General features: G+C 37.8%; 6 protein-coding genes, 1 long non-coding RNA gene and 1 pseudogene across 9 annotated transcripts in view; 5 read left to right on the forward strand and 3 right to left on the reverse strand.

The window, feature by feature from the left end:
• Positions 1-3,194, forward strand: part of LOC121744460 (agamous-like MADS-box protein AGL15) — a 3,440-nt gene extending 246 nt beyond the window's left edge. Inside the window, exons 2-8 of the mRNA XM_042138005.1 lie at positions 1,792-1,867; positions 2,014-2,081; positions 2,160-2,259; positions 2,359-2,400; positions 2,513-2,554; positions 2,639-2,808; positions 2,892-3,194. Of these exons, the coding sequence (XP_041993939.1) occupies positions 1,792-1,867; positions 2,014-2,081; positions 2,160-2,259; positions 2,359-2,400; positions 2,513-2,554; positions 2,639-2,808; positions 2,892-2,985 (592 nt within the window). The 3' untranslated portion in view covers positions 2,986-3,194. The remainder of the gene's footprint in view (positions 1-1,791; positions 1,868-2,013; positions 2,082-2,159; positions 2,260-2,358; positions 2,401-2,512; positions 2,555-2,638; positions 2,809-2,891) is intronic.
• A 9,043-nt stretch (positions 3,195-12,237) lies between these two features.
• LOC121744469 lies at positions 12,238-16,236 on the reverse strand. Its single transcript, XR_006038616.1, has 3 exons — positions 14,221-16,236; positions 12,806-12,870; positions 12,238-12,295 (listed from the first exon to the last, which is right to left on the reverse strand). It is a non-coding gene; the product is annotated as an uncharacterized LOC121744469 (long non-coding RNA).
• Positions 13,621-16,988, forward strand: LOC121744461 (coatomer subunit alpha-1-like). 3 transcript variants are annotated; one of them, XM_042138007.1, is made up of 3 exons: positions 13,621-13,991; positions 16,230-16,575; positions 16,618-16,988. In XM_042138007.1, exons 1-3 carry the CDS (start codon positions 13,758-13,760, stop codon positions 16,722-16,724), a joined length of 687 nt encoding a protein of 228 aa, XP_041993941.1. In that variant the 5' UTR covers positions 13,621-13,757; the 3' UTR covers positions 16,725-16,988. The 3 variants fall into 3 exon arrangements, with proteins under 3 accessions (XP_041993941.1, XP_041993940.1, XP_041993942.1); XM_042138008.1 differs by having other exon boundaries at positions 13,624-13,991; positions 16,645-16,988; XM_042138006.1 differs by having other exon boundaries at positions 16,230-16,988.
• A 755-nt stretch (positions 16,989-17,743) lies between these two features.
• Positions 17,744-18,447, reverse strand: LOC121745931 (secreted RxLR effector protein 161-like). Its single transcript, XM_042139876.1, has 2 exons — positions 17,858-18,447; positions 17,744-17,783 (listed from the first exon to the last, which is right to left on the reverse strand). The coding sequence occupies exons 1-2, from the start codon at positions 18,445-18,447 to the stop codon at positions 17,744-17,746; spliced, it is 630 nt and encodes a 209-aa protein (XP_041995810.1).
• A 16,819-nt stretch (positions 18,448-35,266) lies between these two features.
• LOC121744456 (serine carboxypeptidase-like 40) lies at positions 35,267-39,137 on the forward strand. The gene is made up of 8 exons (XM_042137998.1): positions 35,267-35,762; positions 36,500-36,607; positions 36,689-36,963; positions 37,353-37,613; positions 37,691-37,809; positions 38,229-38,321; positions 38,539-38,644; positions 38,926-39,137. The coding sequence occupies exons 1-8, from the start codon at positions 35,387-35,389 to the stop codon at positions 39,079-39,081; spliced, it is 1,494 nt and encodes a 497-aa protein (XP_041993932.1). The 5' UTR covers positions 35,267-35,386; the 3' UTR covers positions 39,082-39,137.
• A 4,050-nt stretch (positions 39,138-43,187) lies between these two features.
• LOC121745932 lies at positions 43,188-51,821 on the forward strand (annotated as a pseudogene).
• A 15,184-nt stretch (positions 51,822-67,005) lies between these two features.
• Positions 67,006-70,205, reverse strand: LOC121744464 (N-terminal acetyltransferase A complex catalytic subunit NAA10-like). Its single transcript, XM_042138012.1, has 2 exons — positions 69,846-70,205; positions 67,006-67,496 (listed from the first exon to the last, which is right to left on the reverse strand). The coding sequence occupies exons 1-2, from the start codon at positions 70,143-70,145 to the stop codon at positions 67,221-67,223; spliced, it is 576 nt and encodes a 191-aa protein (XP_041993946.1). The 5' UTR covers positions 70,146-70,205; the 3' UTR covers positions 67,006-67,220.
• A 1,038-nt stretch (positions 70,206-71,243) lies between these two features.
• The window catches only part of LOC121745933, a 1,503-nt gene continuing 657 nt past the window's right edge, over positions 71,244-72,089 (forward strand). Inside the window, exon 1 of the mRNA XM_042139877.1 lies at positions 71,244-72,089. This exon is cut by the window's right edge and continues 36 nt beyond it. Coding sequence (XP_041995811.1) covers positions 71,244-72,089 — 846 coding nt within the window.

The raw sequence follows: 72,089 nt of genomic DNA on the forward strand, positions 1-72,089 counted from the left end.
TTTTTGTCTTAAAGATTGGATTTTGGGGGTTTGATTTTGGGATTTTTGCTATTTTGGTTGTTAAAAATTGATTCTTTTTTGGGAATTTGGGGATGATTATATTAATGTTGCAGTGGGGGCTTTGCATGTTTGCTTGTTTTTGGGCGATTCAAGATTTAATTAGTTTCTTCCTTTTGGTGTGAATTGATTGGAGTTTTGCCTTCATTTATGTTGATTAATGTTTTGGCCAGTTATTGTTCTCATTTTAAATTGCACGTCTTGGCAGTTTCAAATGACCTTTTACCCTGTTTTGCACTTTGCAAATATGTGAGTTCTTTTTCGTTGTTTGGTTTGGTATTGTTTTCTTGAAACCATATAATTGTAGTGATGTTGAAGCTATCTTGATGTTGAAATAGGTAAAGGCAATGGAATATTGCATAAATAGGTTGCAAACAATCTTTAAAGCATTTCTGAAATATGTATATGAATATTTCACTGCTCTGTTTCTATCTTAATCTTCATTGTTAATTTAGTTTGAAACACTTATTTTTGGGGTGGGGGTGAGGCTGGTGTATTTGTTGCTGCTCTCGGTATTAGATTATGAACTAATATATAAAAAGAGAAGTACAAACGTCAAATTGAGGTGTGCTGCCACTCTGGTATCTGCCAAGAAGATATATACTGATTGTCTAAATGTATGAAGATTTACATTGCTGATCTTTACTGTTTGCAGTTTCAACATAGGGATGAGAAGTGGGGAATGTTACTAAATACTTTCTATTTCCATTATTGTGATGACATGAGAAAAAACCAAAGTAATCTTATTGAATTTTTAATGAAAGTTGGAATAATTTGACTTCACTTTTTATCCAAAGTTCTCCAAGTACTTGATCACGTCAACCGGAAAACGAGAAGCAGTTGATTTATTGTTATCTACTTCATGCCTTGTTTATCATTGTGTAACCACATTTCTAAAGGCATCTACACTTTCTTAGCAGTTGCGTGTGTAAAGTATTGTCCACTTCGGACTTGCTTAAAGGATATGCCTCATCTGGGACATGTTATGTACTACTATCTGTCAGCAGTCTCATGTTATTGCCCTAATGAAACCCCAATGTGCTTCTATTTATGCCATATGCGACAGAAAAAAAAGGAATGAGACCATCTTTTGAGGCAAAACTATGATCATTTGTTTGATCTGAGATTCTGAGTAAAGGTATTACAGTGTCTTGGCCGTGTTAAAGTCGAGATTCTTTTCACAAAAATACCAATAATTTGCTTAGGTAAAAATATTGACTTTGTCACTGAAGCGAATGTAGTTATAACTTGGGAGATTTGGAGAGTATCCTTCCTTATTTCTTTTCGAGTTGATGTGGGGTGATTGTGGAATGGTGTTATTTGTACAAAAACATGCAAATTTTCGGTACTAGAATGCTGCCTTGGCAGTTGGCGCCCTGAAGTCCTGAATTTTCTTTCATTTTCTTGCAATTCCTTATAGCATTTTGTTCATCTGATAGTAAGTGTGTTAACGTTGATTCTAAGGTCAGGCAATGGTTAGCCGTTTATATTGTTGTGCAAAATCTAAAAATGTAGCATTCAGGTAAAGGATATTTTCTCTTGTGCTACTTTTTTAGGTCTGGTGAAAGGTTGTTTGTGGATTATTTTTTGACTGTTTCTTGAACTCAGCCCAAAAGTTAGACTTTATTTAACTCTGTTTGATGTATCTTCATGTACTTTGAGGCTTAATAGAATACACTAGTGATGCAGAAGATCATGTAATTCCGATTTCATTGTTTTGCTTATATTTCACAGTATGAAAAAAATACTATCAAGATACAAGAAATGTGTGGATACTACAAAGAGTCCTGCCCCGGAACTCGAGCCCGAGGTATGCTATTCCTCAGTGCAACTTTCTGTTTTTCCTTGGTTAATTAGTTGATTGGTTATTTGGCTGATTTACAATGCTAAAAGCATAGATCTTTTCTTCGTTTAGTTTGGAAGGAATTGTGTTTTGAGTTCTTATTATCTTTACAGAAGCCAACACAGCCCAAGGAGACGGATGTCCTAAAAGAGGAGATAGAAAAGCTTAAAGTGAAGCAGCTGTATGATTTCTTCTACTATATTTTCTCATTAACATTTTGGAAATCCCTTTTATAGCTTCCCGATGGTTGGCTGTTTAGGAGACTCATGGGTAAAGACTTAACGGGCATGAGCTCGCAAGAATTGCATCTACTTGAACGACAGCTAAGTGAAGGGTTGATGTGCATAAAGGATAGGAAGGTTCATCATTCAAACACTAACTGGTTATCTACTTAATAATTTTTGGATCATATTTTCATATTACTTTCTCTGACATATTCGGAGTTCACATATTTACAGGAGCAGTTATTATTGCAAGAGCTGGCACAGTGTCGAATGCAGGTAAAAAAATTTGCTCGGAATTTACTGATTTTTCAAATGAAAACATTGATTTTGGCTAGGTAACTCAAAATCATATAAATGCAGCGTCGTACTAATTTGTTCCCACTTGCAGGAACAACGAGCCGTGCTGGAAAATGAGACATTACGTAGACAGGTGAACGCACTTTTCGTTTATGTATAAAGATTCCTTTTTTTCTTTGCATATCTGAAGATAATAATGGATCCACATGAAAAGTAGGTTGAAGAGCTTCGAGGGTTTTACCCGCTGAGCAGTTCTCCAACGCCACTCTGTATCGAGTACCATAAACAAAGCGACCCAGTGAAGAAAGAAGAGTCGTCCAGAAGTCCTGAAACAGCATGCAATGGTGGGCTTGCAGATGAAACCTCAGACACCACCCTACAGTTGGGGTATTTTATAGTTTTCGTTATAAATCTTGTCCTTTTGTAGTTTGTTTGCTCCATTTTAGTTTTTGAGATTCTTCACGTGACAGGCTCCCGTATGGGAATAGCCGAAAACGCAAGACGCCCGATGGAGAAACGCAGTCGAGCACCTCAGAGACTCAATTCCGCCGCCTCCACGGATGAAAGAAGATATTGAAGGCTTGTTTTTGTTTCCCTTTTGTATATTACTTATGTTAGTCAACTGAGAAATATTGTTCCATTTGTGGTTGGACTTCTTCTTCCCCTCGGGAGGAGGTTGTTTTCAGTTGTTATTGTGTTGTGTTCTCTACATGCACTGGTGCAGTGAAACACAGTGATGCAGATTCAGAAGCAGATATTCAGTCTTACCATTATTTGCTTTGCCAAACTGTTGCCATTATTTAGGCTGCTTTCTTCCAACCATTAATTCTTCCTCTCCAACCAAATTCAGATCAATGAATTCATACTCATTTGCATTTAACTACTGAACCAACCCATTTCAATCTTGTTTGGTTTAGGTTCAAATAGTCGAACCCAAATTATTTTGATACGGTTTTGGGTATTTTTTAAGGAATAAAGCAAAAACAGAGGTTACTAACTACTCTCTCCGTCCACTATTTAAAGAGCCCTTTTGACTCGGCGAACTTAAGAAATTATTTGACTTTGTGAAGAAAAATAAAGGTAGAAAGTGTGTGGAATGTGATATTCATTTTTAGTACTCCGTCCCACTTTAGGAGTTTTGGTTTACCATTTTTGGATGTTCCACTTTAAGAGTCCCGGTTGGAATATTCGGTAAATGGTAATAGTAGCAATAATTGTTTACCACTCACATTTTATTATAAAACTACTATATAAAAGTAGGACTCACATTTCACTATCTTTTTTTTACTAACTTTCCTTTACATTTCTTAAAACTTGTGTCGAAATCAAATGAGACTCCTAAAGTAGGACGGAGAACTCAAATGAGTGTAAAAAGTTACTCCCTTCATCCTATAATAGAAGTCACATTTGGTATGAGCAATGTTTTAAGAAATGTAAAGAATAGTGGGTTGAAAAAGTTAAGTGGAATATGAGATCCATTTTTTTATATTGGTTTTATAATAGAATGTGAGTGGATTGAGTTAGTGAAAGGTGGGACCTACTTACCATTTATGGTAAAAGTGAAATGTGACTCTTATTGTGGGACGAACCAATATGACAAAAGGTGACTCTTATTGTGAGACGGAGGGAGTAATAAAATGTGAGATCCACACACTAAAAATGTAACAAAGTAAATGGTTCTACTCCTCCATCCCACCATAAGCGAGTCACATTCCTTTTTGTGATGTCCTACCATATGTGAGTCATTTCCGTTTAAAGCAACAAAATTATCTCTTACTTTATTTCTCATCTACTTTATTCTTTTCACTCCTCTAATTTTTCTTCTCTCATACTTTCTTCTCTCAACTTTCACTTTTTTAATACTCCCCTCGTCCCAAGTTATTTGAGTTATATTCATTTTTGGGCTGTCCAAGTTACTTGAGTTATTTATTCTTTTTTTACTAAAAACACAACATCTAATCTCACATACTTTTATTCTTTCTTTCACTTTACTCTCTCTTCTTTCACTTTATTTTCTCCTCTACTTTATTTAACTCACTAAACACAACTTTCTTAAATCACGTGCCGAAAAGAAACGCCTCAAATAATAACTCACTAAACACAACTTTCTTAAATCACGTGCCGAAAAGAAACGCCTCAAATAACATGGGACGAAGGGAGTATCAATTTCTTAAATCTTACTCCGTATGTCAAAAGAAAGGACTCGCTTATAATAGAATCAAGAGAGTATAAATTATACACAATCTAAAAAATGACAAAATGACTTTATGTGATGCCGTTATATGATATAATAAGAAGTAACTACAACCTTGCAATTTCAAGAATTTGGGATTCCGTATAATGATAATTATCATGGTAGCACTATTTTTCAATTGAGAAACGATCGCTTTAGTATACTTGTACACTATTATTTAATTTATTTTAGAAAAATATCATTATTATAAATTAATTATCATTAATTTCAGATATAATGGTAACTAAAACTACGAACTTTTGGATCAATTTTGGGTTTTCTTTGAACTTTGAATTTTCGAATGATAATCCTAACTATCAAATTTTCGAGTGTTTGCTTCTATGTCAAGTAATCACTCGTTTGTTTGCATTTTCATTATCTCATTACCATCGAAACTTCATGGATTCAATGTTTCTTTTGATTGTCGGCTTGACATTCGTGATACATATTAATCCCCCTTTTGATCTTCACAATGGATACTATCTTCATTTGTATAAATCCAAGAAGACATAAGCACTACGTCTTCTTTCACACCCCAACAAATACTTTTTGTGCCCTTCTAATTTTTGTTTTGTGTTGAACATCACAAAATAAATTACGACTGATATTTTCTGGTATGAAAATTTCTTGAGATATAAGAATTTAACTTGAATTAGGAGAAAAAGAATTGTTTTACAAATATTCAGCATTGGTGAAAATTTGAGATTTCTGATAAGATGCCAAATTTGGAAAATTTGGGGAACTAGGATATGATTGTGGATAATTTTGGAAATTTTGGAACCAAGAACTGTAATTTGAATGATTGGATCTATGTTATCTAATTATCACAGTGGTGAAAATCAAAATAGATGAGAGAAATATAGATTGTGTACCATACCATATATATGTTTTTTTTGCCTTATTTCTACGTGTATTATGGAAAATTTTGGGAATTTTGGTACCAAGAGCTATAATTTGAATGATTGGATCCACGTTATCTAATTATAACAGTTAAAAATAGATGAGAGAAATCGTGAGGTAAATAATTTTAATTTGTGTGAAATGTTGAGATATTGAAGATGACATATATTTGAAAAATATCACCAAAAATTTTAATATTTCATAAGATAAGTATGCAACTTTTTTAATTTTGTCCATAAGATAAGTATGCAACTTTTTTATTTTTGTCGTGTTTGATGCATAGGGGCATCCACATTGGGGCGGACGATAGGCCGCCCGATGCATTGAGCGTGCCATCGTCCGCCATTATGGGTATGCGGACGATGGCACATCCATCGTCCGCGCCCTATAGATCGTCCGCGGACGATACGCGTTCGACGTCACATCGTCTGCCCCACTGGGCGAGGCGGACGATGGCGCGGACTATGAGACGCGTTTACATTTTTTTATTCTAATGTTTTTTATATATACCCCACGCCCTCTTTTCATTTTCACACTTCCATTCTCACTTTTCCACTCTCAAATTACACTATAAAATGAATCCCGGTGATTACCCAAGTCCGAATAGTCCGATGTTTGGTGGTGGTGCACATTGGCCAGGTACAGACCATGATGAATATCTGCCCTTTGACTCCAACACCCAGTACGATCCCGAATTCAGTACTGATTCGTACGGGCTGTCAGACATTGAGCCGGACGACCGCCATTGCATTGACACGACGGACGTCCCGGCGGACGTCCCGATTTTTTATTGTTTTTTGTGGATGTCCGTCGGGATGTCTTTGGGGATGTCCGCTATTATGTAGTGGGATGTCCTTATGACATGGCAGTGCAGTGGGATGTCCTTATGACGTGGCAGGAGGTGTTTTTGGGAAGTCCGTCGGGATGTCCGCTGGGACATCCGTCCGTGGATGCTCTAATATCTTGGGACGGAGAAAGTAGGATTTTATGATATTCTTGGATATGCACGGTGGCTCTTTGCTATATGTTGTGCACAATGAAAGAATGTTTGAATTCGCCAATATGGGTCGAGATATATTTCTTTGAGAGTCCTACAAAGATGCTGTTTAATTTTTAAATGAACAATAATTCAACTGCTAAGGCCTATTACGATAATCTTAATGTATTATGAAGCGGGATTTTATGATATTTTTGGATACACACGGTGGCTCTATGTGATATGTCGTGGATCCCGTCCTGCCGACAACTAGACCCTTCAGTGACTGAAATTCAAATGTTGGATGGGTATTAGATTCGAAAGGAATTTATCAACTAATACCTAAAATCTTCATCATAGTATTTACAATAAGTCTAACACAAGACACTTGAATTGTGCACAACGGAAGTATTTGTAGGATTCTCAAATGCATACGTCTCTGCATATATTATCATGTTCAAACCTTCTTTTGCCGTGCATTATTCAAGTGTCTTGTGATAGACCTATTGGTGAGAACTCTAATAAGGATTTTAAGTGCCTTGTGATAGACCTATTGTGTGTCTGTATTAGATTCTTTATCAATTGATTTAATTGTTGATTTCTTATTTTTAATTTAACTGGTATCTCACACTGTAAGATGCATAGTATTTTCTTCAATAATATATAAAATCAAAATATTATAAACCAAAAATAGAAAATAACATAAATCATTTATTTAATTTAGCCCGTAAATATACTAATCATACTAGATATTAAAAATTGTTATACTCACTCCCTCTGTCCACAAAAATAGTCTCATCTTTTCATTTTGGTCCGTCCAAAAATAATAATTCCATCCAAAAAATAGAAAGTTTCTCCTTTTAACATAATCTATTTTATTATCATCGTCGCATATATTAAACACTCAAATTTAGAGTAAATAACGGATTAAACATTTCAATTTAAACTTAAGTCTCTATCCTAATTATTAAATTTAACTAAAGCCCAACTCAAAAAAAAAACAACCATGTTTCCAAATGTAGCCCAATATTACTCTTTCAACTCACAGTTTGTAATATCAGAGATTCAGAATTAAAATGTTGAGCCCACAACTAAAGCCCAACTACGGCCATTTCAAAATTTGCCTTTTAATTTGGTAAATAAAGAATCGATGAAATATTAATTAATTTAATGTTTAAAATTTTTATCCTATAAATCAGATGGATGATAAATTATGGAAGGCATTAACATTTTGTACACAGTTATCATAAATATATGAAACCAAAACATAACCTAATCACCTAGGTAGATTTCCATAATCAACATGCAACTCAACAAATAATTTAAGTTTACAAGCCATTTGCAGTTTTGCATGCTCGACTCCAAATAAATTAAGACAATGCAAATGCAGACAATCCAATACATTCTCATATAATTGGAGTACAACCTAGGCGAGGCGAATGTGCATAAAATAAGTCAATAACAGCTATGCAACATAAAAAATCTCAAATTTTTAAGCACCATATTTACAAATCTATGCGACTACTACTATTGCTACTATCTCTCGCCTCTTTTTCTACCAAAAAAAGCATTCTGCAATCAACCTCCATCTATTAAGTGAGCAACTTCAATATCGACTAATTTATAAATATGGAATCCACGTTCCACCAACTTTTTGCATTCACATTTCTCAAAACCCGCACTAAATTAAATGCGGACAATATTTCACGGACGTAGGGAATAGTTGATAAATTCTTTCCGGGACTGTACGACCATATAATTCTCTCGTGAATCTTATACTCCCTTCGTCCCCTAATAATTGACCACTTTGGTTCCGGCATGTGCTTTAAGAAATGTAAAAGAAAGTGGGTTGAAAAAGTTAGTAGAATATTGATCTCAATTTTATATATTATTTTTGTAATAAAATGTGAGTGTAATGTGTTAGTGGCATGTGGGGCCTGTTTACTAATTATGGTAAAAAGTGAAAGTGAATAATTAATGAGGGACGAACGAAAATTATAAAAGTGGACAATTAATGAAGGAAGGAAGAAGTATTACTTCTATGTGATATGATAGATGTTTAGTTAATTTTGATGTGCAAACAAAAATTTGATGAATTTACAACATGGATGTTGGCTATCACTACTAGAAAATTGGCTTGTAATGGCACTTAAAATTGTCACTAGAAAATTACTGTGCTGACACTTCATCTATAATGGCATTTGATGAAGTGCAGCACCGGGTACCTGTAGTAAGAGGTAGTGTGTAGATAGTACATCTATGATGACACTTTTTATGTTGAAGTGCAGTAACAATATATTATAAAGTGCAGTGAAAAGCTAGTGTGTAGATAGTACATCTATGCTGACACTTTTTATAAAGTGTGATAAAAAAAGTGTAGTGAGAAACAATTTTTCTAGTAGTGTATTAAATTAATTAACATATAATAATGTAAAAATAAGGAAATTTTTGCATATTAAGTTTCAAAATTGGTCGGTACATTTGCTCTAAATGTTTTTTGGTTTTATACAATTTTGCATATAAAATTTTGCTTGTTTTATCTCATGATTTAAACTCAATTTTAAACCAGATTCAAGGTTTTCCGATCTAATAAAAGGGAAGATCTATTTTTTTAATTCTTTGATGACTCGATTCTTTTAATAAAAGGGTCTCATCCACCAAACTAATTACCCCAGAGTAGCGGAAAGAAAAAACTGTCTTCTTCTAGAAATTACCCGATCTCTTCTCATAAGCCCCCAACATTATGTACAACAGAAGAAAATTATGAAAAGAATTATGTAAAACTCAGACACAAAGGCCTTTTTATTCATACAAGGCACTATGCACAATCAAATCAGTTACCAGTAATGACTTCAAATTGTTTTGCTCAAAGGAAAATACCGCGGAAATAAGATGATCAAGCAAGACATAGCTAGAGAGCCTAGGCATGCCACCTCCCTTTGACACTAATGTCTGTCTAAACAATGAAAAAGATCATACTACTATAGTAGAGTATATATAAACAAAGAAAAAATGGCTGAAATTGAACCTCCGGACACGAAAAGCGGGTGCGATTTATGGAAATGGAGGCCGCGGACGGGTCCATCGTGCTCATGGAATCCGTGGATGAGGGTGGCCATGCGGTAATCCCATGAGGGTGTGATCATACAATCTCTAGGGTTAGAATAATAAGAAATCAGTGCCCCTACATTCTCCCCGCTTTTCTCTCTTCCTCCTTCATCTATGCTTCCTTCACACTGCTTTTGTAGCACTCAAATAAACAAAGCTTGGTGTATCTGCTGATCTTCTCGGCCTGCTGAATGTGGTAATTCTCACAATTACATTGGAATTTATAGAAGATCTTTATATCTTTTGGTATTCTTCCCAGACTGACTATTAGTATGTCCACTATTAAAACTTAAATCAATAGTAGTAATTGTTTAGACCTTTCAAATAATGTCGATTGATTAAATTGACCTTTTAAATAATGTAACATTAGCTTAATTAAGATTATGATAATTTTCTAAAACGGCCAATGAAGATGGACAAATTTATTAACAAAAACTAATTCTATTAAATTTTTATTTTTTAAATTAAAATGACAGTTTTATAAATAATGCCAAAACTCCCCCGTTATATATGTATGTTATATATGTATAGATGAAATAGGGCCAAGACATTACCACAATTTTAATTGTCGTGTTTAAGTTTGGTGACGACAACTTATTAAATTAATATTGTCATTTGAAATTACTTAGGTAGTAATAATGGATATGCTTCCACGCCCACCAGCCAAACCTTATAAAAAATGCTGATAAAAATTGCAAAGGTCAATTTCTTACTTTGTTGGATACAGCAAACAACTTAATTAATCGGTCGGTTTCAATATTAAGGAAATATAAACAAACATAAAAATATAAATTTTAATTATATCCAAAGTGAGTAACATAATAAAGTAATAAAAGGTGAAATCGAAGTACCATTAAACGACAAAAACTAATACTTTTGCATAAAATAATTCCCATCAATGAATAAACACCAGTTTCTTCTTTAGCTTTGACACATCAAGAATTTTAATTAAATAACTTATTACTCCATCCGTCCCCCAAAATTCGTCACCATTTGACCCGACACGGGTTTTAAGAAATGTAATAGAAAGTGAGTTGAAAAAGTTAGTTGAATGTGAGTCCTACTTTTATATATTCGTTTTATAATAAAATGTGAGGGTGAATGAGTTAGTGGAATGTATGGTCCACTATAAAAAATGAGAAAAATGAAAGATGACAAATTTTTAGGGACGGACAAAAATGGAAATAAGTGACAAATTTTTAGGGACAGATAGAGTAGTTTCCAATCATAACAAAGTAATAATTAATTAATTATTCTCGTTCTCATTAGAAGGCCATGATTAAATTGTTGATGGTACAACAATCATTGCATTTTAAAGTCAAATGGAGTGTTAGGATACGAATAAAAAACTATAGTCCATAGACACCTAAAACGCAAAAAAACAATGACGGTTTAAAATATGTAGGTACAAAAGTAATTAGCTAATGATCATTCGTTCCCACTATCTTTCTCTATCAGAAATACAAAAGTGATGAATGAAGCGACATCAAAGGATAGATGGACAAGAATCAGAAAATCTCACGGAAAAAGAAACTTGTAACTTCAAGGTTGCTGGCAGTTCTCTTCCACCCTTTTCGATTGCGATTGCACTCTTTATAAGATTATAAGAAAAAATTGTAGTTGTTATTCGAAGTAAATAAATTCTATTTTATGAAATATATTATGGATGAGCCATAACAATTTCAAATATGACGAACCTTTTGCACATAAAATATACGGAGTATCAGAAATCTCGACATATATATCGAACCAGATTTGGATTTTTCGAAAATATGAAATCATATTCGTATTGTCTGAAAATCTGAATACGAACTATGAAATTCGATCCGATAAATCGAAAAATTGCTTAAAAAAGTGATAAACAAAGTTTATAAATTTTTTTTTCTTTTTTTCTGTAATAGTAGTATAAAACTCGTTTAGGATGGAGAAATGGCTAGACAAAAGCCAAAACTAGAAATAAGTGATAAATGGGTCAAATACAAATACCAAAAAATAGAATTGGTTGAATTTAGGGTATAATCATATCAGAATGCTGACGAAATTGGAAACCGAGAGCAATGGGGTGAAAGGCTTGAGCTTTCACATCAAGCGGCCATGGATCCTCGCAAGTCTCCGCAGCGGCATCATCCAGCTCTGGGATTACCGCATGGCCACCCTCATCCACGGATTCCATGAGCACGATGGACCCGTCCGCAGCCTCCATTTCCATAAATCGCACCCGCTTTTCGTGTTTCAGCCATTTTTTATTTGTTTATATATACTCTACTATAGTAGTATGATCTTTTTCATTGTTTAGACAGACATTAGTGTCAATGACATGTGGCATGCCTAGTGTCACGTCCGCATTTTCTAAGGATAGAAAACATGGTTGATCGCGACTAGGAGAGGATTAAAGAAGCGTGGGAGAAAGGAGAAAACAACATAACTCGACCATAGCTCAAAACAAATGGGAATAGCTCGAATAAAATCAGAGTATCTCAACAATCAACAACTCAAAAATGAATATTATTTCAGCGATACAAGAACTCAAAAGGACAACTACTCAGCGGAAGCATTTGAGAGAAGGAATATGGCACGTGTGAAGACATGACACATTCTAAACACTTAAATTTCTTCAACGATCTTGATCAACACCCACCGCACTCGTCACGCTGAACCTGCACATTTTTAAAAAGAAATGCAGGGATGAGTACTTGATGCACCCAGTGAACACATGCTAAAATAATTTTCATAAAATATTGTGTCAGCATTTAAAAGTGAACTCGGGGTTTTATAAAAGACCAAGTCACCAAAACATTTTCTCGCTCAAAAGTATGGCCGCGCAGCCCATTTTTCTCTCTCCTCGTACCATATCTGAACCTCATATGTGAAACGAGAACGTGGCCACATTCTCGATCACCGGACCGGCCAACTCGAAAGATAGCGCACGATCTCCTCTGTATACACTAGCTTGAATAGGGACTCACTCCCTAGACAAACCCGAATTCGATTAAACTCAACTTCTAGAAGGGACTCACTCCCCACTAGGCGATCAGATAGGCATATCCTCAAAAACAAAATACGGCACGACACAACATATTTGGAATTTAAGCACATAACTCATACTTGAAAAATATTGCATAAATTTAAAAGTAAGCCTACACAATAATGTAGGATAGAAAGCCCACCTCGTTCTCTTAAATCCTCAACTCGTTTTTCTGTTCCGTTCTCAAATAGCTTGCAAACATTCACCCTTTTTATGGAAGAAAATAATATGCAAAAATTAGACTTTACAAAAAAAAAAAACTTAATTTAAATTGCATGCATCCTATGTGTGTGCTCAAATTATCATCGTCCCTCTCATCAACAAAACAGATTCATCAATCAAACAAAACAGTCCCAAGCAAAAATTATACTCCCACCTGTTGGCATTATTCTTACGTATAAAGTGGCCCAACACTAACCCATTTTCTCCATTTAAATTCCAAATAGTCCAAAACAAGAAGTGGCCCAAAAATATTAGAAGTAAAAAGAAATATGCTCCCTGCCAGCTACGCCTATCTCCCTTTATCACAAAAAGAATATAACTAAATTTATTAATTCACTCTCAACTAGAGATGCCCAAGGTTTTCGGTTCTAGCGGTTAACCGCGGAACCGTAACCGCCGGTTCCGATTCCGAACCGGAACTGACACTTTTTTCTTGAATCGGAACCGCCATATTTTGAACTGCGGCCAGTTCCGGTTCCAAATTTTAGGAACCGAAACCGTGCCTGAACCGTGAAAAACTGTCGAAAAACCGTGAAATCTAGCCAGAACCGCGAAAAATAGCCGGAAACCGGCGGTTCGGAACCGTGAAAAACCGTAAAAAACCACCGGAAAACCGACGGTTCCGAACTGAAACCGTAACCGTTGGTTTTGAAACCGGAACCGAAACCGTGAAACACCCTCACGGTTCGGTTCCGGTTCGACAATTTCCGAAACCGAAACTGTCGGTTCCGAACTGTAACCGCCGGTTCCGGAACCGTGGGCATCTCTACTCTCAACCCCACCTACACATTCTCCTCAAAACTAAATAGCAACTCTCTCTCTAGATCATCAAATTCAGATTCTCTCTCTCGGCCTCTCCTCTTTAAATTAAAATGGAAACATACAGAAATTCTCATCCCTCTCTTCTCACTTCACAGAAACACAAATTCCTATTCTGGTCACAGCTCTCTCTCTCTCTCTCTCTACTACACCAGTCTCTTCCCAAAATCTGTCGTCCGTTGCTGAAACTCCAGGCATCCATCGTTGCTGTCACTGCCCCTCCGTCGCCGCTAAGCTCCAGGCACCGTCGCCGGCGTTCTAGTTGTGCAGCGCCGTTCTCACAAACGGTAAGTTTTCCCCCTTCCCTTTTAAAATTCATTCAGTTTCAAGTTTGATTTTAAAGAATTTGGTGTTGATTTGGTTTCAAACATACCTTTTCAGAATAAAGATTGAGGCTTTGACTATTGATGTGTTACTCAAAAAGATCTCAGCCGTGTTCTACGAAATCCATGACTGAACTATATGCTTATGAACAAGAATTTCATGGAGAAAAAGAAACGTGGGACATGAGTGTACCTTTTTGGAAGGGAGAAAGATTTTGCAATTACATGAAGGAAACTTGATGAAACCTACGACTCCCTCTCTATCTATTTCTTTGGCTATCTGAGAGAATGATTTAAATTATGGAATCGATGGAGTATATATCTCCATGGGAAAAGATTTGACTAATTATATTCCTCTTTTTTAGGGTAGTGGAGAGATTTGAGATAACTATCTTGGATTTGAAATTGAAGAGTGATATCCTTGGATTAAAATTAAGAGGACTAATTTTGGGCTTAAAGAAGGAAGAATTTAAAAATTGGGCTCATAACAAACGGGTTCCTAATTTATAGTAAAAGAATAATTGTTTGGCCCAAAAAGTGAAATACTTCTCTCGACAAATAAATAAAGGGGAAAAACTTTTAGATGCACAAACAATATCACTACGAGAACAAATAAAAAAGGGTAGAAAAAGTCGGGGTGTTACACCTAGGCTCTCTAGCTATGTCTTGCTTGATCATCTTATTTCCGCGGTATTTTCCTTTGAGCAAGACAATTTAAAGTCATTACTGGTAACTGATTTGATTGTGCATAGTGCCTTGTTTGAATAAAAAGGCCTTTGTGTCTGAGTTTTACATAATTCTTTTCATAATTTTCTTCTGTTGTACATAATGTTGGGGGCTTATGAGAAGAGATCGGGTAATTTATAGAGGAAGACAGTTTTTTCTTTCCGCTACTATGGGGCAATTAGTTTGGTGGATGAGAACCTTTTCTTGAAAGAATCGAGTCATCGAAGAATTAAAAAAATTGATCTAACCTTTTATTAGATCGGAAAACCTTGAATTTGGTTTAAAATTGAGTTTAAATCATGAGATAAAACAAGCAAAATTTAGTATAATAAAGTTCAAATATGCCTTTTAATAAATATAATTAAGTCATTGAAGTACTATTATAAACAAAAATGACAAAATACTTAAAATTTTGCTACCACAAATAGGCATAGAACCTAGTGAATACGAAAAATATAAAAGTTGTTCTAGAACTTAGTGGCATTGGTTTTAAAAGTCTGCCTATTGCTTTTAGCTAAAATACACGTTTAATAGTGCATATATTGAAATTGCACTAAATTATGAGTTCAAGGCATTAAGATGATGGATACCCTTAGCCGTCTGAGTCAAAACAATGCTAACATGTATGTGGATCCATGTGTTACCATCACAACTTTCTTTTTGTGCAATTCTATCCACGTAGTTTATACCCTGCTTCTTAGTGCCTCGCCCAATAATCACCCCATCCTGATATCCCTTAATAGAGAAAAATTGAGGGTGCATTATGATACACAACTCTGAATAACATGGTTGATCGAAAGCAATTTATGTGAACGTATAAACAGTTATCGACTCTTAATGATAAAGTAATTGTAACAGGTCATATGATCTATATTGAAGATGTGTTAATTCACCATTACCCATGCAAACATTGAATTGTCAAAGTTTAAAGAGTAATATAAGTAAATAAGAGGGATCAAATGTCAGTAGCCCTAGAATCAAGAATGCACTTACTATCCTTGGTGTCAAACACTACTTGAGCATTGCAAGCAATAGACACGTCATTAACCGCTTGAAATCAAAATTCAGGATATGAATCAATCCTTTTGAAATTCAAGGGCGTGGTTGTATATTCACTGGATTTTAGGGATCGGAACGTAATTTTACAATATTTAAAGAATGTTTTTTTTTTGGCAAAGAAAATCCCATTTCTATTTTTTTGTATACACAAGACTGATCGTAACTGACGGCTTCGGCGGTTGGGCACTTCGGCAGCTCTTCTCCTGTTCGCGGCCAAAGCTTTTGGCGGTTTAGATGGTTTTGGTGTGTGTTGAAATAGAAAAATAAAAATGTAACAGTGTGGTTGATTCTTAGATTGATAGTAGATGTTTATGCCCCAATATTTTGTTTGTGAATTGCAAAATTAAGGTGTGGAATTATGAACTGCATAGATGTGTATTTACTCTCGTTGGCCATTTTGACTATGTCCAATTCCAGCATGAGTATCCATGGATAGTAAGTGCAAGTGATGATCAGACAATCAGAATATGGAACTGGCAATCACGTAGTTGCATTTCTGTGTCAGCGGGGCACAACCACTATGTCACGTGTGCTTCATTTCACCCCAAACAAGACTTGCTTGTTTCGGCCTCTTTGGATCAGACTGTTCGTGTTTGGGATATTGGTGCCTTAACAGCATCTCCTGCTGATGGATTTGATGCTGTTGTGAAGTATGTCCTGGAAGGCCACGATGGAGGGGTTAACTGGGCTTCTTTTCATCCAACTCTCCCTCTCATTGTTTCTGGAGCTGATGATTGCCAACTCAAAATCTGGCGCGTCAATGGTAAGAAGCAATTAGCTCTTTGTTGCACACATTTTTTGTTAGTCATAGATTTTGCTATAAATTTTTCAGGCACAAAAGCTTGGGAGGTGTGCACATTGGGAAATGTTTCTTGTGTTCTGTTTCATGCAAGGCAGGAGATCATTGTATGAAATTCAGAAGACAAGAGCATCAGAGTTTGGGATGCTACTAAAAGAACTGGCTTGCGGACATTCACCCGGAAAGGAATCTACTTGCTGCTGGTCATGATAGTGGTATGATTGTCTTTAAGCTAGAGAGAGAACGTCCCGCCTTTTTAGTCAGTGATGACTTTGTGTTTTATGTCAAGGATTGGTTTCTACACACTTATTGTTGAGAAAACCCGGTAATTTTCTCTCAAATAGTGAAATGAACCGATTCAGTAATTTCAGAGTTAACCCAATGAGGTCTACTCGATAAAATTACTTCTCCAAATAAATTCTTTGGAAAGACTGATGGGGACACTGTCCCTCTTAAATACCAGATTCCTAACAGAATTTATCAGTCGGTGTATTTATCACAATATAAAAACACCCAAAAGAACCGTACAAAACACTACTACCAAACCCGCAAATAATATTGAATACAATATCCCAACAGAAAATAAACCCAGAAATAAATGCGGAACAAAATAAATAATAAAGAAAGAACACACCCGAAACTTTGATAACAGAGTTCGGCCAAATTGCCTACGTCTCCGAGCACCCTCTGCAGAGCCCGCTTATATATAGACGGAGAAGAGAATATAATATTTGGGGATATATAACTAATGGGTAGAGAGTTCCGTATATACGAAAACTCTACCCCCCAAGTACCCATACACCATCGATGTGGGATAAGGGAAAGTTTGACAAAAGTCAAAGTTTGTGGGCAACATGCAACAAACTTCAACAAATCTCCACCTTGGCAAAATTTCAAAATTCCACCGAACACAAATCTTCTCCACCAAAATAAACGACTCGCGGTGCTTTCATATTGGCCTAGTCAAGCGACAACTCCAAATCGCAGAATATTAACCAAGTCCAAACAATGTTCAAACTTGGCTCTCGTCACCACCTTGGTCAACATATCTGCAGGATTCTCCAAAGTCGGAACCTTTCGGATGACAATTTCCTCTTCTTCGAGAATTTCCCGCACAAAATAATAGCGAATATCAATGTGTTTCGTCCTTGCATGAAAGACCTGATTCTTTGCTAAATGAATAGCACTCTGGCTGTCAGAATATACTTCAAGTTGTTTCTGACCAACTCCTAATTCTTTCAGCAACCCATGAAGCCAAATTGCCTCCTTCACAGCTTCAGTAATGGCCATGTACTCTGCCTCTGTCGTAGACAATGCTACCGTTGACTGCAAGGTAGACTTCCAACTAACTGGCGCATTCGCTAAAGTGAACAAATAGCCAGTAGTAGATCTTCGCTTATCCAAATCACCAGCATAGTCGGAATCACAATATCCAACTGCAAAATGACCAAGTGATTTATCCTGCTCAAACAACAAACCAATATCTACAGTATCTTTGATATACCGCAGAATCCATTTCACAGCTTGCCAATGACCCTTTCCTGGATCATGCATGTATCTACTTACAATACCAACGGCTTGTGAAATGTCTGGTCTTGTACACACCATTGCATACATCAAGCTTCCAACTGCGTTAGCATAGGGAACTTTCGCCATATATTCTCGCTCGTCTTCTGTTTTTGGAGATAACTGAGAACTAAGTTTCAAATGGGGAGAAAGTGGGGTACTTACAGATTTGGAATCATCATTCACACCAAAACGCTGTAGTACTTTGGTCAAATACTGCTTCTGTGTCAGCCAAAGCTTGCCTCCCTCTCTATCCCTTGTAATCTCCATACCAAGAATCCTTTTGGCTTCCCCAAATCCTTCATCTAGAACTCTTTACTCAACTGAGCCTTCAATCTGTCAATTTCAACTTGGCTCTTTGATGCTATCAGCATATCATCAACATATAAGAGTAGGTAGATGTAGGAACCATCTTGAAGTCTGCGCAAATACACACAGTGGCCGTATTTGCTTCTTTTGTACATCTGATCCTTCATAAACTTGTCAAACCGTTTGTACCACTGTCTAGAAGACTGCTTCAATCCGTACAACGATTTGTTCAACTTGCAAACTCAATTTTCTTTACCAGCAACCTTGAATCCCTCCGGTTGGGTCATATAGATTTCCTCCTTCAAATCACCGTGTAAAAACACGGTCTTCACATTAAGCTGAGCTAGCTCCAAATTCAACTGCGCTACCAAAGCCAACAAAATTCTAATGGAGGAATGTTTAACAACAGGAGAAAATACCTCATTGTAATCAATTCCCTCCTTCTGGGCGTAGCCTTTAGCTACCAATCTTGCTTTGTAGCGGACATCATCTTTGTTAGGAAATCCCTCTTTCTTTGCAAAAACCCATTTACATCCAATTGCCTTCCTGCCTTTCGGCAATGGCATCAGCTTCCACGTCTTGTTCTTCTGAAGAGATTGCATCTCTTCTTCCAAAGCACCTTTCCAACCATCGCTTTCTGAACTTTCAATAGCTTTCGAAAAGATACATGGAACATCATCAACACTTATGAGTATGCCACTCAGAAAGATACACAGCTGATGCCAATCCGTCGTCCTGGTTCCAATAGTTTCAACCAAGCGCCACAGACTCTTTCTTATAGTCCCACTGAGAATGCAATCTTCAGACGTGGATGGTGGTTCATATGAGCTTTATGTTATACCTAAAGATAGAGGTGAGGCAGTTCAAGAGGCTAAAAGAGGTGCTGGGGGTTGGACCGAGATGGGAAAAACCCTGCAATCATTATTGATGAAATACAAGGTCGTCGCCATATTTTGAAGGCTGTTAATAGCCAGAGGAATATGACAGATGCCATGCCATGCAGTGTCATCTCAACTATGATTCCAAATATGGTTCCGTTACGTTATATGTATGTAACACATTTTGTTATGCACTGTTTGTGGCCTTGCGGCAGTAGGAGCAGATGCATCTGCCTTCTTTTGTTCTCCTTCTCAGATGAGATGATTCCATTCTACAATAATTGCGGCTATGCCTGTTTTCTTCTGCAATCCGTATGCCTTCTCTTTCCATTTCTGTTCTATGATTATAGTTTAATGTTGTAATCTTTGGAGTACTTCTTGGCTTCATGATTATATTCATATCTAATTCTTTCTTGTTTCACTTAATATTCCAGCAACTCCGCATGAATTTTTATAATTTCATGATAGTTTAATTGTAGTTCACAAATTTATGATGGAATAATGGTCGATGGTTTTTTTTCCAAAAAAACTCCCCGAGTTTCATTTTTCCATTTTAGTCCGTCCGTAAATGCGAATCCTAGTTCATTTTTACAATAAATGGTAATAGAGTGTCTTACATTTGGAATAATGATTATTAAAATTATATTATGTTTCAAAATTTGTCTCATGCATATTTGCCAAAACAAATATTTGTTGGGCCTACACGTTAGGTGTATTAGCTCTAGTCCATATTTAGTGATTAATGAGTTAAATATATGCCAAATCATATTGTCTACGGCCAGATATGCTATCATCGCAAATGTAAAAGACTAATTTTGAACTTTAAATGAAATCAACTACTATTATTGTTTTTTACTGAACCATTAAATATGAAATAATGTTTAAAACCAGAAATTAATATACTAAATGTATAAAACCAATAAACATTTAGAGCAAATGTACTGGACCAATTTTGAAACTTAATATGCAAAAATTTCCTTATTTTTACATTATTATATGTTAATTAATTTAATAGCCAACATCCATGTTGTAAATTCATCAAATTTTTGTTTGCACATCAAAATTAACTAAACATCTATCATATCACATAGAAGTAATACTTCTTCCTTCCTTCATTAATTGTCCACTTTTATAATTTTCGTTCGTCCCTCATTAATTATTCACTTTCACTTTTTACCATAAATAGTAAACAGGCCCCACATGCCACTAACACATTACACTCACATTTTATTACAAAAATAATATATAAAATTGAGATCAATATTCTACTAACTTTTTCAACCCACTTTCTTTTACATTTCTTAAAGCACATGCCGGAACCAAAGTGGTCAATTATTAGGGGACGAAGGGAGTATAAGATTCACGAGAGAATTATATGGTCGTACAGTCCCGGAAATAATTTATCAACTATTCCCTACGTCCGTGAAATATTGTCCGCATTTAATTTAGTGCGGGTTTTGAGAAATGTGAATGTAAAAAGTTGGTGGAACGTGGATTCCATATTTATAAATTAGTCGATATTGAAGTTGCTCACTTAATAGATGGAGGTTGATTGCAGAATGCTTTTTTTGGTAGAAAAAGAGGCGAGAGATAGTAGCAATAGTAGTAGTCGCATAGATTTGTAAATATGGTGCTTAAAAATTTGAGATTTTTTATGTTGCATAGCTGTTATTGACTTATTTTATGCACATTCGCCTCGCCTAGGTTGTACTCCAATTATATGAGAATGTATTGGCATTGTCTGCATTGTCTTAATTTATTTGGAGTCGAGCATGCAAAACTGCAAATGGCTTGTAAACTTAAATTATTTGTTGAGTTGCATGTTGATTATGGAAATCTACCTAGGTGATTAGGTCATGTTTTGGTTTCATATATTTATGATAACTGTGTACAAAATGTTAATGCCTTCCATAATTTATCATTAAATATTGACTAAAGTCCCAAAATGGTCCCTAACATTTGGCGTTTTTTTTATTTTGGTCCAAAACATTATCTTTTGAATTATTCGGTCCCTCACATTTGAAATCGGACCACATTTAGTCCTAAATTGACGGAATGGTTAAAATGTGACGGTCAACGCAAGTCGAAGCATTGTTCTCTGGTGTGCTTGCCTTTGCTCCACAGTGGCCGAGTAGTCGCCGATTTGTGCTTCGACTCCCACCATTCCGGATACCCCACCAATTCGAAGCATTGTTCTCTGGTGTGCTTGCGTTTTCCACAATTTGTACAAACCAATTTGGACCGATCGTCATCCATCCTTCGTTCCTCGGATGTCCGTTGGTTCCATCCCCCATTTTCGCTACTGCCGCCGCAGCGTGGAGCGGTGGAGTGATTCGGCCTCCTCGCCGTGAATAGCCCTGCTCCGATTCCGTCTCCTAGGGGTTTTCCGTCTTTAGGACGAAGAATTTCGATCGGGTATCCTCCCTCTTTGCTATGTTGTACGCTTGCTCGGCTGAGGAAAGTGGTTCCATCTTCAACACCTCTCTCTTTACGATTTCATACTTGTCATCCAATGCAGTAAGAAACTGATATAGCCTATTTTGTTCAGTTTCTTCATTGTGGATCTGGATATCATCTGGTTGGGCCTCTTTTGGTCAATTGCTGTCCAGATCTCTTGAGATCGTTCCATACTTCCTCCAGTGTGGTGTTCCCTTGTTTTAGGGTGCTTGCCCTACGGTGGAGATCGTATATTTGTAATGAATCTCCGCCGCTTTTGTATGTTACGGCTAGGCTGTCCCATATGTGATTCGTCGTCGGTTGTTGAGCCACTCGGCTGACCAATTTGGTCTCGATATTTTGAACTAGCCACGTAAATACACAGTGGTCGGCTTCCTGCCACTGTGTAAACGTTGGTTCTGTTCTTTTTGGTGGGGATGGGACTCCAGTGATGTGAGATACCATCCCCCTTCCTCTAATCGCATTGTGCATCAGGATGGACCAAACCGGATAGTTCTCTCCGTTGAGTTTAAACCCTACAGTCAAGGGTTGTGAATCGGTTTTGTATATTGGTTTTTCTGGTTTGTCGGGATTTTCTGGTGTTTGGTTGTGCATAAGGATTTTACGCATGAAATTTGAAAAGAGGCGTGCAAACTCATCCGCTTCGGATGTGTTCTGGCCGCCGGTTATCACCCTATCGATTTCTGACATGTCTGCCTTTTACAGGTTCTTGGCCAAGGGGTTGGGAAAGGTTTAGGAGCGATGATGAGATCGATTCTGAGCTCCCAGAGTCGTCGCCTGCTCTGATGCCATGACAAACGACAAAGAGGAGAAGGTTTTGTTGGTGTAATGTTTGATAATGTTCTCATTACAATCGTTCCATTAAATAGGAGTACAATATGTTTCATATGGTAACTAAATCATCCCTAGTTAATACATGATTTGATCAATCCCTTAATTTGGGGAATTGATCCTTGATTTATTCTCTTCAAATCTTTTCTTTATTCTAACATATCTCCTAAATCCCGTGTCATTACTGAAGTGTGCTATCTATTATGGAATAAATGGAGTACGACTTAGCAATAATAGAACGGAAAAAGTAAAAGATAATTGGAATATACAATGATGGACGAAACGAAAATGAAATATGAAACATATATTCAGGGACAGAGAGTACTTGTATTACTTTAGCTCGTCTTGTCGTCGATTTTTTATTCTTAAGACTAATTTTGGTTTGGCCAAAAAGTGGGTTTTGTTTTATAAATCAAGATATTTATAAGCTTGTGTTAGCTCTGGACATCATTTTAATCCTCAACTTGCATACTGATCTCGTAAGAATTTGAAATAACACACCCTAAAATTAAATTCAAAACCATATTAATAAAGTTTGAAATTTTGTGGAGCTGTGGTGAATCTTGATGTCACGGACTCAAACCCTATTATTCGCTGAGAAACTAATCCACAAATCCGGTCGAGTAAGATTAATCGGATTCCGCCAAAGACATGTTCGAAACAATTGTGTTCAAACCAAATAAAAGTGAATTCACTTTAGTTTTCGGGCTAGGATCAAGCTATTTTCGGTTTATAGGTCAACCTCATTCAGCTTTATTTTTTTCAAAAGATATATTATTGGTCATAACCAGGCCCGGCCCTGGGGGGTCGAGCAGTGCCCCCGCCCCGGGCCCCCAAAACGTTGGGGCCTCCAAAATCCAAATACATACATGAGTATATACATGCTACTGGGCAACTTTTAAGGTAATAATATAAATTGTATGCTATAAATATTGTCTTGGATGTATTGAAGTGTTTTATTACTACTGTTGTTATTGTTACTATTAGTTTATAGTATTATTATGGGGCCCCTCTTTTAGTTCCGCCCCGGGCCAATAAAAACTCAGGACCGGGCCTGGTCATAACCCACCCTTTTCGGTATATTCGAACAAATTTGTCGATTTCACATTGTATTTAGCCTCATGTAAGAAAAATAAGTGATGACCTTATAGGAGTATATTATTTGGTCATAACACACAACTCTCCTTTTTACACTACGTTTTTTAGTGAATACACATAATTGTAAGCACTGAAGTTAGGGGTGGCAAATCATGCGGATTGGGTCGTTATTGGGTCAACCTGATAACGACCCAACTCAATAAGGCTTAACCCGAACCCAACCTGTTAAGGAAACTGTAAATCCAAACACGAATCCAACCTGCTACCCTCAAACTTGAACCCGACACGAATCCGTTAACGACACGATATAATATGAGTTGACTCGACACGATAACGACCTGAACCCAATATTACACGATTAAAATCTGATATTACACTATTAAACCTAATTTTAAACTTGATTTACATGATAAAAATCAATTTTTCAAGATTTAAACCCGATTTATAACAAATTAAATAACTAAACTAAAGCATTATTTAAAAAAAAAATAATACTATTTTTAAAAAAATTTCTAATAAGGACACGAGCCTATTAAGGTGTGGCCCAAACCCATTATTTTCGTGCGGATTCGTATCGAATTATCGTGTCGGATAAAAAATTGTCAGCCCTAACTGAAGTTATACCCAAAATAAGTGATGAACTTGCATATATTACACACTAATCCACCATACAATATAATTGTGCATGGTTCCAAAGAAAGCATCTACACTAATTACTATATGTATCGCTGAAAACAATATGCTCTATCCGAACACAAAAAGAAATCATAAACAAGATCAAACTACCTAAAAGATTATGTTTTTCAGGTAGCTCCATTTTTAAACAAAATCGAGATGCCCTTTCTCGAAACCAACAAATCTTGAAAGACAAATTCCTTTTGTGATCAACATTATTGTTATTCCTTTATTTATAGAGAAAAAGGCTCCCCCTAGTTTTCTATTGATAATTCGTTGTCCACTTTTCAATTGGTAAACCGGGATCATCCCTTCTATCATCATTCTATTACTATTCATGTTGTCCATCTCATGTATTATTCATTTTTATTCAATCTCATGACATTTGTCACTTTGGAATTAATTTTAAAGAGGAGTCACCTTCTTGATCGACGTCGCTATACTAATCAGTAATTAATCACGTAAAATATTACGATTGTTTTTATTCGTTTGAAATATTAGGACTACATCCACCATACAAATTTTAATGGATATATAAATAAAAAAGTGATTGGAGTATTTTAGTAGCTTCATTTGAGAAAAAAAAGTTATAAAAAAATAGAAGTATTTATTTTTATGGGATAAGCTAAAATAACAAAAGTAGTACTACATCCGTCCTCTAAAACTAACAACTATTTTTATTTTGGTCCGTCCCTTAAAATTAGAAACTTTTTATTTTAGAAAATTCTATTTAAGATGAGACTCATTTTCTACTAACAAAACTTCAATCGCTTTTGCTTTATATATCTCTTTTAATTAATCAATTGTGGATTAAAACTGGTTCTAATTTAAAAATAATTTTATTTTTAAAGGAGAGATAGTATTTTATTACATGACAAAGTGAATAATAGTAATTAACTATAGAGACATTTCTAACATTGCGTGGATTCGAATAAACTATAGTGCGTGAGTGGGTTATGTGTAAGTTATAATTCAACCAAAAAGTGACTTTGTAAAGATTAAAGGCGTTATTATAGCTCAAAGTGATGGTGATGATTTGTTACACCTATGCAAGTAAAATCGCGATGGATTTAATTTCGGCTTCAACAACGGAGAATCGGAGATCTATATGCAACCCACATTTTTTAGCATATAAAGTCGTTTTTTTTTAATTTCAATTTCGTAAGAGACACCTCCCAGTAGAAGAAAATAAAAAAGCATAAGAAAATTTTCAATTATTATTCGGTTATTAATTTTCAACTGAAATATATCAACAATGATTGGAATAATTATACTATTCATATAAAATATTTTTACGTAGTTTTATGTTGGAACAAAAAGGTTGAAATTTGTATTAACTATGCAAAACGTTTCATACATAGTTCATTTAATACATTTCACTATTTGCCATCGGGGTACACAATATTTTTTTGTTGCACTTTGAATTAATGTTTGTGTTATAATATGGAGTTATGAGATTAATTAATTTTAAATGTGCACCTGTAAAGCACACACCCGTCCGCCTCGATGAGGGTCGAGGGTGAGACTGTAAGCCGGGGTCATTGGTCCTAGGACTTGGCCTGCTAGACGTATTGGTCTGCGTTGATTCCAGCAGGCTGCAATGCAACTACGTCGATAAATCGGGTATCTATCTAATGCAGCATATCACTACTCTTTTTCACTGCATAAGCATAAGTTCTCTTTCGTTGTATTCTTCATAATTTGAAGCTCTATCCCAACCATCATTCAGTTTGTCGGATCTCGTTTGTTAGCAGTGTTGTTACATCCGAGATGAAGCCATTTTCATCTTTGGAGATGACACGACAAAAGATGATTCCTCAACTCGGCTATTTATACAATTTTTTTGTTTTAGATTTTCAGTGTAGTTTCTTTGCAGTCGGTTATTTTGTTGGTTTCTGGGATTACAAGATAACAAAACCGGGCGTAATACAACCCAAAAGAAGGAATACAAAAAAGAACTGAAGTTACAACGAAAATGAAACAACTAAACCAGTATGCTATGACAGCCGAGTCGAGGAGGCCTCTTCCCGCAAGACGAGATACGCCCCGGTAGTGCTCTCGGTTTGGCGTGTCGTCCCCAAAGGTAAAACGGCTACGTCTCTTCTGATGCAGCACCGCAATCAGCAGAGCTCCGGCGAACGGGATGGAGGAGAGGGCAGAGCTTCGACAGAAAGACAATGCAGGGAGCGGGAGAGAGCTTATGCAGAGAATGCTTGTAGGTGTGTGTCCTAATGCAGTGGTATGGCTAGCCTATTTATAGGCCAACCACCATGCAGGGTCAACCAGCCATTGAAGGCTCATCATGGCAAAAACGTAACCGACGTCGGTTACAGGCGTGTGGCTGTAATGTGCCACCCGTGTGTGGAGCGTGTGGATTTCTCACGTGGCAACCGTGACTGTGCCTCGCTTGACGACGTGTCAAGCCACTTGGATTGCTGACTCGGCGGTGGTCCAAAAAGAATAGTTTGGGCCAAGCACCAAGCCCAAAGACCAATTGCCAAGATCCAAGTCCAAGTCCAAGTCCAAGATCGAGATCGGGATCGGGATCGGGATCGGGATCGGGCTCGGGCCCGGGCCCGAGGCCCGAGGCCCGCGGCCCGCGACCGCGACCACGAGCACGAGCACGAGCACGAGCACGTGCACGGGCACGGGCACGGGCACGGGCTCGGGCTCGGGCGGGCGGGCGGCGGCGGCGGCGCGCGCGTGTGCGCGCGTATGGGCTCTTTCACCCATCTTGGTCCACTATAATTATTAAGTAACATAAAGTCACTTAATTTATACACATTAAAGATGTGTTAATCCTCCAATGTGGGATAATTAACACTAGTTAATTATTCCATAAGCTCCATCTCCAAGCTTTAATTAAAAGCTAATTATGCCCAACTTTAATCCACTATTTCTCACTCACCGGAAATCGGATTTGAGAAAGTGAATATACTACATTTACCTACGTAAAATGTAGATCGACGCTATGTCATTTAATTTCACAAAATTAAATGTCTCGTCACATTTATTATTTGGTCAAAATCCATTGACCGGGCATATTTAATCCATGATTTTTACAATCCCCCACATGAGTGGAAATAGCCGAATGCATATGCATGCAGACACAAGCTCAACCCTCGCGAGGTATATAAGCATAAGGATAGGTAGTTGTTGACTTTGAACCCTCCATAGTCGACACCATCGGATACACAGGCGGCTTAGTAGCGCGATGCTTTGAACTAATCCCCCACGGCGTGCACCGAGACAATGGTGTTAACACTTAAACACCTCAACCTCATCCGTTCTCACGTTTTGTGTCCATTGCGGTCTTGGACACCACTTTGGATTCATAAGTGCGTTTTTTTTATGAAGCGACCACACTTCGCACTTACATAGGTGATTCTTAGTCAAGTACCTTGCCATACTTGGTCTCTTTGAGAATTCCATCTCTTTGAGATCCTTAAGAACCATTAAAAGTCATAGACTTAGCCTTTACCACGAGGCAAGTTCTCCAACACTCTATTGCTCTCTAGGGAATAGATATAGTTTGAGTGTTTTTCCATGAACTCTCATAGCTTAGTTGTCCCTTTGAACCAAGTTCTTGGGATCTCCAGTCATCATGGTTGGGTTACCACTATGACAATTCTTTAGTTTGTGGATTTCAAACCCATTCCCTCTAGCAACTTATTCATTTGATCACGGTTTAACCCTTTGGTTAGCGGATCCGCTAGATTATCTATTGACTTCACATAGTCAATTGTAATCACCCCTGTTGTGATCAAATGTCTCACGGTGTTATGTCGTCGACGTATATGTCGAGACTTACCGTTATAGAAACCATTGTTTGCCCTTCCAATAGCCGCTTGGCTATCGCAGTGAATCAGCACTGGTGGCACTGGCTTAGACCAACATGGAATGTCTTCAAGGAAGTTCTTAAGCCACTCGGCTTCCTCACCAGCCTTATCCAAGGCAATGAACTCCGATTCCATTGTTGATCGGGCTATACAGGTCTGTTTTGTGGATTTCCACGATACAACACCACCCCCAATAGTAAAGACATATCCACTTGTTGAAAGTGAGTCTCTATTATCGGATATCCAATTGGCATCACAGTACCCTTCAAGTACCGGGGGGTATCTCGAGAAGTGTAGCCCAAGATTTTGAGTGTGTTTTAAATATCTCAAAACCCTCACAAGAGCTCTCCAATGCTCTTTGCTTGGATTGCTCGTGTAACGACTTAACTTGTTCACGGCACAAGCAATGTCAGGTCGAGTGCAATTAGTCAAGTACATAATGCACCCGATGACCCGTGCATACTCTTCTTGTGCAACGGGCTCGCCTTTGTTTTTGCTCAAGTGAACGTCGAGTTCAATTGGAGTCTTAACCGGCGCGCCATCATAGGCTTTGAATTTATTCAATATCTTCTCAACATAATGTGATTGTGTTAAGATGATTCCATCGTTCGTTCTTAGAATCTTCATTCCAAGAATTACATCGGCTAGACCCATGTCTTTCATGTCAAAGTTTCTCTTTAACATGGCCTTTGTATCGTTAATTACTTGAGTGTTGCTACCCAAGATTAACATATCATCAACGTAGAGACACACTATAACATGACCGTTATTAGTGCTCTTGATGTAGACACATTTGTCGCACTCGTTGATTTTAAACCCATTTGATAACATCACATTATCAAACTTCAAGTGCCATTGCAATGGCGCTTGTTTCAATCCATATAGGGATTTCACGAGCTTGCATACCTTTTTCTCTTGTCCAGGTACTACAAACCCTTCGGGTTGTTCCATGTAGATTTCGTCTTCTAGTTCACCATTCAGAAACGCGGTCTTTACATCCATTTGAAGAATCTCGAGATTGTGCAATGCAGCAATAGCGAGAAGCACCCGGATAGATGTAATCCTTGTTACAGGTGAATAGGTATCGAAGAAGTCATGTCCTTCTTTTTGTTTAAAACCCTTTACTACTAATCGGGCTTTATACTTATCAACTGTTCCATCGGCCTTAAACTTTCTTTTAAGAACCCATTTGCATCCTAAAGGTTTAGCACCTTCGGGCAAATCAACCAACACCCATGTGTGGTTTAGCAAAATTGAATCAATTTCGCTTTGAACAGCTTCTCTCCAATGCAGCCCGTCTGGGCCAGCAAAGGCTACTTTTATCGATGTTGGTTCTTCATCCAACATGAAAGCAATGTAGTCAGGACCAAAAGTTTTTGGTGTTCTGACTCTATTACCACGTCTTAGTACTGTATCTTTTGGATCGGGCCTTGCACGCTTGCGCGATTCAGGTTCCGCATCTGTTGATTTAGAACTAGTGGCTTCTTCTTCCACTTGTTTAGAACTAGTGGCTTCTTCAATTCTTGTCTCAGAATTGGTTGATACTTTTTCCTTATCTTTGCAAGGAAAGGTATTTTCGAGAAATACAGCATTCCTCGACTCAATTGTTGTTCCTACTGTGATAGTCGATATTTCAGACTTGTGAACAACAAATCGATATGCACTACTGTTAAGTGCATATCCAATGAAGATGCAATCAACCGTCTTAGGTCCGATTGTAACTTCTTTGGGCGGAGGAACCATCACCTTTGCCAAACACCCCCACACTTTGAGGTATTTGTAGGATGGCTTCCTTCCCTTCCACAACTCATAAGGAGTAACATCTTTTCCTTTGAGAGGGATTTTATTCAAGATATAGTTTGCTGTCAAAACAGCTTCCCCCCACATGTTATGTGGTAATCCTGAACTGAGTAGCAGTGCATTCATCATCTCTTTTAGAGTTCGATTCTTGCGTTCTGCAACACCATTAGATTGTGGTGAATATGGAGCAGTTGTTTGATGAATTATACCACTTGCGTTGCATAACTCCTCAAACGGGGCTACATATTCGCCTCCTCTATCGCTTCGAATCATTTTGATTTTACAACCAAGTTGATTCTCAACTTCGTTCTTATAATTTTTGAACGCCTCTATTGCTTCATCTTTGCCTTTTAAAAGATAAATGTAGCAATATCTTGTGCAATCATCTATGAAAGTGATAAAGTACTTTTTACCACCTCTAGTTTGCACCATCTTTAAATCACATACATCCGTGTGAATTAATTCAAGGGGTTTTGTGCTTCGTTCAACCGAGTGAAACGGCAACTTAGTCATTTTCGCTTCAAGACAAATTTCACATTTATCTTAGATATCCAATTCATTAGCCTTTAGTAAATCTAAATTTACTAATCTTTTAATGGCTTTTGAATTTACATGTCCCAATCTACCATGCCACAAATTTGAAGACTCAATCAAATAAGAGGAAGTAGATGCTTTATTCTTATTGGCCAATGGCTTCGCAACACTTCGAGTTGCTACACTAAGCTTGAAAAGCCCATCGGTTACATAACCTTTTCCGATGGATTTTCCAAACTTATACAAGACAAACCTATCGGACTCAAATACAAGTTTAAACCCTTTATTAACTAGTATTGATCCTGACACTAGGTTCTTGCGGATGTCCGGGACATGCAGCACATCCTTCAAAGTGATAGTTAGGCCAGACGTCATCATGAGAATCACGTTGCCAACGCCGAGGACTTCGGACGATGCTTGATTCCCCATGTTGATCTTCCTTCCTTCAACAGCAGTGTAGGAGGCAAACTTGCTCCTGTCGGAGCAAACATGAGCAGTAGCGCCGGTGTCGATGTACCAGCCTCCCTTGTTATCAACAAGGTTAACCTCTTCAGTGACCACTGCAATGAGGTCGTTCTCATCCCAGTCCTTGAACTAAACCAGTATGCTATGACAGCCGAGTCGAGGAGGCCTCTTCCCGCAAGACGAGATACGCCCCGGTAGTGCTCTCGGTTTGGCGTGTCGTCCCCAAAGGTAAAACGGCTACGTCTCTTCTGATGCAGCACCGCAATCAGCAGAGCTCCGGCGAACGGGATGGAGGAGAGGGCAGAGCTTCGACAGAAAGACAATGCAGGGAGCGGGAGAGAGCTTATGCAGAGAATGCTTGTAGGTGTGTGTCCTAATGCAGTGGTATGGCTAGCCTATTTATAGGCCAACCACCATGCAGGGTCAACCAGCCATTGAAGGCTCATCATGGCAAAAACGTAACCGACGTCGGTTACAGGCGTGTGGCTGTAATGTGCCACCCGTGTGTGGAGCGTGTGGATTTCTCACGTGGCAACCGTGACTGTGCCTCGCTTGACGACGTGTCAAGCCACTTGGATTGCTGACTCGGCGGTGGTCCAAAAAGAATAGTTTGGGCCAAGCACCAAGCCCAAAGACCACCCAAAGACCAAGTCCAAGTCCAAGTCCAAGTCCAAGTCCAAGTCCAAGTCCGGGATCGGGCTCGGGCCCGGGCCCGAGGCCCGCGAGCACGGGCACGGGCACGGGCTCGGGCTCGGGCGGGCGGCGGCGGCGGCGCGCGCGTGTGCGCGCGTGTGGGCTCTTTCAACCATCTTGGTCCACTATAATTATTAAGTAACATAAAGTCACTTAATTTATACACATTAAAGATGTGTTAATCCTCCAATGTGGGATAATTAACACTAGTTAATTATTCCCTAAGCTCCATCTCCAAGCTTTAATTAAAAGCTAATTATGCCCAACTTTAATCCACTATTTCTCACTCACCGGAAATCGGATTTGAGAAAGTGAATATACTACATTTACCTACGTAAAATGTAGATCGACGCTATGTCATTTAATTTCACAAAATTAAATGTCTCGTCACATTTATTATTTGGTCAAAATCCATTGACCGGGCATATTTAATCCATGATTTTTACATATTTTTGTATAATTCATTATATTCCTATTTTTTGGGATTATATTACTTGAGACCTGAAACCTGAGACATTAACTTGTGTATTACTTAGCCAACTCACACACCCCTCGATTATATATATATATATATTACATTCATATCTTATCGGTTCAAAAAAGTTTATATAATAACATAATATAGGAGGGGTAAGAGAAATTTCTCCGAAATCGCACAAAATAAAATAAAATAGTATTTTGGTAAAGACAATCAGAATGAAAACGTTCTGGAACTGTATGATTTCTGCGGTACGGTACAATATGCTTATTGTGTATCAATATTCGTATAGCACATGCCTCGGTTGACTTATCATTAAACATTTCTTTTTTATTTTTTAAATTTATCTTTCTTAGAAATTCCATCCATGTATTTCATTTAGTGTTACCCAAATCCCATCCAAATTCACTTTTTTATTTGCTTTAACAGCATTCATGGAATTTGCTAAAGTAAAATAATAGTAGTCCATATTTTAAATGAAATTAAAAAAAACTTAGTTTAATATATTGTGAAGATTTACAATGAATTAGTATTTCGTTGAATAAATTTATAATATTATACTCTAATCTCATTTAGGGCGAAAATTCTAATCTTGAGTTATATACCGTCTCCATTTCTAGAAAATAATCATTTCTTTTTGAAATTTTGGATCATTTCCCAAAACTAGTCCATTTTACTTTAATAAAATTTTCTTTATAATAAAATAAATTTCATTATCCACTAATAATATTTTAATTATTTAAATTTTTTTTCTTTTAGACTTTTATCTAGGAATGTCAATCGAGCCAACCCACTCGGATTACCGGGCCATTTGGATGCGGACTATTCTGGTTATGAATTTTTCGGGTCGTAAATTTTCAACCCTAACCCTAACCCGTAGGGTTTCGGGCTAACCCATCAGACTATTCGGGCCTAAAACTTTAAAAAATAATCACTTGTATCAAAATTTTCCTCTATAAAATGATTTTAAATTTTAGTTTTTTTCTTCTTCTTAGATTTAAAATCATAAAAAATCTTCAAATTTTCATAGTTTTATTCAAAAATAGTTGGAGAGAAGCCTTTCATCTCGATTAACTACAACATAAACAAAGATAAATTAAAATTAAATCAATCAATTTGAATTAAAAGTTGTGTTCGTGCCATTATTCTCGCATTGTTATAATTAACACTTTATGAAAATTTAAAAATCATATCTTACATAAATCATTGTTTTGATGGGGTTAGTTCTTAATTTTGTCTTGATTGGCTTTGGTGGTGGAAAGACAGTAGTGGCAGATGATTAAGGACAATGGAATAATAAGTCGATGTGGAACTTGAAAGTTGATAGTGGGGAATCAAGTGGAAAAGTGTAGAATAGAGATTGAAGAAGATTAGTGTCAGATGAAATGCAAAAGTATAAAAAACCCCTAAAACTTAATATTTTAATTAAAAGTTGCAACCCGTCGGGCCGACCCACAACCCATTCGGGCCAACCCGTTTAACCCACCAACCCATTCGGGATAACCCGTTTAGCCTGTTTTGTATTCGGGTTACAAAATTACGGCCCCTAATATACTTATTTTAACAGGTTATTTAGGCCGACCCACGGGTTTCAGGTTGGATTGACATTCATCCCTACTTCTATCTAGTCAATTGTGTTTTAGCCTTCCATCTAATTCTTAATAAGATTAACTTTGTAGTTTCTGAGCTATCAATTACCCCATTCGTTCCATAGTAATAGAGTCATTTAATTTTCTACACCGTTTTCAAAAATTGATGATGTATAGTTAAAGTTGAGAGAGAGTAATTTAGTAAGAGAGAGAATAATGTAGAAAATAATATAATCTATAGTATTTTCTCAATTACTTTACTCTTTCTCCAATGTAAGTATTTATAATTATTTTTCTAAAATAAGTGCAGAAAATGAAATGAGTTTACTATTGTGGAACGGGGGAAGTACTATCTAAGATAGTACATTAATAATAACTACATAGCTTCACACTTAATTGTGAAATCATTTATTACAAACTAAATAAAACAATTCATCCAAAAGACTAATATATAGTATGTTAAAGAAAACTCATTTAATCTATAAAACCTACCGTAGTTGCTTTTACAAACAATCTGGATATTGAATCAGTGACATCCTTAACATATTATTACTCCCGACATTTTTTAATACACCCTCCGTTCCAAGGAAGATAACCCCTTCCTTGGACGATACGAGATTTTATGTAAATTAATTGTGTGTTGAGTGGGGAAAATAAAGTAAAAGAGGAGAAATAAAATAGAGATAAAAGTGTTTCTATTATTAGTAATGTGTCATCTTGATTGTGACAAACCAAAAAGGAAAGTAAGTCATCTTTTACGGGATGGATGAAGTATTAGAGAATTTGGAACGTTACAGATTTTAATATGAAATCCATCAAGTACTAGAGATATAAAAAGAAAAAAATGATCAAAGTATTGGTCCAAAATGATCCTATTAAAAAGAAAATTTATTAAAAATAAAAGGGAATTAATTTTAGAGAATAGTCCAAAATGTTAAAAATTGAGTATTTTTTGGAGACCGATATCGAGTGACGTTCACCAAATCAATTTTGAATCACTAGGAATATCAAAATAAATTAAGGATATCATCACGTCAATGAAATTCACACGTAGTATAAATTGATATTCTGACTAAATAGGGAAAAAAATCTGACTAAATAGGGAAAAAAATAAAACAATTAATAAGCCATTATCTTTGTTACAATTCCAAAGTAACATGGCAAGCTATAATGTGACATGTGAGTGCATGTCCAATCACTCCAAAACATGAAATTTCATCTATCCCTCATGTTATACCATGTTCCCCACAAACAAATAAAAATAAATTTTGTCCAAATATGCTCATAATCATCATCGCCATCATTATTATTAATATTACTCCAAAATATAAAATGATAACCACCCAAAACCAAGAATGACCAATTTGCCCCCTATCTATCGACAGATACATACATACATACATTATTGTATAAGTTGGGAGGTACAATCATCCAATCCCAACAATTTTCCATGTTTGTTTAGACTTTGGATCACATGTATCCAAAATTATTTTATTCCCACCTCTCTTTTAAAAAAACCAATCCCTTCTCCCCATTTCAAAATTTCCTCAGCCAAAAAGTGACATGTTTTTCCCTAAAGCCGTTTTGTTTCTTGTCGCCATTGCATCACTTCAATGGCCACAAATCGAAGCAACGAAGCAAATAGAAGCCCTCTCACGAATTTACAAAGAGAAGTTGCATAGAAACAACATTGATAGAAGGCATTTCAATGCTAGCCATCACTCCTCACACAAGGTGAGAATTCTCTCTCAAAAAGGGATGAGACAGAGCGACCGGATAGAGCGGCTGCCCGGCCAGCCACCGGTCCGGTTCAATCAGTACGGCGGCTATGTGACCGTGAACCAGACCGCCGGCCGAGCATTCTACTACTACTTTGCTGAGGCACAAGCACAACGTGCTCATCACAACAAAATGCCTCTTCTTCTATGGCTCAATGGAGGTCACTTTCTTCGCTTACTATTTTTTTTTTAATTTTGTTGCTAATTTTTTTAATTATTTATGGACCCTACTTTATTTCTTTGGAAACCTCATCAGTTGACCCTTATTCCAAACCATGGCATCATTTTTATTTATTATTTTTTTTACCCATTGCCACATTTCCTTCTAGAAAAAGGGCAATGTGTTAGTAAAAGTACATTCCCTTCTTTCGAAACTGATCAAATAAGTACTAACTACAAAGTTAATTTATCTTACTAGTTTATTTGTCCTTGTTATATTGGGTTACATATGAGCTGATATAGACAAGCCACCTAAACTTAATTATAGCTGTTGCACCGTTCAAATTTTTAGTCTAGAATTAAGAAGATTTACGATAATTCATCAATTAAGAAGACTAAACTCATACATATTTGGTACAATAGAAGTGTAATCAAATTAGTGACTAACTAGCTAATTATTCTGTCTCCAAAAATAGACCACTTTTGCTATTTTCAGTAAATTTTTCTTTCTATTGAGGTCATTCCCCACAATTAATATACTTCTGTTTTTAATAAGTTTTTCTTTATATTGATTTGCATTAACAATACTTTAATCAGTTTTTACTTTTATCTTTTTACCTTATGAGCTTTGCATTAAAACTCGTGTCATTTCTAAATTCACTATTTTTATTGGATTGATGAAGTACTCCATTTATTTGGTTAATTTCACTCAATTTAGATATGCTTGAATTTTGAACAGGTCCGGGCTGCTCATCTCTTGCCTATGGAGCAATGCAAGAACTTGGGCCATTCCGTGTCCACAGTGATGGCAAAACTCTCTACAAAAATCCATTCTCATGGAATCATGGTATCTTATTTTACTCCACCCATAATTTTTTTTAACTTCACATTTAATTAAATTTTTTTACTAATGGTAATTTTTGTGAAGCTGCAAATTTGTTGTTTCTGGAGTCTCCGGCCGGCGTCGGATTCTCGTACTCGAACACGACCGCAGATTTTAGGAGTGGCGGCGACGTGAAGACGGCCATCGACAACTATGCTTTCTTGGTGAACTGGTTGGAGAGATTTCCTGAGTACAAAGGCAGAGATTTTTACATTTCTGGAGAAAGTTATGCAGGCCATTATGTGCCTCAATTGGCACACACAATTCTCTATCACAACAAGAAAGCTGGCAAGACTATTATCAATCTCAAAGGAATTATTGTAAGTCATTTTATTTTATTTTTTAAATTAATTTTATTGGTTTCTTTATGATGAGTAGTTTCTTACTTTTAGATGAACATGGAGGAATTATTTGATTTGGATTGCGAGCATGATGGCTTCATTATAGTATTATCCATTTCATGAGCAATTCCACAATGTTTGGGGCCATGTAACAATAATTCTAATGGTCCCTTGCATCTTATTATAGTCATGTCATGTGAAAGAATCATGTCTATTTTTTCTTTTAAAATTAACCTCACATGATCAATATTCTCCCATGAATTTCGGATTAGTAGCAAACATTGTTCCAATTCATTTTTTTAAGAAATTTTTAATTAACATTTTTCCGCTGAGAAATTAAATACGTGATTGAAATATTGTGAGTGCAGATCGGAAATGCGGTGATAAACGACGAGACAGACACGATAGGAATGTACGATTATTTCGGAAGCCATGCTCTAGTATCGGATGAAACCACAAAACAGATAATGACATACTGCGATTTCTCCCCTAACGCGACGACTCAACCGGACAAATGCAACGAAGCTGCGGAAGAAGCTGATAGAAACGTTAATGTTATTGATATCTATAACATTTATGCTCCTCTCTGTTGGAACCCTAACCTCACACAAACACCCAGGAGTGCTTCGGTAATTATAAACCTCTAATAGTAATACTATATATACTTTCTCAATTTTATTAACTTTGTTGTGTTAATATAATGCAGGTGTCACATATGGATCCTTGCAGTGATTATTATGTGTATGCATATTTGAATAGGCCTGATGTTCAGAAGGCACTACATGCTAATGTTACCAAAATGTCTTATGATTGGGAACCATGCAGGTAATTAATTCATTTTTCTTCATATTATATGAGATTGAGTACTTATATATATATAGTAGTAGCGGGTAGTGATAAAATGCAAACTGCATCTTCACTACAAACTCCGAACTATGATTTGGAGCGTTAGATTTCAAGATTTGATCTCAACAGATGACAAATAACGTCAACAGAAAATGTCAACACAACGTCAATCGGTTGACAATGTTGACGTCATTTGTTTGACATCAAATCGTGAAATCTAACTGTCTACATCACAGCTTGGAGTTTGTACAATATACAGAGTTTGTAAGTGATTACAGTCCTAATAGTAACAACTTAATTTCCGTAAAACTAAAATCTGACCCAAAAAATTGACCAAAATTCATAAGCATATGTTGTTTTAGATTCATCCTGAGACTAGTTTTTGTAAAAAAATGTAGCGATGTCATCAAGAAATGGACTGATAGCCCATCGACCGTTCTCCCACTTCTGCAAGAGTTCATGGCTAATGGACTTCGAGTTTGGGTATTTAGGTAATGGCCTTTTCCTCTCATTGTTTAAGTATTTATTCTCTCTCCACTTTAACTTAACTATTTTTAAATTTTGAACTTGAACTCTAACGTCTATAGATCCACTTTAACTTAACTGTTTTTTTAATTTTGAACTTGAACTCTAACGTCTATAGAACATATGTCGATTTTTATCAGTTTTTATAATTAAAATAAGCCTTTGATATGCTCCATATTGTAGTGGAGATACGGATGCAAGGGTACCAGTTACTTCAACAAAGAATTCCATCAACAAATTGAAACTTCCCATTAAAACTCTATGGCACCCTTGGTTCCTTGGTGGAGAGGTATGCATATCTTAATACTCCCCCTATTAATTAACTCCAATTTCCTTTTTTATCTGTCCTTAGTTAATTGACACCCTTACTTTTGATAATGAACCTCACATTCCACTCAGATTTTATCATAAAATTAACTCCAATAACATTATCCATTCGTTTTCCACTACATTTTTTAAAACCCGTATCAAAGTCAAACGGTGTCAATTAATGGGGTGGAGGGAGTAGTCATTTTAATATCTTTTTGATATATGGGAATAAATAAATTATATGTTTAATTAATAATGCAGGTTGGTGGGTATACACAAGTGTATAAAGGAAATCTAACATTTGCTACAGTTAGAGGAGCAGGACATCAAGTGCCTAGTTTCCAACCGGCTCGAGCGCTTTCTCTAATCACGCATTTTCTTGATGGGACAGATCTCCCTAACTCTTCAAGAATATAACTCATTATCATTTTTCAACTCACTATTATTAATAAATATTTTTTCTATCTCTCTAATTCAGCCGCCATTTTTTTTTGTTTGGTTAGCCTTCATTAGCCTCGAATTCTTCCAAATTTAAAAGTTATTTCAATTATTGGGCCTATTTCAAAACCCACCCATTTCAGTATTCATCGGGCCTAGCATTTACGAAATGGGCATAACATAACAAGCCCATTGTTTTTGCGGCGCCTGCGCCTCCTACTCGTATCAATTATTGGCCTATTGTAAATGCTCTAAAATGGAGGGATTACGTAATGTAAACAACTCATTAATTTCCTATCAATAAATGGAATAGTACAAGGTACAAAATATCTATAACAAGCGGCTTATAACCTTTAGGTAGGTATAATAATACTTTCAAAATATTGTTTTGACTTTGAGTCTAGTGCAAAAGTTTAATTACAGTCCTGCATCTACATCACATACATTAAATGAGGTTAAATACAATTTTAAATTCTAAATTTACCCATTTTATTCAATTATAATTTTAAATTAATGCTCAAATAATTAATTTTGTATTAAAAATATTGGCTTCTTTTCTTGGATCTCGAAATCAACTGGGATGCCTTTGTAATATTTTTTATTATTTAATGATATTGAATAAAAATTATGTAATTTTGTGCTCTCATACTTAAAATGACAAATAGATAGATGTTGAATATTTTGAATGCCTGTAATATAGAACTTAAAGTACATATACTTATTAAAAACCTTAAAGAATGGAAATAAAAGTAAATAGTTAGTAAAACAATCTTCATTATACTCGAAAGAGGTAGATGTCCCATTTAGGTGATGACACGATATTTTAGTAAACGTTGTTTAATACTCCATCCGTTTCATAATAAATGTTACATGAGATTTTAGGAAATGTAGTTTTATGTGTTGATTGGAGAGAAAATATTATATTTATATTAATATAAAGGAGAATTTTTTTAAAAAAAAGGAATGTGACATCTTTTATGGGACAAACTAAAAAAGGAAAGTCTGATATCTATAATGAGACGGAAGGAGTATGTTTCAATAGAGAGAGAAGAAAGTAATTGAATAATTCATAGAGAGAGAAAAAAAATTAAAGTAGTATGAAAAAAGGAGAAACATTTATTTAATTTTTTTAAAAAAAGAAATATAACATCTTTCTTCCAGCAAAATAAAAAGAGAATTTTGAAATCGTCATATCTAGGCATGCACAAACCGACCCGGCCCGCCGGTTAACCGCCGGTTCGGGCCCGCCGGTTCATGAACCGAACCGGGCCCGGAACCGGCGGTTTGAACCGGCAGGCGGGTTGAAGGGTCGAAAGGGCCGGTTCAGGTTCGTGAATATCTCGACCCTTGAACCGGCGGTTCGAACCGCCGATTCAAAGGGTCGAACATTGTTTCGTAGGTTAGGGGTTCGTAGGGTTCGCGTAGGGGTTGAGGATAGCCGTTGGAACCGGCGGTTTGCGGGGTAAACCGCCGGTTTAAGGGGTAAACCGGCGGTTTGTCGGGGTAAACCGGCGGTTCGGGAGCCGGTTTCCGCCGGTTCCGGCCACTTTTCAGAGGCTAGGTCGTAGGGTCAGTGATTAGGCCTGCAAAACCGGTCGTAAACCGCCGGTTTTCTGTCAGAAACCGGCGGTTTTCTGACGCAACCCGTGACCAACTCGCCGGTTTCGGCGGTAAACCGGCGGTTTACGGCAGAATTCAAAATTTCAAAATTTTTTTTTTCCATCCAATTTTACTCCAATTTTACTCTTATAAATACCCCCACTTCTCCTTCATTATTCCTTTCCTCATTCCTTGAATTTTCGGAATTTCATTCTCAATCTCCATTTCTCTATTCTCTCCTCATTCTCTCTAATTGCGCAAGTTTAATTCTACACTTTCTACTCACTAGTCACTACTATATTTGTTGTGCTCATAATTTACCACTTCTTTTATACGTCTTAATACATATTTCATTCCAAGTCCATATTACTTTTCATTTATCAATATATTCAATATGTCTTCTTCTCGTGGTGGATCGGGACGTGGTGATCGGGGCAAGGGAATTGCCCAAGATCAAAGCACTACGCGTCCCTCAAAATCTCGACCTATACAACTACAGCACCGGCAGAAGGTCCTCAGGTATGGTCAGTGAATTAGATTTATATTTTGAATCACTCTTTTCCTTTGGTGATGAAGGTCCTACTCCTCCCGCCCAAATCGACGTCCTCGATTGGTGGGGAACCCACGAGAAAGAATTTCCCATCCTTGCTTCAATGGCCAAGGAGATTTTTTCTGTTCCGGCTTCCACCGTCGCCGTCGAGTCCGCTTTTAGTGTTGGCTCGCGCGTTTTGGATGAATCAAGAAGTAAGCTCTCGACGAAAAATATGGAAGTCGTGATGTTACTTGATGATTGGGCCAAAGCTGACGTCCGAGAACAAGAAAATGATTGGAATGATCGTCAAGAGGGATCACAAGATGAATTCACCGGGGATGAAGATTAGGCCAACCGTCAACCGCCGCCGGCCAAGCCAAATAGGTAAGTAAGGTAAGAGAACTACGTGGACTTTGATTCCCTAATGCAAATGAGCAATTGGGATACGTAGGCACCTCAACTTAAATTTTTAATTTAAGTTGAGCTCAAGTCATTTTTCTTTTATTTCTTTTTTTCCCATTAATTCCTACTTTAAAAATATGCAAATACAATTACATAATTGTATTTGTATATACTCTAGTCGATGAAGTATATTTCTCTATACGGCTAAATGAGGGAAACTTTTGACAATTCTACTATAATTGTTGATTGTTAGACGAAACTCAACATTTAAAGTTGAATTGCTAAAGGTGTCCTTAATTTAGTTATGTAGAAAGATCTTCTTCGCCGGTTAAGAGTATATATATAATACACTTATACGTTTAAGAACTTCAACGTCGTTTCTTGTCATTTGTAATTAGTTCTTCACTAGTAGTCTCATTTGTATTTAAATTTTGTTTAACACTTCAAGACCGCCATATGTTTTCAATTTGTAATTGTTGTAACTTGTAACGTGTAGTTTGTAAACATGCAATTTCAATAAAATCGCAACTTTAGCAGTATTTTTTTCAATTTTATTTACTCACATTGCATACAAAAACAAACTTGAAAAGTGTAATGTAATTTGATTAAAATTGAAAAGTTGAAAAATGCAAAAAAAAAAAAAAATCGTGAAACCGGCGAACCGGCCCGGAACCGGCGGTTCAAGCCGAAAACCGGCGGTTTTGAACCGCCGGGTAACCCGCCGGTTTTTTGAACCTGAACCGGAACCGTCCGAAGCTAGGCGGGCCGGTTCAGGTTCGTGAATATCTCGACCCTTGAACCGCCGGTTCGGGCCCGGAACCGGCGGTTTACGACCCTTGTGCATGCCTAGTCATATCTACCTTTGGATAGATAAAAGATTAGATTGAAGTTTAAATTTTTGTTATATCTGCACTGTGCCAACATGTGCTCCTAAAACAATATTTTAGAATTGACCACCTTGAAAATATTGTAATTGGATAATTAAGGAATATCCATTAAGCATTAACTATATTTTTTCTTGTTCAAATAATGCATATAATTTGCTTTCTTTTTCTTTTCGATAAGCTTCTGGACTAAAATGTGTTTTAAAATTTTCAAGACTGGTTCAATTTACAAGATTATATCTTATCATTAAATATGAAATATGATTAATTACCCATTTCAATTCAAATAATTTCACAAACTTAATTTTTAATAAATAATGATATTACAATGAGCCACAACCGATCGACACCATAGCATATTGATTGCACGGTAAAAACCTTTAATGATGTCTAAACATCGATGACCGACCCTAAATTGATCATGTGTTTAATTTACAACATCTTCTGCTGCAAACCCCAACAATATGCTGCTATCTTCTCTTTTTTCTCAACTGGAAATCTTAAATGTAGGGACGATCCTATCGGGACTACTAGGTGGCATAGTAGCATGCGTCGTGGAGGCTATAGTCGAGCTACTAACAGAGCTAACTAAAGAGATCAAAACCATTGACAATAAATAAATAAAAGGAAACTCCATTTAATAAAATTAAACCCAATTTTTAAACACAATGAGACAGAAAATACTAGCATTGATATTTATTTTCACCTTGGTGCCTTCATCATTTCTTACAACAGCGGAGAAAAATGGAAAGAAACAAACTGAAGCGCTATACAATTTTTACACGAATAAGGTGAGGGAGAATAGTAAGATTGACACGAGTGATTTCAATCCAGAAAGCATTGATTTTGGTGAAATAGAAATTACAGCTGAAAAAGGGCAGAAAGAGAATGACAGAATAAAGAGATTGCCTGGACAACCAAAGGTTGAGTTCAAGCAATACGGTGGATATGTGACCGTTGATCGGTCGGCGGGGCGAGCTTACTATTACTACTTTGTAGAAGCCCACCACTCTCCCCGATCATCGCCTCTTCTTCTTTGGCTCAATGGAGGTACTACTATTTAATCGAATTTATCTATGTATCACGAATAACACTAATGGCTAAACTAGGATTCGTGATGTAGAAACGTATAAAGAATTACTGAATTTGTGGGTAATAAGAGAAACTATAGTTACTTATAAACATAAATAATCTTATTAATAAAAACTGCTTTTGATGTTTGAATAGGACCAGGGTGTTCTTCTCTTGGTTTCGGGGCAATGGAGGAAGTCGAGCCTTTTCGGGTTCACAGCGATGCCCGAACACTCTACCTAAATAAGTTCTCATGGAACCATGGTCTCTCTTTAGGAGTCTAGCTAGGGTGTTAGTGTTGGGTCAAGTGGATTTGATACAAACTAAGATTGTTGTCTTTCAGCTGCAAATGTGCTATTTTTGGAGTCACCGGCAGGAGTTGGGTTCTCGTATTCGAATAGATCAACGGAGACAGAAGAAGCGCCATCGACAACTACAATTTCTTGGTGAATTGGTTGGAGAGATTTCCTGAATACAAAGATAGGGATTTCTACATTGCAGGAGAGAGTTATGGTGGCCATTATATACCACAATTGGCACAAACCATTCTTTACCACAACCAAAACCCTAACCATATTAACAACACCATCATCTAGTGATGCCCACGGTTCGAAAACCAGCGGTTCCAGTTTGTAGGAAGACGGAACCGGAACCGGACCGTGAGGCTATTTCACGGTTCCGGTTCCAGTTCGAAAACCGGCGGTTCCGGTTTGTAGGAAGACGGAACCGGAACCGGACTATGAGGCTATTTCACGGTTCAGGTTCCGAACCGCCGGTTTTTGGACGGTTTTCACGGTTCCGATTCGAAAACCGGCGATTTCGCGGTTCGTTTTTTTTTTGCTATGTAATTTGAAATTTGGACTTATACAATAAATTGGAACAAGACAACAGATAATTTAAATTGAAATAAGACGAATAAGGTGAAAATCATATCAATTTTATTGAATTTGAGTTGTAAGTTTGTAACGGACAACAATACATTACAGTTTACAATACATATACAACATACAACAATGTAATATAATTTACAAGTGTCGTCGGAACGTAAATAAAAAAATGAAATGGGGAAAAAGGAAAAAAATTGAAAAGGGCTTGAGCTCAACTTAAACTTTCAAAGTTAAACTTTTCAAATTTAAGTTGAGTTGTCTACGTATCCACAATTTTATTGAGGAATCAAAGCCCACGTAGTTCTCTTACCTTGCTTACCTTTTAGGTCGGCCGTGCTCGCCATTCACCCCCCCTCCCCCCGTCATTGATATTGTTGAGCGCCCTCGCTTCCGACCTCGTCATCGCCATCGGTGGAAAACTCTTCACCATCACTCTCTACACGGAAGTCGAAATCCGGCTCTTGTGCTCTCATGTCCGCCTTTGCCCAATCATCAAGTAACATAGTGGCTTCCATGTTTTTGGCGGAGAGATTGCTCCTTTTGTCGTCTAGGACACAACCGCCGACACTAAAAGCTTGCTCAACGGCGACAGTGGAAGCGGGAACAGCGAAAATTTCCTTAGCCATTATCGAGAGTATCAGAAACTCTTTGTCATGTGTTCTCCACCAATTAAGGACGTCAATTTGTTGAGTAGGAGGACCTGCATCTTGAAAAATAGAGCGCGATTCCAAATATATATCTAACTTACTAGTAGCTCTAGTCCTATTGGTTGTAGCACCGTATAGATCTTGCAATTGTGATACTACGTCTGGATCAATCATGACATTGCTATAGTTCCCGCCACCAAAATCAAATGTAGAAGGACTAGGAGGAGCACGTACCTGGTGAGCGGTGTTATACCGCATTTCATATTCCGCGTGAAGAGCACGAAGTGCACTATCTAACCTTAGTTTGATTTCATCAACATTCAGAAGACTTAGTTCGAAGCATTCGCCTCTTGTCAAGCCCATTTCACGAAGTTGAGAAAAATACAAATCGTGCAAACAACCATAGTACATGTCTAAAATTTTATGAACACCATGCAACTTCCACTTTGGATCCAAGCATTTTGCAATCAAAAACACATTTGGAATACGAGCAAAATATTTTAACCATTTCAACCATATAAAACAAAATAGCCTTCAACTCTATGAATTGAGTATTTTTCACACATGTCTTAAAACCAATTGCCACATACATGTAATGCTCCAAAACGCGCACAGAGGTAGGATAATAAACACCAGATAACTCAACAGTGGCATTTTTGAAAGCTTGGAATAATCGAAACAAATCCATGATGTGGTCCCAACAAGAGGGTATCAAAAGCAAATCACAAGGAACATGCGGGCAAGTTCTAAAAAATAACATAAATATTCAATGTGGTTCAAGGTCGACTCCAACATATCGTACGTCGAGTTCCAACGAGTTGAAATATCCAAACGAAAATTGGTGTACCTGCACTGCTTGCTATGACTATATTTCTTCCAAGCTCTACCAATAGGAGTTTTGTTATGAATCAAACTAACAACAGTTCTAATAGGATCAACATACTTTTACCACAAATCGATCGCATCTTGAACACACAAATTCAAAATATGGGCAATACATCGCACATGAAAATATTTGCCATCAATAATAGGAGAACATGCACTGATGAGTTCATCTATACTGACAGTGTTAGCGCTTGCATTATCAAAACCAACGGAAAAAAATTTATTGATTAATTGAAATTCATTCAAAACTTGAATGATCAATTGAGCAATTGCTTGTGCAGTGTGTGGTGCGGGAAATTTCTGAAATGCAATCAAACGTTTGTTTAAAGTCCAACTGTGATCAACGAAATGCACAGTGATGCCCATATATGAATTTTTGCAAAAACAATCAGTCCACACATCAGAGCAAATTGAAACTTTATGACCCAAGTTAACAATAAACGTACCTAATTGCGCCTTCTTTTCCATGCATTGTCTAACAACAGCTCGAGTCATAGAAGTTCGACTCAATTTTCTTGCAGCGGCATTATAAACTTGTCGCATACTCAACTCAAACGCATCGTTATCAAAAGCATTGAACGGAAAATGTTTCATCACGACAAATCTAGACATCACATTAAGAGCATTTTTGTGATCATATTTTAAAAGAGTATTGCTACACATACCTGATGTTTGGGATGAACCCGTCCCACTCCCGACTCCATGTTGAAAGTTGAGTTGAGTTTGGGTTGGAGCGATACCAAACTCGACCGGATGCGCTTTCTCCATGTGACGGGTAAATGTACCATATCCTCCACCCTTTCAGAATGTGTATAGGTTTTCGCAATAGTTACAATACACATTATAAGTGTCCGGATCGATACTATCTTGTACCTTCTTGAAATGTTTCACCATGATGTTTGAGGTTAAAGACCTTTCAATTGGTTTAGGAGGTTGAGGAGGGTGTCCACGACCACGACCACCACGACGACTCCTTGGTGGTGGTGGGGGTGGCATTTCTTGAACCTCTTCCGCCTCTTCCTCCTCCTCCTCCTCCTCATCATCATCATCATCATCATCATCATCATCGTCGTCATCAAGATTCACAGGGGTTGGAATTTGTTGAGAATATGCACCGCGACCGGGAGCACCACTACCGGTACCAACATAAGCATCGCCTTGGGATTGAGAGCGAGAGAGAGCAATAGCATTGGCCATATCTTGCTCTTCTCGAATCTACAAAATAATATTTGTATTGTAAATATCAAATAGTAGAATTATGAACAATAATGTAATGTAATTCATAATTAATAATATTAGTAGATAATAATTATTAATCTGCCACGCATCCATGTTCCTTTGAGAAATCTCATCAATAACGGATCTTCGACTTGGCCTCTTGGACTTTCCCTTTCCCTTATCAACACGACCTTCTCGGGATGATGACATCTTGATAGTAACAAATTATATAGTAGAAAACTAGAAATATGGAATAATATATATTTTTTTTGTTTTAGCAATTGAGAAAGACAACTTATAGAACTACGGGAACAAGTATAAGTGTATAACAATGCGTAATAAGAGTAGCACTTGAATAATTCAAATGTAAGCACAATAGCACAAATGAGAAATGGGAGACAAAGAGAGAGAATTGAGAGATTGAAGAGAGAAACTCTTGTTAACACAAGAATTGAGTGAATGTAAGTGAGGATAGAAGGGGGTGTTTATAGATAAAAATGGGGGGGAAAATGGATGAATTTGAATTCAAATTCAGAATTAAAAACAAAATTGAATTTCGGCCGAAACCGGCGGTTTTGGTGTAAAACCGCCGGTTAACTGCCAGTTTTACCTCCAAAACCGCCGGTTTGGTCAACAAACCGCCTGCAAAACCGCTGCCAACCTGCAACGTGTCAGCCTCGTGTTCCGCACCGACACCGGAAACCACCAGTTTTGGCTGACAGAACCGCTTGAAAAAGCTGTGCACCCCTGACGCCTCGGTGACCACGCCGGAACCGTAAAACCGCTGGTTAACCGGCGGTTCGGTGACGGTTCCGGTTCGAAAAATCTTGAACCGGAACTGGACCGCGGTTCCAATTGCGACGGTTCCGGTTCGAAAAAATCGCCACGGTTCCGGTTCGGCGGTTAACCGCCGGAACCGGAAACCGTGGGCATGTCTACCATCATCAATCTCAAAGGGATTATTGTAAGTTCCATCCATAAAATACAAATATGGATTATGGGTCATGTTAAGTTGATAATTAACTTAAATTGCAAGTTGATAATTAACTTAAATTACAAATTATTTCAACTAAATTTTGTTGACATACAAATGTCTTCGTGTTAGACATGTAAAATAGATGTCTAACACAACAGAATTTAGTTAACATATAAATAATTTCATGTTAACATAGTTAGCAATTAGCAAATAGTTAACAACTGATCACGTCCCTATAGATTACTGATTATCTAGTTATGTTTAACTATGTACAGATTGGGAATCCCACAATTAACGATGAGACAGACTTAAAAAGAATGTATGAATATTATGAAAGTCATGCCCTCATTTCTAGACAGACTTTGAATCGCATCTTGAGATACTGTGATTTTACAGACAGCGGTAATGGCTTATCAACGCAATGCCTTATTGGAATTCTCGAATCCGAAAGAAACACTGCTGCTCTCGATGTTTATAATATTTATGCTCCAACTTGCAACACTTCTTCCCCAACTAATCAGGTATACTTCAATCTTTTTTTCACTCGGGTTTTGGTAATGGCGAGGAGAATAATGTGTAATTTAATTATTGGGTACGTGTCAATTAATTTAATCATATTGGCAAAAAAAATTCACAAAATTAGTTCTAACCAATCATGCAAACTTTACTAAAATATTACTCCCCCGTCCCACAAAAATATGCACTCTTTCCTTTTTAGTTCATCCCACAAGAATATGCACTTTATAATTTTGGAAAGTCTTTTCTCTCTAATGAGGTGGGACTCATTCTCAACTAACAATACTTTATTTACTTTTTCTCTCTACCTTTCTCTTACATTACCAATTTTACATTAAAACTCGTGCCGACCCCAAAGTGTATATTCTTTGGGGACGGAGGGAGTGCATCATTTCTTTAAAAATAGAAATTATTTTTATTTTTGTTCATATCTTAAAAATAAAAACTGTTTAGGAAGTGGACTCCCACAATTTACTAACACTACTCTACTTTTTTTTTCTTTTTTCTCTTACTTTCTCATTTTTCTCTTTTTCTCTTGCTTTACAAATTCATCTCTCTTACTTTACTTATTGTGCATTAAAATACATGTCATTTCAAAAGTTTCTATTTTTCAAAGATGGAGTATATCACAACGTTGACATTTTTCTCAATTATCCTATTACTTTAGAGTTGAGGGAAAATTATGTTAACCGGAAGCATATACTTTCGCCTAAGCTTATAATTATCTTTTTAATTCTAAAATCAATTACTTTTATGAGTGATATACAAGTTTTAAAAAAAATCAAGAATTTTGACTTACACATCATACACAACTTACTCCAATTACAAATAAATACGATAATTGAGAAAAATATCAACTAATAATATAAGTTATTAATTATCTATTTTCAAAAAAAATTAATTAACCAGAATCTAACCGAATTTTTTGAATTTTTTCCTCTTTAATTCATACTAGTCCATGTAAACGAAAATACGAAAATAACAACTAGTATGGAATTAAAATATGGTATATTAGTCTTAGCAAAATAATTAAAATTTTAATAAACAATATGTAGGAAGTCAAACCTGTTTATTTTGGGCTCTAGTCCAATACCAATTATCGTTACTGTGGGCTACTTTTTAGGAAGTTTTGTTGTGAAAAATCTCAAATTAGGTAATAGCATTACTAAATACAAAATCCTGCAGCATAAATTCTTGCTATTCCATATATTTTATTTACTTAATTAATTTATTGTGCAGGCAATGAACATTGATCCTGATCCTTGCATTGACCAATATGTGCATACATACCTCAACAGACCTGATGTTCAACAGGCCCTTCATGCTAACATCACCAACATTCCCTATGATTGGAAAGCATGCAGGTTACAACTTGCATTTATTATTCATCATTGTTTATTTTTTTAGATTTAAATTAATCCAAAAAAAATAAATTCAAGTACAGGAAAAATGCGCCCTGATAATATAGAGTAGTGATAAAATGCAAACTTTATATATTGTACAAACTCCTCAACACAGTTTCAATACAATGTCAACACAGTGTAAAATTTCAAAATTTTGATGTTAATACAGTGTCAACACAATGTCAGGACAACATCAACTATTGACACTATATTGACATTTTATGTTGCTATTATTTTATCATCTGTTGACATTTTTTAACGACTCATATTATAATTTGAAGTTTGTATAATATTTAAAGTATGCATTTGATTACATCCATGATAATATAACCTTTATAATTTATGGTATAATTTAATAGTTTATGCATTGTCTATTATAAATTGCAGCAAAGTGAATGGAGAATGGCAAGACAGCCCCGCAACTTCTCAAAGACTTGATCGCCGCTGGTCTTCGAGTTTGGATTTATAGGTAATTTCTACGTTTTAATCTCTTTATTTTTGCGAGAAACACTTTCATATTCATAATTAAAAAAATCATGTCAAAGTGATTTCTCCAATTGCTAATAGAAGTCTAATGGATTTCTATTATAACTATATAATTCATATCATAATCATTTTGTTTTTTTTAATTTATGCATAATTACGATCATTTCTATTCTGTAACAAACAAAATGAATTTTCCTAATTATTATGTTTTACAAAAATAATTAGTAAGACTCCTATGGTTCCATCTTAAAGTTAATTTTTTTTTGAAAGAGTGATTCATTTGACTTATATAATAGTAGTAGTTTTATATCTTTATTTACACCAATTTGAGATATTATTGTAATAGTTATTTTTGTTTTATTGGTAACACCTTACCTCAAGCCCTTCAAGGTAAACTTTAGAGGGATTGGGCATTTTTCTGATCGGTTTAGACCAATGCTTTATTGATCTAGCTCGAATTTAAAGTCCAGACATATTATTGTATTAGACATTTTTCTAGTGTCAGGATATACTAGTGGGTTAGTTAAATTTAGTTGGCGACCCGCTTTAATATCATGATAGAAATCTATAGGCCGCATCCTAAAATCAATTTGTAAAGGACGGAATAATTAATTAGACTTATTATAATTCTAGATCTCTTTTTACACCTATATGATATGTTATTATAATTTTTTATTTTTTTGATTTTCCACTAAGATACAAATTTTGGAACATATTACCTCTTCCGGTTTAAGAGCTAAATTTGTGGTCTATGTATATTGAGATATAGTACTATTAATAGGGTAAATTAATTAAGGGGTGTGTAAGAGTGGGGGTTTGGATGGAAGAGTACGGCAGTTACTTCAACAAAACTTTCAATTCAACCCTTGAAACTCAATCAAACAACTCCATGGCTTCCTTGGTACATTGATGACCATGTATTTAATTCAACCGCCACATACAACTTTCTTTTATTACTATAAGCAATAATATTTTTAATATATAAAAAGATATAATGGTTGAAATAATAAAATATGTTAATAATTGAGTGCAGGTTGGTGGGTATACACAAATATATGAAGGAAATTTAACATTTGCAACCGTGCGAGGAGCAGGACATCAAGTGCCTAGTTATCAACCTTCTCGAGCCCTTTTTCTTATCAAGCATTTTCTTCGTGGGAAACACCTCCCTACTTCTACAAACCTAACTCTCTTTTCTTCTTCTCATTATTAACTTTTATAATTGTTTGCATGTAAATATTTACGTAACTGTTTTCTTTTCGTGTCATTATTTGAATAATAATGATGATTGGAGATTAAGCCGAATATGTTAGAATTGAATCAAGCAATTCACATAATAATCTATACTCTATGATGAAAATCGAGATTATACATGGTAGAGTTGGGAGTATACATAGATACAAACTTGCCGGGCGAAAATTACACAGAAATAACAAGGAGAAAATTACACGGAATAAACTTGTAGAAAAAGGTAAGCTGAGTCGAGGAGTCCACTTTCCGCAAGACGAGATACATCCTGGTAGTGCTCTCCGATTGGTGTGTCTTCCCCAAAGATAAAACGACTTCGTCGATGAATTAGCAACAGCTCCGGCAAACGGGAGTAAGGCGAGAGCAGAGCATCGACGGGAAGATTATGCAGAGAGGGAGAGAGCGTGTATGCAAAATGCTTGAGTTTGTTGTGTGTAGAATGCAAGAGATGCATGTCTATTTATAGGCCAAGTCCACCCGCAGTGGTTGCTAGAGTCAACAGACATAATGTCTGTCATCAAGGCCATTGACCGTAACCGCCGGAGGTTACTGACTATTGCACTAGCCGTTGGGAACTGAAGGGACACGATGCATCTAGAACGAAGATCGACACTATTATATTTAATTCACAAAATTAAATACCTTGCGTGCATATAGATTTAATCATGGACTTAGGCATTTCCTACTTCTCAAGGGAAAGACACCATGCTGGTGCCCATTTCATGGCATTATCTCATCCCTTCACTGCCAAGAGGCCAAGAAAGTAGCTCAGGTCTTCTTGGATTTAATATTTAAATTGCATGGCATGCCAAATAAGATTGTGAGTAACAGAGGGATTGCTCAAATTTGATCTTGTTGGTATTATTCAGTTTGTAACCAGCAGTCAATAGGAATTTTTATGGTATTTCACGAGCAGTTTGCAAATGTATTTGACCTTTTTTAATGTCACTGAAACCATATGTAAAAATAATCTTCAGTCAGATTAATTCTAACGCAAACCATATTTTATTACTAAAAAATCGATGTGCCAACTCTTGGATGCTTGAAATGATGATCCAAATTTATTAGAAACCACCTCAATATAACAAAAACAAAAATAAGATAAGAAACTCTCGAGTACAGTCAGAAGTTGATTTTTCATCTTACTCATCGAATTAACTATTTAGAAATCATACTCCCTTTCTTCCGTAACAATGAAGTCATTTTACATTTTAATACATTCTGAGTTATTTTTCTTTTTAATAAAAGAATACATTTTTTCTCACTTAATTTAATCTTTCTTACTTTATTCTCTCTTTAACTTTTTCATTTCCTACTTTATTCTTCATTACTTAACATAAATTTTCTTAAATCGCGTATCGAAAAGAAAAACCTCCACTACCGCAGAACGAACGGAGTAGTAAGAAACTGAACTCAAGTAAATGCAGAAAATTGTGTGAGTTCTGAATAATTTCAAAAACTGTGTAAGTTCTGAATAATTTCAATTCCCAAGATAACTGGTGCTCAAAAATTGCCTTCAAGTCTCAAGCCTTTAGAGCATGAATAACCCCGTCCCCAGTTCCGGCCTCAAGTCCCCTCCACGTCATCATTCCTCTACAGTTGCGGCCCGGCCCCAAAAGCCTCTAACCCTGCAGGCCGCAACTCGGGCCGCAACTAATAAATGACACTATTCACAACTTCAACATATTTAACTCGTAAACGCAATTCGTTGAATAATTAAAACCGGGAAAATGCATTGTTCATTAGAAATTAACATTACATTACTAGACGAAGCAAATTTAAAATACAAGAAACCCGGGCCACGACTACTACTTCTTCATTTGGGCGCGAAGGTAGACGATCATCTCACGGTGCAACTCAAGCTCCTCGTCCGACATCTTCGATGTATCCCTCGATGTCAACTCCGTCAGCAGGCTCATCCGCCATGTAATATTCATCTCCGCCAAAGTGTCGGACATCTTATCCAGAGACGGATTGGTCGGCGCCATAGCGGAGTTGCTCGCAGTTGCCTTCCCCTTTGCTTTCCTCTTGGCCGCCTTTGTTCCCATCGGGCGGCTCTGAATGCTAGGAGAGGAGACGAAGACGTCGTCGCCCGTCACGTTGAGGTCGATTGCCGGACCTCCTTTGCTCGAAGAGTAGTTTCCGGAGGCGGAAACTTTGGTTCTCTTCGCCGCCCCAGTTGCCGCCGGCTCGGCACCGCTGGTGAACTTCGGGCTCTTCTCGACAAGCTTCCAAACCTCGTAGTACTTGAAGGCCTTCTTCCCCTCAGTGAAGAACGTATCCTTCGCCTTCTCGACGAGGTCGGCCTCGCTGTGCCCGCTCGGCCACATCCGAACTACGTTGGCCCACTTTCCGTTCCACTTGCTCATATCAGCCTGGACCCGGCCCCAATGCTTGCGCAGCTTCACGTAGCTACGCTCGATCGACCCTTTAGGACGACCAGCGTTATACTTCTGAGCAATCCGCTCCCAGAAAGCCTTGCCAGTCTGCTGGTTGCCGATGATAGGATCCTCGGCCACGTCGATGTAGTTCCTCGCAAGCCACATTGTCTCATAGGAGTATACTTCTTCGGCCCATCCTCCTCGCCGACCTTCTCCTTGCCCCGCTCTTGAGCGGGCTCCATCACATTGAATTCGAACTCTTCCGTGTTGACCGGCGAGGTTATGTCGACGTTGCTACCGACTCCCGGACTAGGCGTCGGCTGCGATGGTTGCGACCCCGGTATGTACCAATTGTTCGAGTTAACGAACTCCTCCATCTCACCTTCATCGCTGTTGAACCAATCCATTGATGCCGATTCAAAGTGTATAATAGAGATTGAAATGGAATGCACGTAAGATTGATGCACAAATGGAATGCTCGTATTTATAGACACAAAATCAAAAAAAAAATTATTGGCTTTGCGGCCCGGCCAGAGACCCGTGTAACGCTGGGCCGGGACTCGCCGGTGCGGCACGGCGCGTGATTAACGCCGTCCCAGGCCGGGCCGCGGGACGGGCTCCAGGCCGGGAATACGGCCCCGAGACCGGCCTGAACCGCGACTTGCCTCCGTCTAACGCGCGGGACGGGCCGGGACTCGCGAATTGCGGCCCGGCCAGCCGCGTTATTTATGCTCTTAATACCAAATTATGGAAGCTCAAAGTTTATAGCAGTGCGAATGACAATAATTCAAACAGATGTCTTTCACCAAAACAGAAGCATAAGGCCACCCGCAACGCGTCTCGCGGGTGGCTCGTATCTCGTCCCGCCGAGACGAGACGACGGCGAGACGCGTTGCTGGTGGGGAAAACTGGAATTACAAGAGATAAACAATACCGGGCGTAATACAACCCAAGAAAGAAGAACTAAAAACTGAAAATTACAATGAAATCGAAACTGTAAACTGGAAATAAAACTTAGCCGAGTCGAGGAGGCCTCTTTCCGCAAGACGAGATACGCCCCGGTAGTGCTCTAGGTTTGGCGTGTCGTCCCCAAAGATAAAACGGCTACGTCTCTGGTGAAGCACAATCAACAGAGCTCCGGCGAACTGGAAGAGGAGATGGCAGAGCTTCGGGAAGAAAGACAATGCAGAGAGAGTATGATGCTTGTGAGTATGTGAATGTTTATTCTATTTTTTTCTAATGCAATGAATGACTAGCCTATTTATAGGCTTGGTCCATTGCGGGGGTCAACTCAGCCTTGATGGCTGTCATCATGGCTCATCATGGCGGGCCTGTAACCGCCGTCCGTTACGAGTTTGAAAGCTGGAGTGGTCGACGTTGAATCTAGACGTTGTACACCCCCTAGTTCAACCGTCACATGTGGACTTCGTGACTTGATCAAGACACTGATCAAGCCATCGCTCAAGGCGCAGCAGGCCGAGTTGATCAGGCTGCTGCCCAAAACTGAGTTGGTCCAAAACATTAAGTCTGGATCCCGGGACAAGCCTAAGAACCAAACCCAAAGACAACTCAAAGACCAATTGCCAAGATCCAAGTCCAAGTCCAAGTCCAAGACCAAGACCAAGAGCACGGGCGCAGACGCGTGTGGGCTCTTTCACCCATCTTAGTCCACGATAATTACTATGTGTAATTAGTCATTTAATAAATACACATTTAAAGATGTGTCTCATCTCCTATGTGGGATAATTAACACTAGTTAATTACTCCATACGCTTTCAACTCATAGCTTTATCAAAAGCTACAATGTGACCAACTCTTATCCACTATTTCTCACTCACCGGGAATCGGATTTGAGAAAGTGAATATACTACGGTCATCTACGCGGAACGTAGATCGATGCTATATCATTTAATTTTCTAGAATTAAATATCTCGTCACATTTATTATTGGTCAAACTTCATTGACCGGACATCTTAAATTCAAGATTCCAACAATCCCCCACATGAGTGGAAATAGCCAAATGCATATGCATGCAGACACAAGCTCAACCCTCGAGACGTATATAAGCATAAGGAAAGGTAGTTGTTGGCTTTGAACCCTCCATAGTCGACACCATCGGATACACAGGCAGCTTAGTAGCGCGATGCTTTGAACTAATCCCCTACGGCGTGCACCGAGACAATGATGTTAACGCTTAAACACCCAAACCTCATCCGTTCTCATGTTTTGTGTCCATTGCGGTTAGACGTCACCACGGTTCCAGAACCGGCGGTTCACGGTTCGGAACCGCCGGTTCCGGTTCAATAAATTGATGAACCTGAACCGGCCCGGCCAAGGTGTGGCGGTTCCGGTTCGTGAACCGTGGAACCGCCGGTTCAAGTGAACCGTGGAACCGCCGGTGATTGGCCGGTTCCGGGCCGGTTCCGGGCCGCCGGTGATCGGCGGTTCGTTTTGATTTTTTTTTTTTTTTTTTGCATTTTGTAAATTGTAATTCAAGTTTAAGATGTAAAAAAACTTGCGTAAATAACATTAGAATGAAGCGATGTACAAATGTAATTTTATTGATACAAATTACAACTTCAAAATTACAAATTACAACTTTAAAATTACAAATTACAAGTTAAAATTTACAAATTACAACATAAAAATTAGAAATTACAACTTCAAAATTATAAATTACAAAAGACTTAAAGTCTTCATTACAATTTACAAAATTACATATTCGAAATAAAGGGGAGAAAAAAGAAATAAAGGAAAAGGACTTGAGCTCAACTTAAATTTAAACTTAAATTTAAAATTTAAGTTGAAATATAAGTTGAGATGCCTACGTATCCTCAATGCTCAATTGCATTTTGGAATCAAAGTCCACGTAGTTCTCTTACCTTGCTTACCTATTTGGCTTGATCGGAAGTATTGGCGCCTACTCTTCTTCGTCGGGGAAGTAGTCTTGGTCGGGTTGTACTACTAGTTTGTCCCAATCCGGTTCTTGGTCTCTAATTTCGGCGGAGCACCAATCATCAAGTAACATGGTGGCTTCCATGTTTTCCGAGCAAGTATACCAAATGGTGCTCTCAAATTAAAGACTTATCATATAACATATTAAAACATATTAAAACTTACTAACATATTAAAACTTATATCATATAACATAATAAAACATATTAAAAAACTACTAACATATTAAAACTTATTATAACATATTAACATAGTAAAACATTTAATTTAGAAGTTTAGAACTTACTTGTAATCGAAGAGCGGCTCGCCTTCCCACCTCCTCCGCAACTTGTGCTCTAGAAGGGGCACGACGACGACGAGAGTCACTTTGATCTTGGGCAATTCCCTTGCCCCGATCACCACCACGACGAGATGAAGACATGATATTATGGAAATTGGAAGTAGAGAATAGAGAGTAGTGTTTATGTGATATTAACGTAAACAAGAACAACGTGAGTAAATTATGAGCGCAAATAACGTAAACAACTTGAGAGAAAGAGGATGGAGAATAGAGAAATTGAGATTGAGAGAGAAATTCTTATCAACACAAGAATAGGGTAAGTAGAAAATGAAGATGAGGGGATATTTATAGGGGAAAAATGTGATTAAAAAAAGAAAAAAAAAAGAAAAAATTTCAAATTTTTGAAATCCGGCGGAACCGCCGGTTTACCGCCGGTTTACTCGTTGAACCGCCGGTTTTTGGTCAGAAACCGCCGGTTTCGTCAACGGTTTTCTGACAAAAACCGGCGGTTTCTGACCCGGTTTCTGAAAAGGCTACGTCTAGGCCGGTGGTAGCCTGAAAAGGTGTCAAAACCGGCGAACCGCCGGTTCGGAACCGCCGGTTCCGGTGAAAGCCGGCGGTTCGGAACCGCCGGTTACGGTTCGCAAATTTCATGAACCTGAACCGGCCCGTCGGAACCGCCGGTTCCGGTCACGGTTCGGAACCGCCGCCGACGGTTCCGGTTCCGGTTCGGAACCGCCGGTGACGGTTCTAGGCCGGTTCAGCCGGGCCGGTTCGGTTTGGTGATGTCTAATTGCGGTCTTGGACACCACTTTGGATTCATTAGTGCGTTTTATGAAGCGACCACACTTTGCACTTACATAGGTGATTCTTAGTCAAGTACCTTGCCATACTCGGTCTCTTTGAGAACTCCATCTCTTTGAGATCCTTAAGAACCATTAAAAGTCATAGACTTAGTTAGGCAGGTTTTTCAGCACTCTATTGCTCTTTAGGGAATAGATATAGTGAGTGTTTCTCATGAACTCTCATAGCTTAGTTGTCCCTTTGAACCAAGTTCTTGGGATCTCCAGTCGTCATGGTTGGGTTACCACTATAACAATTCTTTAGTTTGTGGATTTCATAGTTTGTGGATTTCAAACTCATTCCCTCTAGCAACTTATTCATTTGATCACGGTTTAACCCCTTGGTTAGCGGATCAGCTAGATTATCTATTGACTTCACATAGTCAATTGTAATCACCCCTGTTGTGATCAATTGTCTCACAGTGTTATGTCGTCAACGTATATGTTGAGACTTATCGTTATAGAAGCCATTGTTTGCCCTTTCAATAGCCGCTTGGCTATCGCAGTGGATCAGCACTGGTGGCACTGGTTTAGACCAACATGGAATATCTTCAAGGAAGTTCTTAAGCCACTCGGCTTCCTCACCAGCCTTATCTAAGGCAATGAACTCCGATTCCATTGTTGATCGGGCTATACATGTCTGTTTTGTGGATTTCCACGATACAACACCACCCATAATAGTAAAGACGTATCCACTTGTTGAAAGTGAGTCTCTATTGTCGGATATCCAATTTGCATCACAGTACCCTTCAAGTATCGGGAGGTATCTCGAGAAGTGTAGCATATGATTTTGAGTATGTTTTAAATATCTCAAAACCCTCACAAGAGCTCTCCAATGCTCTTTGCTTGGATTGCTCGTGTAACGACTCAACTTGTTCACAACACAAGCAATGTCAGGTCGAGTGCAATTAGTCAAGTACATAATGCACCCGATGACTCGTGCATACTCTTCTTGTGCAACGGGCTCGCCTTTGTTCTTGCTCAAGTGAACGTCGAGTTCAATTGGAGTCTTAACTGGCGCGCAATCATAGGCTTTGAATTTATTCAATATCTTCTCAACATAATGTGATTGTGTTAAGATGATTCCATCAGACGTTCTTAGAATCTTCATTCCAAGAATTACATCGGCTAGACCCATGTATTTCATGTCAAAGTTTCTCTTTAATATGGCCTTTGTATCGTTAATTACTTGAGTGTTGCTACCCAAGATTAACATATCATCAACGTATAGACACACTATAACATGGCCGTTATTAGTGCTCTTGATGTCTACACATTTGTCGCACTTGTTGCTTTTAAACCCATTTGATAACATCACATTATCAAACTTCAAGTTCCATTGCAATGGAGCTTGTTTCAATCCATATAGGGACTTTACGAGCTTGCATACCTTTTTCTCTTGTCTAGGTACTACAAACCCCTCGGGTTGTTCCATATAAATTTCATATTCTAGTTCACCATTTAGAAGCGCGGTCTTTACATCCATTTGATGAATCTCAAGATTGTGCAATGCAGCAATAGCGAGAAGCACTCAGATAGATGTAATCCTTGTTACATGTGAATAGGTATCGAAGAAGTCATGTCCTTCCTTTTGTTTAAAACCCTTTACTACTAGTCGGGCTTTATACTTATCCACTGTTCCATCGGCCTTAAATTTCCTTTTAAGTACCCATTTGCAACCAAGAGGTTTCGCACCTTCAGGTAGATCAACCAACACACACGTGTGGTTTAGCAAAAATTGAATCAATTTCGCTTTGAACAACTTCTTTCCAATGCAAACCGTCTGGGCAGGCAAAGACTACTTTTATCGATGTTGGTTCTTCATCCAACATGAATGCAATATAGTCAGGACCAAATATTTTTGGTGTTCTGACCCTACTACCACGTCTTAGTACTGTATCCTTTGGATCGGGCCTTGCACGCTTGCGCGATTCAGGTTCCTCATCCGCTAATTTAGAACTAGTGGTTTCATCCTCAATTCTTGTCTCAGAATTGAATGCTATGTTTTCCTTATTTCTACAAGGAAATGTATTTTCAAGAAATACCGCGTTTCTTGACTCAATTGTTATTCCCACGGTCACAGTCGGTATTTCAGACTTGTGGACAACAAATCGATATGCACTACTGTTAAGTGCATATCCAATGAAGGTGCAATCAACCGTTTTAGGTCCGATTGTAACTTCTTTGGGCGGAGGAACCATCAACTTTGACAAACACCCCCACACTTTGAGGTATTTGTAGGATGGCTTCCTTCCCTTCCACAACTCATAAGGAGTAAGATCTTTTCCTTTGAGAGGGATTTTATTCAAGATATAGTTGGCGGTCAAGACCGCTTCCCCCCACATGTTATGTGGTAATCCTGAAGTCAGAAGCAGTGCATTCATCATCTCTTTTAGAGTTTGATTTTTGCGTTCTGCAACACCATTAGATTGTGGTTAATAGAGAGCAGTTGTTTGATGAATTATACCACTTGCGTTGCATAACTCCTCAAACGGGGTTACATATTCGCCTCCTCTATCGCTTCGAATCATTTTGATTTTATAACCAAGTTGATTCTCAACTTCGTTCTTATAATTTTTGAACGCTTCTATTGCTTTATCTTTACTTCTTAAAAGATAAATGTAGCAATACCTTGTGCAATCATCTATGAAAGTGATAAAGTACTTTTTACCACATCTAGTTTGCACCATCTTTAAATCACATACGTCCGTGTGAATTAATTCAAGGGTTTTAGTGTTTCTTTCAACTAAATGAAACGGTAACTTAGCCATTTTGGCTTCAAGACAAATCTCACATTTATCTTTACTATAAACTTCATTTGCCTTTAGTAAATCTTGATTTACTAATCTTTTAATGGCGTTTATATTTACATGTCCCAATCTACAATGCCACAAGTTTGAATACTCAATCAAGTAAGAGGAAGTAGACGCATTGTTATTGACAGACAAAGGCTTGGGACCATGGCGCGTAGCCACACTAAGCTTGAAGAGCCCATCGGTTCGTAAACTTTTCCGAGGGATTTTCCAAACTTATACAAAACAAACCTATCGGATTCAAATACAAGTTTAAAACCTTTATTAACTAGTATAGATCCAGAGACTAGGTTCTTTCAGATGTCGGGCACATGCTGCACATTCTTCAGCGTGACAGAGACGCCAAACGTCATTTTGAGGATCACATCTCCAGTTCCTTTGACTTCGGATGATGCTTGATTCCTCATGTTGATCTTCCTCCCATCAACAGGTTTGTAAGTTGAAAACTTACTCCTATCGGCACAAACATGAGCAGTTGCTCTAGTGTCGATGTACCAGTCTCCCTTGTTTTCAATCAAGTTGGCTTCTTCGGTGACCATAGCAATGAGGTCATTCTCGTCCCAGTCATTGAACTATTTTTCGACGACGTGGGCAGCAGGCTTCTTGCGCTTGCTTCGGCAATCCTTGGCGAAGTGACCAGATTTGCCACATTTGTAGCAGTCGCCTTTCACAGGCTGCTTTGCTTGACTTTGTCCTTTGACATTGGACGATTTGGGCGAGGTCGTTTGTTGGAGGGACCGCCTCGCTCCAACAAGTTGGCCTTGGCTTCAAAGGGGCCATGGCCTCTTGTCTTTTGGTCGTTTTTGCGCACGTCAGATTCAATGCACAATTTCACGATCATTTCTTCTAGGGTCATCTCCTTTCGCTTGTGCTTAAGGTAGCTCTTGAAGTCCTTCCAACTAGGTGGAAGTGTCACGACCGCACTCCCTAAGGATAGGAAGCACGGTGGGTCGCGACTAATGTGGGAATTAAGAAGCGGGGAAGAAAGGGGAAACAATCAAGGGGTACGACATGTAGATCAAAAGATGAAACTTTATTATCAAATTATAGTCTGAGATCACGAAGCAACATAGTTTGAATGAAAATAGTTCAACAAATTAAGGAAACATAAGGGTTTTAAAACTTGACGTAGCGGAAGCAATCGAGTGTTAGCTACTACTATGTATGAAGACACAATAGCAACCAGATCATTTATTGAATATTGTCTTTGTCCAAATGCTCAACATCCTCCGTCCCCCGTCCACGCTCAACCTGCACATAGAGAAAACATATGCAGGGGCTGAGTACTTGATGCACTCAGCGAACTCATGCCCAAAATACATTTCATCCATAAAGTTATGTCAAGCCACCGTTGAGTGAAACTCGGGTGTTACTTTAAAAATGCCGAGAAACACTAAAATCATTTCCATCGTAAAACATGGCTGCAGCCCATCATCATCATCATCCTCCATGATTTACCATATCTGAACCATCATGTGAAACGAGAATGTGGCCACAAACTCGATCACTGGACCGGCCGACCACAAAGGACGGCTCACGATCCCCATCAGTGCACTAGTCTGAGTAGGGACTCACTCCCTAGTCAGACCCGAATTCGTTAACCATCAAAGTCTAGTAGGACATTATCCTAGTAGACAATCAGATAGGCAATTCAAAACATAAAATACGGCATGACATAACAGTTAAACCACCCTTATCTCACCATATACATATCATTGCAAATAAAGAGTTTAAGTAATAAAGCCACCTCAAAAGCTTAGTAGTTTCCTTTTATAACTTCTCGATCCGACTTTAACGAGCGTGCGAACCACCTTTTTGAAAAAAAAAGTGAAGTACACATCAATCTCAATAACGACAACATTTAGAATGAATGCACTCTAATTAAAGTCTTTTATCTTGTTTTCTCAGTTTTCGTGCATTTTCGATTATTCGGCGGGCGCCCAAGGCGTCGCGTGCGACGTCGGTCGGCCACTTACGCCTGTTCTTTCCTCCGTTGGCTCCTCGTATTTTCCATGACGTCGAAAAACTTCCAAAAATTATTTAAGCGCATAATTGAATTATCTCACTATTTCTCTTCACAATTATATTTATTTCGTACTTGGGATAAATTATTCATCCTTCGAATTATTCAGAAATTAATTAAATAATTTCTCGCGATTTAATTAATTATTGGCCCAAAGATTTATTTAAAAGTACAAGATTTAATTATTTCCCCATCTTAAATTTTTAAAGCCCAAAACAATTATTACCCATCCTTATTTATCCACCTTAATATTCGGCCCAACAACAAAAGAAAGAAAGGCCCAAATCAAACAGAAAACAAAAATTCCCCTACGCCCTCATCTCGGTCAATTCTCTCTTTTCTCTCACCATTCTAAATCTTTTCTTATCTTCTCCTTCAATTTCCCCAAAATTGTACTCTTCATGATTCCAATCACAAAATTAATCAAAATATTCCACCGACCTGTAGCTAACAGATGCGAATTGCTAAATTCTTTCATCACCTAATGCTTTCATGATCTCGTCTGGCAGAGGATCCCAGATCGGCACCAATTTCCGTCGGCTTCTCCAATTCACCCCACGACGCGGGCCGCTGCTCGCCTGTGTCCCCAACACCACTACTGCCGTCGCCGTCGTCTACACGCCGTCCAGCCAAGCCGCCTTCGCTGACACTACCGTGGTTGTCTCCCCGGCGGAAACTGCCGCTGTTCGTGAACAGTCACCGAAAATAACCCGAACAGCCCCGAAACGCCACCCGAATTACCCAGATTCGACCCGCAAGATAAGTTCTCGCACTCAATTATGTTATTTCAATTTTTTTGTCGAGGGGGTAGTTCATTTGATGTTTATTGTTGAATTTGGTTGAATTACTTGTGGGAGATTTATGTGTGAGTGTAATGTATGAGATATGTGATGAGATACATGCTAGAAAAGAAATTTGTGCTTTTGAAAATGGTTAAGGTTTATACCTCAAATAATTGAACTTGGTTGTGGAAACAATGAATGGTAGCAACTTCTTCCACTTCTTCTCCTCTCGGCTCTTTCTCTCGGCACTCTCTCTCTCAATTTTGTTTGAAGATGTAAAATGTATTATGAGGAGTTAGGGGGAGGGGATACATGAAGGAGCTTTATGGATTAATGTGTGACCTTTGATTTGTAGGATTAATGGTGGAAGATGGAGAGTGGAGAAGTTGAAAGATGGGGAGTCTCCACTTGAAGAACCGTCGACCATGAAGAGAAGAAAAAGAAGATCTTTGGGCTTGCTCCCATATTTTGGAAAAAGTATTGGGTTCAACATAATTTATTTAAATTGATTTGGGCTCATTTAGTTGAAAGCTAACATTATCAATGGGTTGGATTTTTTTTAAAAGGTTATGGCCCAAAGCCATTTTTATATATATACATTTGGTCTCTAATTTAATTTGAGAAGCCCAAATGTATACATACTTTGCATTCTCGCATTTCTTTCAAATAATTAAAATTTGGGGAAACTTTAATTAATTTCGTTGTTTCGTCTCCAACGACGATTAAATTCGCCCATCGTAACCATTTATATTTGGGTGTTGTTCCAAATATAAAAACATCGACCGCTCCTCGATTTATGCGCGTCATCCACCATAACATCCATCTCATCCATTATGCTAAGCATAGCAAAATCGTCATCATTTTTTCAACGAGACTTTCAAGATGTCTCCCAAAGTTCCACAATTTAATAAAAGTACGTCCCTTTTCACATCAAACACATAAACACGACACTCCATTCCAAAGCACATTAACGAGAAGCATAATATCCGAAATAATTTTATTATTATTATTTATTTATTTATTATTATTATATTTATTTTTTTCATGACATATATTAATTTAGTACTTAAAAAGTACGGGTGTTACAGGAAGCTTCTCAATTATCGTGCCAGAAGTAAAAGCTTCTGGCAAGTTCATCCCCTCGGCGGCGAGTTCGTGGATGATAATTTGAAACTCTTGTACTTGGTCTATCACTGGTCTTGAATCGACCATTTTGTAGTCCAAGTACTTAGCTATTACAAATTTCTTAGTCCGTCATCATTGCTACGGTACTTCTTCTCTAGGTTCTCCCACATTTGTTTAGATGTGGTTACATTAGAATATAGATTGTAGAGGCTATCATCTAGTGCACTTAAAATAAAGTTTTTACATAGATAATCCCCTTTGTGTCATGCGTCGTAGTCGGAGAAGACCTCCAGTCTTATCTCTTGATCGCTTGGCCAGGGTGGCTCGTCTTCCTTGAGGAAGTGCACGACCCCCAATGTTGTCAAGTAGAACAACATTTTCTGTTGCCACCTCTAGAAGTCAGATCCTCCAAACTTGGAGGGCTTCTCGGCGGGCGGCATCATTCTCGGCATCAAAGGCACTGAGCTTGGTCCATGATTTGAACCATTCAAGTTGACTCCGAATGAGCCAACAAGGTGGTTTGGCATAAAGCCCCCACCATTCATGTTAGGCATAGAGCCAACCATGGTCGTACCAGCCCCGAAGGAACTAGCACCCGCGTGAGACCGGGGATACCAACCACCCCATTTTGATGTAGATGCATACGCTCGTCCCTCCGCCCCGAGATATTCGCAGGGATTATCCCAAATTCGAGAGGATTATCCGAATGAACCCCATCCGGAAGGAGGACGAGGCGGTGGAAGCTCCAGGGCATTCGACGCCGTGGAGGAAGAGGCGGAGGCGGCAGAGGAGGATGAGGATGTAGGCCGGCACCCGTACAGCCGCAAGGACATGATGGCGGTGTACAACGCCTGGATCAGCGTCTCGTACGATCCCATCGTCGGGAATCAACAATCCCGGAATTGCTTCTGGGAAAAGATCACCGAGGCCTACAACGAGATCAAGCCAAGAGGGTCCTGCCGCCGCACATTGAAGATGCTCCGCGCTTACTTTGACCGAGTCGACAGGGAGGTCAAAAAATTCTACGGCATCTACAAGAACGAAGCGGCTCATTACCAAAGCGGAGCCACGGGAGCCGACATTCTGAGATCGGCTTTGCGAGTATACTTCGACGACACCGGCAAAGAATTCAGACATGTCGATGTTTGGGAGGCCGTCAAAGACGAGGAAAGGTAGGCCGGCGATGTGCGGTCCAGCTCGGGCTCGACCTCGAAGCGCACGAAACACACGGCGGGTGGCCAATACTCGTCTAGTGGGGGGTATTCGGGCAGCGCCGCACAAGTGGCTGCCTCGCAGGAGGTTGAGGGGACGACAGACGATGCTGGAGGGTCCTCCCGTGGGCGCCGTCAGCCGCAAGGGACCAAGGCGGCGAAGGCGGCTAGAGGGAGGAGGGGCCGAGGCAAATCAAGCCAGGCGGGCTCGGGCTCGGTCTCGGGCTCGAACACCCTATTGTCCATGTACTTGACCGCCACGATGGCGGACACTTCCCGCATGACGCCTCTACAATATCAAGCCCATCTTGCCGGAATTGAGTATATGGCAAGACAAATTGGTATTCCGCCTCCAGGTAGCTTGATTGCACCGCCACCGCATTCGGGAGATGATTCGCCGGCGGAGTAGTTTTTTTAATTTTTATAAAATTATATTTTAAATTATGTTTTTTTTATTTATTTTGCCACGAATTTAATTATGTATTTTTTTGGATTTTAAGTTGTATTTTTATTTTATTTAATGAAGTGTGTTTTTTATTAATTGAATTTGTTGGAAAAAAAAATAAAATAATGAAATTAAATGAATAGTAAGTTAAGATATGGTTAAGAGACGAATAAGAGATGGAGGGTTGCAGGTTTTGTCTCTTAGTTAGGAGATGGAGTGAAAAGTACAATGGGGCTCATGAATAGTTAAGGGATGAGATGATTAAGAGACGGATAAGAGACAGCGTTGCAGATGGCCTAACAAACACAGATCTTTGGCTGCAAACAGATAAACATATGTCCAACATTGTCATTCAACCTTCCATTACCAGCAAGTCATTCGCCTTGACAAAAATTTTAACAGACCCAAGCTACTAAAACAGATGAAGCACACAAGCCATCATAATTCTGCACCAACTGAATAAGCATGCAATATAATAAAATTTCAGATAGCTGGAATTAATTCCAGTCATGCGGTTTTGACTTCTGCTGATCCGGGCTTTTCATCTGACTTGGCATCCGCAGAACAACATCCACCGCCATGGTGGTGATGATGGTGGTGGTGTTGCTGATGGTGGTGCTTTCTACCTTTCAATTCTTTTCTCATATCATAAGCATCTTCTCCATCAGCATAATATTTGGCCTCCACATCATGGATCTTGTATCCCAATGTTTCCGTGTACAAATTGAAAGCAGCCCTGTTGCTTTTCCTAACATGCAGTGAAACATACTCTGCCCCATACACCTGTTCACGGACAAAAGTAATTTGATAAATCAGCTACTGAAACAGACAGATAATAATATCATAGCAACGAGAGACAGGTGGTCAAGTGATTGGTATCTAATGTACTAAAATCTGGGCAGCAACAAAATGATCATTCTTTTTTCTAGGGGAATGATGAATGCGAGTGCTGAAGGAAAGCGAATATTAGGGGTCAGCAAAAAAACCGGAAACCGAATATCCGAACCGAACCAAACCGAAATTTTGAAATTCGGTTCGTTTTTTTCGGTTTTTCGGTTCGGTTCGGTTTTAAAAATAAAAAAATTTCGGTTTTTCGGTTCGGTTCGGGCGAAGAAAAAAACCGAAAAACCGAATTATATATATATTCTATTAATTTAATATATTATATTATATATAATATATATATTCTTTTAATATATTCTACTATATAATGTATATTATATGTATTATTAATTTTATATTATTTATAAATATTCTATTAGTATATATAAAATAAAATACAAATACAAATATATAAATATATATTTATATTATATTTATTTTTTTCGGTTTTTCGGTTTTTTTTTTTTGGGTTTTTCGGTTTTGTTCGGGTTTTTCGGTTTTTAAGTTCGGTTTTCGGTTTTTCGGGTTCGGTTCGGTTTGGATTTTGAACTAAATTCGGTTTTTCGGTTTTGGTTCGGTTTTGGCAAAAAACCGAACCGAAACCCGAATGCACACCCCTAGCGAATATAAGAAAAAAAGTGAGCCCAAACAAGAGAATAAGGAATCGTTACAGCGCTCAATTCAAGGGAAACAGCAGCATATGCATGAGTCACGTAGAGAGGTCAAGAGTTTGACACCATACTCAAGTGGCAGAGGCCTGTGAGGAAACACAGGACAAGGAATAAGAAGACATCAAGGATTAAGGAAAAATCCTTTTCAAGGGTGGAAAGATATGATCCTTGGATCAACATTAATTCAAGTCCAGGACATTTCTTCAACATTCTCAGAATCTCAACAAGTTCTGCACTTGAAAACAACTTCAGAGCTGAACACTAGCATCGCTTCTAATGAAACCTTTGCACCTAAGTTCAGAGGCTCAAATCCGTTCATTCTGGAACAGATGCTCAGATAACACACCTAAAGAAGAATCCACCAGAAGCATGGCAAAATGAATCAGGTCCAAGAAAAGGTGCCGGCAATACACCTGATTTCAGAATCTCCGCTTTCAGTTATGACCTGAGAGTCAGCACTGAATGCAATTTCGCAACAAGAGTGTATGTATGTGTTGAACAACTTGAAGATAGGAATCTAAGATTGACTTGGACAGATAGTATGGCGGAGAGTTGGCATGGGCTAAAGATGATCTCTATCCTTTAGTTATTTAGGTTTAATTTCTTTCCTAGTCAGAATAGATCTTTGTCTTTATTTTCTTTCTAGATTAGTTTTACCTTTTTATGCATTTATTTCCTTGGTAATAGATTTTACAGCACCTACATATATGGCTGCCTTTGTAATGGCTCAAAATAAAATTTCAACAGCAGTGGGGGATAATAGCAACACCATTTCACATATTTGTTCAAATGGAAGATATGCAGTACATGTGATGCAGATGGAAGTGTGAACCGCACATATGATTCAACACAAACTGTTAATCAGTAAGGATGTTAGATTGTGCAAAACTCATCCATTCAAATGGAAATGCCAATTTTCGTTTTGACAAAAACAGAAAAAAAATGTTATCAATCAACAATGAAATTTGTAAAACCTAAAGCTCATACCTGTAGCAGAAGTGAGTCCTAATGACAGGAACCTAATGCAAATTAACAACAAAATAAGGGAAAAAATAACAAAGCTTAGCCTGCTGATTAAACAGCAAATAGTAGCTTCGTCTCCCTATGATGTCACATATGAGACATCCAAACTTGGAACACGATTAAATTGAACGTTTGACGGTTTTTTACTTTGGAGACGAGTACATGTTGTTTTAACATTAAAAAACAAAAGGCCAGTTTAGTTGTGAAGCATCTCCATACCAAAACAAATCTACGAAAGGTTGTACATTTGCAAAGCTTTAGCAAAATCAGGATGGATATGGATGGATACACCAAACTACGCAAGGAAGTATCCGAAGGCGGTCCACGAGAAAGCCTATGAGTAACTAATAAAGCTATTCAAGTAACTTCCCTCATTACTACCAAGAATCAAACAAGCGAAATCCAGATATGGTAGTTTGCGAGATTGTAAAATAGTTGAATATACAAGAACTCCACAGATTGGATTACATATTTCGAGGTAAAATAGCAGTAAATTAACATGGAGAAATGTAATACTAATTGATTTAATAGGAGTAATTAAAACGAAGAAGGTGACCTGCTCCATGGCGTTCTGAGCAGCAGTCATGAGTTTGGTGGCAAGGCCAAGTTTGCGGTGAGTTCTGAGGACGGCGAGGGAGGTGATGTGGCCGTGGCACTCGGTGGTCTCCTCCTCCATCTTGGCGAGAACATAGCCGACGATTTTGCCGTTGTAATCCTCGGAGACGTAGAGGAGCTGCGGCCAGGAAAGGATATGGTAGAAGTAGTACTTCATCTGGTAATTCTCGGGCAGGCAGAAGAGATTGCAGGCCTGCATAGCCAGAAGATCGTCGACTGTGGCTTTCCTGATGCACACCATTGTTAGGGTTTGCTGAGGCACAGACAACTAGTATTGGGGCAAATTTTAGTAGCACGTCGTTTTCTTTTATTCTTGATTTAATAACTATACTTATTCTTGATTTGTAAATTTAAGTCACATAATAAAATAATTATATCAGACGTATTTAAACTAATACTTATACTATATTCTTCTATGAATAATAGTATTAGTAGTAAATGATTATATAAAATTAGTAGAATATAAATTATTAACAAAAATTACTAGTCATAAATAGATAAAAACTAATTTTGATAGATAAATCAAAATAAATATATTCCATCGTCTCAACTAGTTTAAATATTTCTTTTCAGCACATGAATTAAGAAAATGAGTTAAATGAATATATAAAATAAAATAGGAGTGAGAATAAAGTAGGAAAAATAAGAGAGATGGTAAAATAGGAAATGATATAAAATAAGAATGATTTGATGTTTTATTTTTTGATAAAAATGAAATAATTGAATTTAGTTAGATCATTTCGAAAATAAATACTCCCTCCGTCCCCCATTTGGAGTCGTTGTTTGACTCGGCACGGGTTTAAGGAAGTGTTTGAATGGTTGGTGTAGTAAATGGAGGTAGGTAGTGGAATGTGGGACCACTTTGACTTTTGGTGTAATAAATGTAATTGAATCAAATTCAATGTTTAATTTTAATTTAATGTTTCAATTTAAACAATGCAATTAAATTAAATTTTCAATTTAATTGTGTAGTCATTAACTAAATTCATTAACAATGTGGGACCTCAATTGAAACCATGTTTACTGCCTTATACAAAATTGAATGAAAAAAAAGTGCAAGTTGCACTATAAATGCAAAATTAAAGCTGCAATTGTGTATAGATAGGGCACGTTTCCTATTTCAGTCTCCTGCCAAAAATTGAGAGGGAATGCCAATTTAATTTAGTGGAGGGAATTCTTACAAGTAAGGAGGGAAAATGTACAAGGACATTCAAATTGTTCACCACTCCTATAAATACATTCACTTCTACTCTTCATTTACTTCCACCAACCAAAACAAAAAAAAAGGAAAATCTATTGGTTTTGTAGTATACCCTCAGAAAATTTTCATCACTGGGTAATGGAGAATGAGGTGGTCCAAGTGTTGGACCCTGATCAGGAGCAGCAGGGGCAGTGGCAGGGGCAGTCCGGATGGCATCGGCCTACATTAGCCTTGACTAGCCAACAAAAAAACCTCATTGCACAGTTTCTTCTACAGCGAAGTAGTGCTGGAGTGCTGCCAAGAGGTTCTTGTGCAGAGGCTGCCAATAAATTCAACATCCACAAAAGGACAGCAGAGAGAATATGGCACATCAGTAAGCAGCAGATGGACAGAGGGGAACCTGTCATGATGCAAGGCAAAGTAAAAGGTTATCAACACAAAGACAAACTCATGTTAGATGAAGACAAGTTTAGAAACCTGTCCATGCTTGAGAGATCAACCATAAGGAAGGTTGCTTCTAAGATGGAAGTAAGCAAGACAACAATTGGTAGATTTCTTAAGAGGAATCAATTGAAACCTCATACAAGTGCTATCAAGCCTACACTTACTGAAACCAACAAAATTGCAAGGATAAAATGGTGTCTTTCTCATATTCAGCCAACACTCGCTGAAGGTAAACTTCTTTACCATTCAATGCACAACATTGTCCATATTGACGAGAAATGGTTCTACATGACAAAGACATCAGATAGATACTACCTGTTGCCGGATGAAGATGTGCCATACAGGTCCTGTAAGTCCAAGAGATTCATCACTAAAGTGATGTTCATGGCTGCTGTGAGTAGGCCACTATGTGGGCCTGATGGAGACATCATATTCGATGGTAAAATAGGGTTATTTCCATTCACAGAACAGATACCAGCCCAAAGAAGTTCAAAGAACAGGCCAAAAGGGACAATGGAGACAAAGCCAATTCAGTCAATT

The sequence above is a fragment of the Salvia splendens genome, chromosome 8 (genome assembly GCF_004379255.2).
Source record: "Salvia splendens isolate huo1 chromosome 8, SspV2, whole genome shotgun sequence".
NCBI classification, from domain to species: domain Eukaryota; kingdom Viridiplantae; phylum Streptophyta; class Magnoliopsida; order Lamiales; family Lamiaceae; genus Salvia; species Salvia splendens.

Coding starts and splice junctions, on each gene's coding strand:
- LOC121745931 (XM_042139876.1), bottom strand. CDS start 18,447: ATGGAGATTACAAGGGATAGAGAGGGAGGCAAGCTTTGGCTGACACAG. Junction 17,784..17,857: donor GAGGCAATTTGGCTTCATGG/GTTGCTGAAAGA, acceptor CTATTCATTTAG/CAAAGAATCAGGTCTTTCAT.
- LOC121744456 (XM_042137998.1), top strand. CDS start 35,387: ATGTTTTTCCCTAAAGCCGTTTTGTTTCTTGTCGCCATTGCATCACTT. Junction 36,608..36,688: donor TCCATTCTCATGGAATCATG/GTATCTTATTTT, acceptor ATTTTTGTGAAG/CTGCAAATTTGTTGTTTCTG. Junction 37,810..38,228: donor TATGATTGGGAACCATGCAG/GTAATTAATTCA, acceptor AAAAAAATGTAG/CGATGTCATCAAGAAATGGA.
- LOC121744464 (XM_042138012.1), bottom strand. CDS start 70,145: ATGGTGTGCATCAGGAAAGCCACAGTCGACGATCTTCTGGCTATGCAG. Junction 67,497..69,845: donor CTCAGAACGCCATGGAGCAG/GTCACCTTCTTC, acceptor GTCCGTGAACAG/GTGTATGGGGCAGAGTATGT.
- LOC121744461 (XM_042138006.1), top strand. CDS start 13,758: ATGGAAACATACAGAAATTCTCATCCCTCTCTTCTCACTTCACAGAAA. Junction 13,992..16,229: donor CAGCGCCGTTCTCACAAACG/GTAAGTTTTCCC, acceptor GTCCAATTCCAG/CATGAGTATCCATGGATAGT.